The sequence below is a fragment of the Lolium perenne genome, chromosome 1 (genome assembly GCF_019359855.2).
Source record: "Lolium perenne isolate Kyuss_39 chromosome 1, Kyuss_2.0, whole genome shotgun sequence".
NCBI lineage: Eukaryota > Viridiplantae > Streptophyta > Magnoliopsida > Poales > Poaceae > Lolium > Lolium perenne.
Window position 1 is genome coordinate 120,180,762 of NC_067244.2, and position 71,666 is coordinate 120,252,427.

General features: G+C 44.2%; 3 protein-coding genes and 1 pseudogene across 6 annotated transcripts; 1 reads left to right on the forward strand and 3 right to left on the reverse strand.

Annotated features, from left to right (window-relative positions):
* The first annotated feature begins 8,094 nt into the window (after window positions 1-8,094).
* LOC127300352 (casein kinase 1) lies at window positions 8,095-12,303 on the forward strand. 3 transcript variants are annotated; one of them, XM_051330457.2, is made up of 14 exons: window positions 8,095-8,430; window positions 8,516-8,556; window positions 8,666-8,735; window positions 8,839-8,987; window positions 9,489-9,584; window positions 9,751-9,821; window positions 10,335-10,396; window positions 10,557-10,620; window positions 10,712-10,796; window positions 10,878-11,004; window positions 11,100-11,176; window positions 11,255-11,327; window positions 11,405-11,535; window positions 11,665-12,303. In XM_051330457.2, exons 1-14 carry the CDS (start codon window positions 8,355-8,357, stop codon window positions 11,986-11,988), a joined length of 1,446 nt encoding a protein of 481 aa, XP_051186417.1. In that variant the 5' UTR covers window positions 8,095-8,354; the 3' UTR covers window positions 11,989-12,303. The 3 variants fall into 3 exon arrangements, with proteins under 3 accessions (XP_051186417.1, XP_051186425.1, XP_051186432.1); XM_051330465.2 differs by having other exon boundaries at window positions 11,255-11,315; window positions 11,402-11,535; XM_051330472.2 differs by having other exon boundaries at window positions 11,255-11,315.
* A 236-nt stretch (window positions 12,304-12,539) lies between these two features.
* LOC127300371 (vacuolar protein sorting-associated protein 2 homolog 3) lies at window positions 12,540-15,830 on the reverse strand. 2 transcript variants are annotated; one of them, XM_051330482.2, is made up of 11 exons: window positions 15,672-15,830; window positions 15,392-15,436; window positions 14,803-14,837; window positions 14,540-14,590; window positions 14,363-14,467; window positions 14,210-14,281; window positions 13,935-14,006; window positions 13,689-13,769; window positions 13,572-13,607; window positions 13,429-13,484; window positions 12,540-12,890 (listed from the first exon to the last, which is right to left on the reverse strand). In XM_051330482.2, exons 1-11 carry the CDS (start codon window positions 15,703-15,705, stop codon window positions 12,839-12,841), a joined length of 639 nt encoding a protein of 212 aa, XP_051186442.1. In that variant the 5' UTR covers window positions 15,706-15,830; the 3' UTR covers window positions 12,540-12,838. The 2 variants fall into 2 exon arrangements, with proteins under 2 accessions (XP_051186442.1, XP_071685437.1); XM_071829336.1 differs by lacking the exon at window positions 14,803-14,837 and having other exon boundaries at window positions 15,672-15,829.
* A 24,063-nt stretch (window positions 15,831-39,893) lies between these two features.
* LOC139832975 (protein ALP1-like) lies at window positions 39,894-41,625 on the reverse strand (annotated as a pseudogene).
* A 788-nt stretch (window positions 41,626-42,413) lies between these two features.
* On the reverse strand, window positions 42,414-48,431 carry LOC127300378 (uncharacterized). Its single transcript, XM_051330487.1, has 11 exons — window positions 47,944-48,431; window positions 47,374-47,520; window positions 46,268-46,422; window positions 45,872-46,144; window positions 45,599-45,726; window positions 44,790-44,907; window positions 44,591-44,683; window positions 44,419-44,490; window positions 44,214-44,301; window positions 43,043-43,139; window positions 42,414-42,633 (listed from the first exon to the last, which is right to left on the reverse strand). The coding sequence occupies exons 1-10, from the start codon at window positions 48,308-48,310 to the stop codon at window positions 43,066-43,068; spliced, it is 1,515 nt and encodes a 504-aa protein (XP_051186447.1). The 5' UTR covers window positions 48,311-48,431; the 3' UTR covers window positions 42,414-42,633; window positions 43,043-43,065.
* Between the last annotated feature and the right edge of the window lie 23,235 nt (window positions 48,432-71,666).

The window sequence follows — 71,666 nt, forward strand, 5'->3', positions numbered from 1 at the left end:
TTAGGGGTCAAAAATAACTCCAAGAAAGGAAACTTTTATTGTTCGTAGAGGATGACATGCGGGACCCATGAGTCAGCAGCTTACTCAACGTTTCAAAGGCGGCATGAGATCGAAAGAAAAAGGCAAGTGACAAAATATCAGGAGACAAAGATAATCCAAGAAAAGAAACTTTATTGTATATAGAGAATGACATGCGGGTCCCATTTTGCAGCAGCGGTCCCAACGTTTCAAATCGGCTTGAGATCAAAAGAAAAAAGAAAGTAGCCAGAAATTAGGGGGTAAAAAAAACTCCAAGAAAGGAATTTTTTATCGTTCATACAGGCTGACATGTGGGACCTATGAGCCAGCAGAGTCCTCAACGTTTCAAAGGCGGCAGGGGATCAAAAGAAAAAGGAAATAGCCAAAAATCAGAGGGTGAAAAAAAAACCAAGAAAATGAACTTTTATAGTACATAGAGGATGACATGCGGGTCCCATGAGCCTGCAGGTTCCTCAAGGTTTCAAACGTGGCATGAGATCGAAAGAAAAAGGCAAGTGACCAAATATCAGGAGCCAAAAATAATTCAAGAAAGGAAACTTGATTGTACATAGAGGATGACATGCGGGTCCCATTTAGCAGCAGCGGTATCACCGTTTGAAAGGCGGCACGGGATCGAAAGAAAAAGGCAAGTGACCAAATATCAGGATCCAAAAATAATTCAAGAAAAGAAAGTTTTATAGTACATAGAGGATGACATGCGGGTCCCATTTAGCAGCAGCGGTCTCACCATTTGAGAGGCGGCAGGGGATCGAAAGAAAAAGGTAAGTGACCAAATATGAGGTGCCAAAAAAATCGAAGAAAAGAAATTTTTATAGTACATAGAGGATGACATGCGGGTCCCATTTAGCAGCAGCGGTATCACCGTTTGAGAGGCGGCAGGGGATCGAAAGAAAAAGGCAAGTGACCAAATTTGAGGTACCAAAAAAACTCCAAGAAAAGAAAGTTCATTGCTCATAGAGGATGACATGCGGGTCCCAATTAGCAGCAGCGGTCTCAACGTTTCCAAGGCGGCAAGGGATCAAAAGAAAAAGGAAGTAGCCAGAAATCAGGGGTTCAAAAAAATCCAAGAATAGAAAGAATTTTGGTTCATAGAGGATGACATGCGGGACCCATGATCCTGCATCGTAAACGGCTCGATCGGAGAGCGTTTAACGAGATGGCGCGATCGAGAAAAAAACAATGCCAGAGAGGCTGCCATCTGGGCCCTACATCCCTCGGCGGTGCGGATTTGCGTTGACTCGGCCGGCGAACCCGAGAATTCGAGATGCACCACATCCCGGGACACCATACGCGAAGGTTTGGCCGTTTTCGTCGGGCTAGGTGACCTCAAAAACGAGAAAAAAAACGTTTTGACATGCACAACGGAGAGACCAAAAATCGTCGGCCATGGTGCACCAGCAACCACGGCGCGACTTCAACTTCGTCGGCCATGGCAACTTTTTTTGTAGTGTACACAAACCACCTTGAGGGGGGAGAGGGGGTTGAATAAGTACATGGGGGATCATGCACTTTCAACAAACAGTAGCCAACTTCCCACCGAAAGCTGGCACCCCCTCGCAAGTCACCAACACCTCACACACTAATACAAACCACCACCACGAGGAAGTAGGGTTGTTACGGGTGGTCTATTCCTGGGACTATATATCTAGCGTATGCTTGAGGTTGTTACCCCATCTAATCTTGGTCACAAGTCCCCACCTACATACAAATCTACGGCCAGGAATCAAAACCTAACACTTGGCTTTTCCTTCAGAGGTGTTTTCTTAGCAGGTTTGTTGTATGCTAACCATCCCTGTCTAGATGGGAGTGCAGTTTTGGCACCCGGGTGCATTTGATCCTGATACCTGTACCGTTGGAAAGGGTGTGGAGATTGGTGAAGGATGGACAAAAGTCTGACAGGTTTGCAGCAGTAATAGGTGAATACCATCGTGGACCTGTATACGGCCGTATCCGTGGCCCACAACACATTAACTAGGGGGCGACGGAGAGTATGTCAGATCTGGACGGACGTCTCCCTCGAAGTCCTGGACCTGCGGAACAGTTCGTTGTAGTCTTTCTGGATCGTGGTACAGAAAACTGACGTTGCGGGTCTAGAAGGTGAAATCTTATGCTCGCATCGGTTTGGAGGGCAGAACGCCGGAACACGAACTGTAGAAGCTAAGAGCATCTCCAGTCGCGCCCCCAAAGCGTCCCCCAAAGGGATTTGGGGCGCGCCGGACAGAAAATGCGTTCCAGCCGCGTCCCCCAAAGCCCATTTTTGTCCGGCGCGCCCCCATACGGTGTCCGGCGCCCCGAGCCCGTCCCCGTCCCACAAGGGACGCACCGGGGACGCCGGACACAACGAAAAGCGAGACGGGGAGTGGCGGGGCCGACCCGTTAGCGGCACAGGGAAAATTCGTCTCACACTCCCGCCAAATCCCGCCGCTCCCGCCAAATCGCGCCTATACCACCGCGCATTTCAGGCCTCCCAAAACATATCCCGCCGCCGATTCATTTCTTCTATCCCGCCGATTTGTTTCTCCCTCCCGCCGTCCACCCGCCGGCGCTACCCTCTCCACATGGCGCCGCCGACAGCCCCCAAAAAGATGGCGAAGAAAGCGGCCAAGAAGCCGCCGGGCAATGGGACGAAAGGGGCGACAGCGCCGTTCGCGAGGCCGCGGAAGGCGCCGGCTTTGAAGAAGAAGCCCGAAGGATGGACCGACGATCAATGGCAGCAAGATTGCCTGCGCCGGAAGCTATCGACGGCGGAGCAGAAAGGACGGAGGGCGTCGGAGCTGGAGAAGAAGGCTCTGGCGGCGCGCCAGCACCAGCACATACTGGCCGGGTGTATCGCCGCCACCAACGCGAGCCCATATAGTACGAACGTGCCGGTGTACGTTCCGGGAGTCTTCTCTCCGTCGTCATCCGCCTTCTACAACGACGGCCCCTCCGGCACTCCCGGGTGCGTGACGCCTAACTTGTCGCCGCACTACCAGGATGCGCTGCCGCACGGCGGCTTCAACCCCAACAGCCTCTACTCCCCGGCGTACGGGCAGCGCGAGCCAGGACCCGGTCCGGACGGCGGCCCTTTCACCGGGGTCATCGTGCTCGACGGCCCTGCGTCGACTCAGGATACGACGCCGTCGCCCAACCCCTTTCCCTTCTTCTAATTTGCATGCACCACCGGTCTGTAATATGATCGCGCGCCCAGTACTTTGATCGATCGCCGCTACTCTGATCGCGACGAATCGGCGGGAACGATCTCTTTTGAATGCATCTATTTGAATTTCTGATTGGGGGCGGCGTTTGGGGGACGCGGCTGGCGAGCGACGTCCTCCAAAGACGGCATGAACAAAACACGTCCCCCAAACGCTCGATCCGGCGCGGTTTGAGGGACGCGACTGAAGATGCTCTAATCTCGGCGCATCACATTCTCGATTCCCGCGGTTCGCCTAGACTCCTCGCGGGAGAGCTGCAGGATACGTGACGAGGTTGCGCCACTCCACCAGCGACGGGAATGTACTTCCCACTTGAACCAGTTTGCAGGCAAGTGAAAGCTTTTTCTCCCCCGATTCGAAAGTGCTCAATCCTTGTGTGTGCCGTTGCAGTGTCCCTATCTGTTAGAGCTGTGAATGGTGAAGCGGTGGAGGAAGACGGTGCGTGCAGCCATGTCAGATCGATGGAGTGCGTGCTTGCATCCTCTAGTGATGGGCTTCATCGATGCAGTTGCAGTTAACCACTGATAGGGTACGGGATGTACTTTATGACTCTTGGCCACCCTTCCGTGGAGTAAAAGAAATGTTCAGTAAATTGGTTGGTAGGCAAACATGTAAGAGCAACTCTAACAGAGCCCCTATTTATCGGAACTGAAAAAATCGAGTTCAGTCTCCCGAAAAATATTTTGGTTGCGGATTTAGCGCAGAACAGAAACCGAAAAGGGGAACCGATCTCGAAGAAATCAAACGTCGCGGGAAACCAAAATTTGCGATCGCACACGATTTCATCGAATGAAGCTAAATTCGTTCATAATTTGTACAATACTAGGCAAAATACATGCATATTGCACGTACATTACGATCTAGGCACCTAAATTCAACTAGAATTAGTCCCCGGAGTGACTATACTGTCACCGGGGAGCTAATGTCGCCGGCGGAGGGTTTTTGCTCGCCGGTCTTCCTAGGCGAGGACGACCGACGCCACTTCGACGACCGCCGCCTCGGAGGTGCTCCCGCACGCTTGAGGCGTCCCGGCGGCGTCGTCGTCGTCGTGCGGGGGCAGCGCCGGCAGAGGCGGGCTGCACGCCGCGGCAACGGGGCGCCTCGGCTTTGCTTCCGCCGCCTCCTCCGCGCGCGCAGCGAGGTACGCCATCATCTCCGGCCACTTCCGGCCGGCCCTCCTCCATGCGCCGATGGAGCGCCGGCGCCTGCCGAGCTCCGGCGACGCCCGTGCACCCGGCGGACGCCGAGTGCACCTTCCGGCGCCGGATTGGCCACCTCCCCTACCCACGCGTCTAGCACGCGTCATTCCGGACGGAGGGGAGCTGGCCGAAGCGGGGGCGCGGCCTCGGAGCGGCCGGAATCGCTCGTCGGAGCGGGGACCGGGCGCGGCGGAGGGAGAGGAGACGGCGGAGGGGAGTAGGGTTTGCGAACCGAACTCCCCTCCGCGATCCCTTTTAATAGGGGCCGTGCGGGGAAATGTTCGGGCCCTGAACTCCGTATTCGGGCCGGCCCACTTTTTCGGGCGCTATTCTGCGCCAGTTTCGGCCCGAACCCATAAATCCGCCGGAAAAGTTCGGTTCCGACGGGATTTACGGCTATGTTAGAATTGCTCTAAGAACTTTGGATATGCGGTCGTATCTAGGAACTGAATCAGATGACTGCATAATGCATTGGGTTATACCGCCGGTGTTCAACCTACTAACTGTACGGTGGAGAATTTGGTTGTAGATGGAAAATCTCAAGTTTCCTAGTCTCCCTGTATTGTGTAATCTTCTACTAGCAGGGAATGACCGCTTGGTAGATTGGAAGGAGATTCAGGTTGACCGTAACCTTGTTGCAGGACATTGCGGAATAAATTAGTCGGTGAGCAACTGCATAGATTCAGTTATCTGCATGGAAGAATTGTATGTACGACATCAAGGTACACATGCAAGAAAGGGAAGCATAATTGCTGCATCCGTATGTAGGTAAACAGGGGAATTCTTTGGTTTTGCGGAAAGATTCGAGTGTCTCACATGTATTGCTCTGTTGATACAAGAAGTTCTAGGTAGATAGAAATAGGTTGCCGTGTTGCATGAACTGGTCGCAGAAATACCCTGTGATAGTGATAACTAGAACGAAACATGAGTAAAAAGAATGACCTTGAAGGCCAGTCTAGGACTGTAGTTACAGAAAGAAAAAACATCACGGTTGTAACGAATGCACCAGTGACTGAATTAACATTCGAAATCAAATGTCTGATAGATAACTAAATTTCGGAACCTGATGCATACCCTGGGGTGCAGGTTTCGAGTGGGGCAAGCACCGCCGGCAGAGTGGCAGACCCAAGCGCCCTGGAGAAGCTGGGCGATGGCGTTGGTCTAGAACGTTCGTCCACTATCTGTACCGCTAAGCCCGAAACGACAGGATCGTAATAAATGAGCTTGCCTGTGGGCCTGAGACTACTGTTCATTAACCAGGATACCAAAACCGGACGGGGCTTGCCTGCGCCCGTCTCCTGTGCCATCGGTGCGCCCGCACCATCCAACGGCCCTTCTCTTTTATGCCTCCAGCTACCTTTCCACTGGACAAAGAAAAACAACAAAACATGGTGGAACGACTTGGAAACGAAGCGGTTGCAGTTGCACAATCTGCAGGCGCGCGTACGGGCTCCAGTTCACTGCCCTTGCCCATACGGCCAGTCGACCTCGACCACCTGCGCCCAACCTGTAGCCTCGCCGAGTCGCGGCCATCAACGTGCAGCGCCGCTTCGCCCCGTCCGCCTAAAGCTCAACGGCCTTATCGCCTAGTTCACCGCTATGTATTAGGAGACAGGCAGAAATTGCCAAGCATTTTGTCGATCGCACGATCAGAGACACCAAAACCATGAATAGCTTAAGGTAGAAAACATTCAGACCAGCCATGGAGGATTCAGTTATCCCTAGCACGTACATGTGCGTCTACCTCGACCACGCACACCACATCTCGACGGGAAGCTCGCCATTCATCACATGCACGTCATGCAGTGGCGTCGCCGGCGAGGCGCAGCTCTCCAACCCTGCCAATTCCTTCAATCTACTATTCTTCCTGATGAGGAAAGTGCAGCGACTCGATTTGTTGGGTTTCAGTAGTGATTTAGTTTTTTCGTTCGGAGAAGAAGGGGCCAAGGAAGAAAAAAGGAGGGCCGTTGGATGGAGCGGGCGCACAGATGGGCACAGGAGACGGGCGCAGGCAAGCCCCGTCCCCCAAAACCAATACATGAGAATATACGTGCGTGGGCTTCCAACTGTCGCTGGCTGGTTCGTCCTGGACGCAAGAGCAGATAGACCCGGGAGCCAATTCGAATTTCCGCCTTGATAAGTAGTATTCAATTATGCAAAGTTGTAAATTTCACATCTTGAGCTAGGAAACTACAAAATTAGTGAATCAAAATTCGGAATTCTAATTTTGACTATCTTTACATGATGTTATTTTGACTATGATATATGCCCGTGAAAATGCATGTATTTGATGGGTCATATAAATTCCGATTCTTGTAACATTGCACTTGCTATCCTCTTGCAATATTATCATGTCATGTGCATCATAAAATTATCATCATGGCATATTATGCAGAAAGAAATTCTTATTGAATGGGTGATTTTTGTCTTCATGTGATGTATATATTTGTTAGACAACTTTTTTTAGTTGTCTTGCGACGCGTTTAGGCTTCAATAAATTTTTGGATCCACCTCTGGTTAGAATGATGCTGCTCGAGAGAGTAAGAATTCACATCTCAAGTATGAGACACAAGAGTAAGTGTGCTTCTTAGGGTTTTTTCGGGAGACTGGACACACTATGTGACAATATACATACGGTGACTTTGTCAAATTTAAATCCCGGCGACTTCAACTATCAGTAGTACTCGCTCTATCTCGGTTCACAAGGCTCAAATCGTTTTGCATTGTAACCAAAGCATATTTTCATTGGAGGTTAAAAGCTCTCCCTAGCACTGCCTCTCCCCAATCAGGTGCTACTTCCGATTTAATGGCAGCCAGCAGCACACGCATGCAACCAACATTTCTTCACAACGCGCGCATACAACCAATCCCCATGCAAACTTTTTTCTTTTTCCACTCCTCTCGCATGCTAAAAAGACTAACTACTAGCTACTTCTAATTAAATGCATGCATGTCTTAAAGAGGAGATAATAGTATGAGATGAATGTTTTTTTCATATTGAGGCATGTAAACCGAGAAGAAGGGAGTAGAGTGAGCGTATGCAGGATGACTTGTAATAAACCTACATTATACCCCGTGTTTCTCTCGAAGTTAAAGACATGCTCTATCTATTTTTTGGGGAAAAAAAGGCATGCTCTCTCATAATTTAAGAGAGAAAAAAACTCGACTGTGAAGAAATTCCTCCTTTAGGTCCCGCGTTTCCTGCCTCCAGTTACGCCTCTCTTCCCTTCTTCCTCCGACACGCTGCAAATCTAGTAACCGGATTTCCCGGGGACCTAAACGAGAAAAAAAAACTCCCACCACCCGCTCCTCTCTCTCTAACCAACCCGCGCTTCCACACCGCACCCTCTCCTCCCAATTGCAGAATCGGCATCGATGCGATTCGACTGGGGCCTCGCATCCGGTGCGCAGGTCTGCGATTGGGAGGTGCTTCCGCGGCCGGATTCGGTGCCGCTTCGCAATCCGTGGGAGTTTCCTGGCTCATGATCCGTCGAGTACCATCATAGGTGCTGCTTCTTGCTTGTTCTGATGATTCTTTCTTCCAGCCGTAGCCTCAAATGTTCGGCATTGTAGTCGATGCTGCTAAAAGCATTGTCATTGGTGATTTGGTGGTGCAGCAGGCAGCTAATCCCAGCAATCGTTGCGATTTATGCAGACTTCGGGGAATTTCCTGGCGTTATTGTTAGATCATGCTGAGCGATTCTTCATGGCAGATGGGAATTGCTTGCTTCCTTGGCGAGGCATTGAGGCAATAGGCAGCTAATTTGATAAATGCTATCACCAGAATTCAGTGCTATCAAGGTGCTGTAGCGTGGTTACATCTGACAAAGAGCTGCATCTTTCCTTTGATTCGGTGTTTTTTTCGCACGGCCACGGCAATCCATTCGCTGGAGGAATAGCAATCAAGAGTAGCGTGATCATGGAGCATGTGGTTGCAGGGAAGTTTAGGCTTGGGAGGAAGATTGGGAGTGGGTCATTTGGGGAGCTCTACCTTGGTATGCTTCATATGCCTTATGCGCAAAATGGCCGTCAATTTCGTTAACCAAGTATCTGTTTTTATGTGATTTTTTCTTGATTCAGGTATCAATATACAGAACGGAGAGGAGGTGGGAATAAAGTTGGTATGTGCTAATAAACTTGCTTGCGACCTTGAGTTTCAGGACTTGTAATGCTCATAATCAAAATGCTCAGCTCAAAGTCTCATGTTACGCTCGATCTGATTTGTGTTAGGAACCTGTGAAATCCAAGCACCCACAGCTGCACTATGAATCCAAAGTTTACATGCTGATGCAGGGTGGAAGTAAGTGGATTGTACATATATGTTTGATTTACATTTCACAGTGATGTACAATTGTGCATGGTAGCGCCGGTTAGACCCTTAATTGATTTGTTTTTAATTGTAGCTGGCATCCCACATCTGAAGTGGTATGGTGTCGAGGGAGAGTACAATGTTATGGTCATCGATCTTCTTGGCCCAAGCTTGGAGGATTTGTTCAACTCCTGCAACAGGAAATTTACGATGAAAACAGTCCTTATGCTTGCTGATCAACTAGTAAGTTTTTTCCTCTGCATCTGCTACCTGGCTATGGTTACCTGAAGTTATGAAACCATTTGGTTTCGTTTGTTCCCGGACATTTTTGTTCAATCCAATGTTTTTTTTTTTTTGCAAAAATGTTAGAATAAAGCATATCTTATTGAACATGTTACACTTAATAATTGTTGAACTGATGGTGGAGATCATGCCAAATCCACGAACTCCAGCATAGACTAACTTTACTGGATCTCAATCCCAGCCTCTTTCAGACCACACATCAACAATTTAACATGATTATTTAACTTATTCAATTATGTCTAATACAAATAACACATGTTTAGGCACGTGTTGGAAAAAATGCACTTATTTAATTTTATATTTCCTTGAGAGGGCAGGCGCTAGATGTTAGTGCTTATATAAGTTTGTCTGACTTGTGTTCGCTCAATGTAGGGAGGTTTCAAAAAAGTGATTTTGTATTTTTGCTCAGACTTACGTTGACAATTATTTTCCCCATTTTAGATAACCCGGGTGGAATATATGCACTCCAAGGGATTTCTTCACCGTGATATTAAGCCAGACAACTTCCTTATGGGCTTAGGCCGGAAAGCCAATCAGGTGAGTTTTGTCAGAAAAGGTTATTAGTTCATGTTATCTACTTGAGTTGTTTTCGGCATAAATTTAACAGGAGTGTTAGTTCTTTAATATGGAAACATCTAACAATTACCAAAGTTTTTTATACATACATGAGCAGAACATGACCTATGCTCTTTTTCATCTGCAGGTATATATAATTGATTATGGGCTTGCTAAGAAATACAAGGATCTCCAGACTCATAAACACATCCCCTACAGGTAATATACTGATTTATGAAGTTTGATTGGAAATTTCACAAAGTTATCTTAGAAGTTAAATTTGGCGTAGATTTTGTTGTATTAAGTATTTCTGCTATACCATGTTAGATTTTCCCATGTGAAGATGTTCCCATGTTTTTTATATATGTACCATCATATTGGCACATTTCCATTAGGGGATACTTCCAGTGGTATGCAATCGTAACAAGACAAGTTCAGAGAGTGCCCTTGCATCCTAGACAATAGACACTGCTATATAATATCAAATTCCTGTATACATAGGATCATAATTTCGTGTTATTCGAATGCAAACTTCATAGCTAAAATTATGAAATCAGTTCAGTCACTAATCCTCAACACATTTTTATTCTTATACTACATCCAAATATTGTAATGCCTTTTCTTGGATAGTTTACAGGTTAAGCTTGACCGATATAATGTCTAAGATATGTCTTGTTGTGCCGGTGTATTTAAATTGTATGTTTAATATAAATTAGTTGTTTTTCTCTACAGGGAGAACAAAAATCTGACAGGAACAGCACGCTATGCTAGTGTGAATACTCATCTTGGAATAGGTGAGCACAATATGAAAGTCCAAATTTGTTATCTTTTCTTCCAGATTATTGTAGAATCAAGCAAGGCTTAGGCTTATCTAGAAAATGAATATCATCTTTCTAATTAGCAGCTATGTGGTATATAAATTTTCAAAATAGAATAAATCATGTTATCTTACAGAACAAAGCAGAAGAGATGATCTGGAGTCGGTTGGCTATCTTCTACTGTACTTTTTGAGAGGAAGGTTAGCCCTGATGATCTGTACTTTACAATCTTATCAATTTCCTGTTCAATAGTGTGAGTGCTGACTTACCATGCTCTTCTGTTATGCACAGTCTACCATGGCAGGGTCTCAAAGCTGGCACTAAGAAACAGAAGTATGATAGAATTAGTGAAAAGAAAATGCTTACTCCAGCAGAGGTACTGATGGTGCAGTCATTAAGTTCACCATTCTATTAGGGTAACTCCCGGATGTATTTTAACTAAAACTCTTTTGACCAGGTTCTGTGCAAATCTTATCCATCGGAGTTCATCTCATATTTCCACTATTGTCGCTCTCTGCGATTCGAAGACAGACCAGATTACTCTTATTTGAAGAAACTCTTTCGGGATGTATTTGTTCGTGAAGGTACACAAGCTTCTTTCTTCTTTGGAGTTTGATTGACCACTTGAATACTTTATAATGAAAAGAATGTGTGATCTAATGATGGGACACCTATGTAGGATATCAATTTGATTATGTATTTGACTGGACCGCGATCAAGTATCCTCATATGAGTTCCAGTAACAAGCTTGTTCGAGTATGTATTATCTTACTTTGTCGACTGGCACTAGGTACTCGACCTTCTGGTTAAACTATTTATCTTGTTGATATCCAGCAACCGAGTGGAAGAATGGCTGGAGTTGGGGCATCCGCCGACAGAACAGATAGATCTTCAGGTTTGCCTTGTGGTCGGTCGCATCCGTCCATTACCATATGAAACACCGAGATCCATACCCAGATTAATCCATTTGTGTTCCGCCAGTAGGACAAGAGATCCGAGATAGATTCACTGGTGCTGTGGAGGCATTTGCCAGAAGAAACTCAGGCTCCGGTCGGCAGGGAGACCATTCCAGGCACAAAAGCCTCGCGGAGTCCTTCACTTCATCTAAAGAAGCTGTAAGTTTGCAATCCGCTATGAATCAGCTCTTCTGTTGGCACCAAAAGTTGATGGAAAGGACAAAGGCAACTGCTGTTTTTCTGAAGGGAGTAACTTACTTTCGCCCATATGATGGGCATATGTGCCAGGTTGCTGCTGAGTCGGAGAGAACGGGCATCTTGTCCCGGACCGGTAGCTCGTCCAAGATGGCCATCACGCCATCCAGCCGTCCGACCTCCTCAGGAGACTGCACGGGGCGGTTGTTCTCGGGCAGCGGCAGCGGCAGCGGCAGCAGCAGCCGCCCATCGCCGTCCAACGTCCAAAGGCTCCACCACTCTGGAGGTAGCGGCACAGAAAACGGCTCGTCGTCCCCTGTCGCCCGGAACTCGCAGGGAAGAACCGGCCGACGGGACAGCCACGCGGCGCTCCGGAGCTTCGAGCGCCTCACGATCAGCGGGGAGAGGAGGAAGTGATGGATCGACAAGTGCCAAAGGCTTCATCAGCCTTCCATCGCCCATCGGACGATGACATGAAGGACATAGTGGCCAGGAAGGGGCGGTGACCTGGTTACCATGCATATATGCCTTCTCCAAACTCCAAATGAGATGTTGCGATATAAGATGATGTACTCGAAGTATGTAACTAATTCTTTTTCAAGGCAAAACATCGGCTTCTCTTGTTTCAGTTTAGGACTTTGAATCATATATAGGAACGTTCTTCAATGGATTGATCTTCTGTTATCATACTTTCATATGATTCTCGGTATTCAAACAAACTTCATTTTTGCAGTGTTTCTCAGTGTTCCTGCAATTTACAGTCTCTGTTTTGCAATGCCATTACTGTCAAATTCATATGGTTTTAAAGCCTACGATCCAAAGCTGCCCTGGAGCATCTTTACTTTTACAGTTTTACCAACTTCATATCCCTAACTTACCAACTTCACTGATCTGTGCCTAACATGGATTAACTAGTTACCATCTCAAAAAATGAAATTAAAAAACATTAGCATGTGACAACAATCATATAGTGCTGAGGAGCAAACAGTTTGTACCATTAAACCTCTGGGTTATTTATACACAACCATATGCATCGTGACTAACCTAATGAATCAGCAAATCCAGGTCAATTTCAGCCTGCTGTGATAACTGCAGCGTGCAGTAACAGACAATCAATAAAGATTTTTACAGGACTCTTTTTTTCTTAAAACTCCCTCTGACGTCTTCATCTGCCTCTCATCTTATCGTACACTCTCTCCTCCATCCAATATTTACAAATGCAAAATGCCTTTGAATCTCCAAGGGGAGGGTTGCAAAGAGGCGCCATTTATGGATTCTTCAAAGCAGCAAGCCTCTTCTCGAGTTCATCAAACTCCGAACTGCGAACAAGGTAACCAGTGTCATGCTTTCAACAGAAAATTGGTAACCAGTGTCATAAACACGCCAAATTAAATTAGGTATAAATGCATATTCATGGAAGCAAGAGGAGCAACTGTAAGCCAAATACTGAGCTAAGAATAGACCAAAGACAGCAAAAATAATTCCCTCAAAAAAGAAGACTACAAAAAGATCTGGTAGCGATAAATTTATATGTGAAAGCAATATACAAGCAATAAGATCCTACAGAAGATTATGTTACTTTTGTAGGGAAGTGCAGAAAAAATATCACAGCTAAAATAAACGGACAGGTTCTACTTAGAAACTAAGTTATACATGTTCTATATCTGGTTACAAAATAAAATTACGAGAGTTTATTATTTTTAAAATAGGATTTTAACTATTTTGATGTGTTGCATAACAACATCTGGAAAAGCTAAATATTCATTGTCATTCCTTAGCCATAGCATTTTGAAGTGCAGAAAGTACAGTAACCTTACTTCCTTAACAATTGAGGAAGGGTTGAAGGATCCAGCATACCTGTCATCAGCCACAGCCTTCTTTCCGGCAATTCTTCCTTTAGGAGCAGAGGACAACTGCAAAAAGGATAGAGATTAGTGAAATTTAGAACTACAGTTAGAATGATAGCAACAAACAAAGGGTTTCTTCACAGCTTCAGCTACCTGTGAGGCAACATCAACGCCAATCTCATCGAGCACCTAAAATATATATGGACAAGAGATAGGGTAAGTAATCAAAGAGATCTACCAATTTGGGCTGGGGCTAGATATCTAAATAACCTGGTTAGCAAGCTCATCAGTCTCTTCCTCAGCCTGGTCATCGTCTAAGATGTTGTCAATTGAGTCAGACATCATCTCGTTCTGCACAAATAACAAGCCTAGTCAGTGCATACAGGCACATGTACTTTGTCACAATCTAACACACAGGCACCCATCACATGCATGTGAGATTCCAAGGAAAACAACACAAGTTCTTTTTTTATTGGGAGCAATCATTCTATTAAGTAATGGCCGGAAGTTGCGTACCGTCATATCCATTTGTGCTGACTGTTTTTGGAATTCTTGCATTACCTTCATCTGCTTGGCAGGATCCATTTGCTGCAATAAAAATGCAACAAAAACCTATAATTAAACCCTCAAACATATGTGTTTTGACTCTAATAAAATTATATTCTAGTCCAGTTCAAATTTCGAACAAGCAGAAGTTACTAATTGCAGAGATGCAAGTTGGAAGATACCACGTCAGTTGAAGATGCAAAACATCTGAAAAGACACATGCGCATAAGTTAGGTAGGAATTACCTTGTTCATAGCCCCCATCGCTTTACTCGCACTTTGCATGCCAGCAGCCACTGAAGTGTTGGCTTGCATTGCCTAAGGACAGAGTTAGGCACCAAAATCAGAACCTAACTCCCCACTGTATGTGGAAGAAAGAATAACCGGGAAAATATTCACCTGTGTATGTGTTGCGATGCCACGAATCTGAGCTCGGCTACCTTGTAAAGTGGAAATTTGCTGTCGCAACCTGATCAGTTGACGTGCCAGGATTTTAGTCGCTGCCTGCAACATAGAAGGGAATCAATAAAACAAGAACAAAACTAGTGTGTGAAACTGAGATGTAAGGAATTAAACCTCATTGCCAGTTTTTGCAGTCCTTTTGATTTCAGCAACCAGCCTCTTTTCCTGTAATTAAAAAAAAAAAAAACAAGCTGAAGCTGTGGCCGCTGCTTATTTCAACCTCATCTAACAGAGAAAATAACGGAACACAGAAAGAAAAGGTGTGCGCTGTCATATGGAGTGTCGCATATTGAAGAACCATCCATTTCCATATTGGCAGATATACTGAGCAAAATTTCTAGCTAACCACACAACATGTATGTGATTAACATACATACCTCTTGTTGTAGTGTCCCAATGTCCCTCTCAATACCTACAGATCACACACTTCAGGAATTAGATAACCTCAGAACCTTCATAGCTGAACTACTGTGGGAAAGCATTGCTGAAAAGGTTTTTGTTTTCTCGAGCAGCAATTCTAAGAGGGTTATAATTGAGATCAACCGAATAGCTTAACATGTATGTTGAATAGTATATTTCCCCGATGTTTCACAACTCAGACCCCAAGTTCAACGATTTTTATTAAGTGAACATGCAAAAGCGTTGCGCGTGTACTACGATAGAATGAATGGTATTGCAGATATCATGTCCAACAGGGCTATACAACAGCAAGATGCCAAGGGCTTCAAATAAAATTACTCAATGAACAAATTCACTCCTAACAACTTTCAGGTATTTGGCTAGCCACGGCCGTCAAGTTTAGTTGGCAAATTTACTAGCATTCAATTTACACTAAATAATAGGGATTGGATCAGAAACAATCGAATGCAACGAACATCCAGCTTGCATTAGGTTCAAACTACAGCTAGCACATGCAGCTTCCCCGAAAATACAGTACCACATGTAACTTGAAAGTTAACTACTCACCTCTTGTCGCATTCGTCAGCTCCCGCTTGCTGTTCCTGATCGCCTCTGCACAGCCAAAACAGAAACCAGGGATTCAGAGCTCAGAGTACAACGATAGAGCTACCACCTAGCAGCGTGCGAACCCTGGAATCCTCCCCGAAGCAATCCGATCGACCCAAAATCGAACTACGCAACGCCGGCCGGCATCGAGAAACGCAAATTGGGATTAGGATCGCAGGAGCCGACGCCTAATTCGGTCGAATTTCAATCAGCGAGGAAGGGGAGGGGGGTAAGCCCGTACCACGCGACGTTGGTTTCTTCGCGAAGGGATTCATCGTCTCCGCGGTCGGTGCGCTCGCTGCCGGGGGCGGTGGGGCGGTGGGAGAAGAAGGCCGGCTTGCCGCGTGAGGGGACGACTTGGGTTCTTCCGGGTAGTTGCGTTGCACCTTGCACGGAAGGGCTACCAAAACATTATAGTAGTACTATTTAAAACCATATACTCACTCCGTTCGTAGAAATAGACCTATAAAATGTGTGATCAAGTTTTCTAACTTTATTCGCAAAAAGAAACTAGCAAAAAAATCAATAAAATAAATAGTTTCACTAGCATACAACATGTTTGAAAAACTTTAATGGTATGAAAATTAGACACTGGATAATAAGGTTTTAATTCTGAAACATTATGCACTAGCTTAATAATCGTGTATTCTTATGGAATAATGAATAAGTTGTGTACAATGATATTGTCTAACTAATTTGTTTGTTCCTTCTTGGTCATCTTTGTCTCAGAATAATGTGCTTTTCTAAAATTTGATCATGTTATAACAACACCACTTGTTTTTTCTCTCAATTTCTCTCTGCATGGCAGGAAATCATACTATCTCCCGTCATTCATATATGGAAAACATATGCTAAAACAACTATCTCCCATCAGCAACGTGTAACTTGTTGGATGGTTTTAAAAATAAATAACGTCATTATGCACTATTTAATTAGTTTTTTAATTTCCCCCTCCACTCAATTGATATGTCCATAAGGTACCTATTGGTTGCAGTTGTGCACGTTTTCAACCAGAATGGTTTGGACAGGGCAATGGTGATCTCACCACACAACACCTAGCCATGTTCATGGTCGTATCGATTCTTTGGTCGTTGTTTACTTCTTATGTCTTGCATAAATATAGTGTCGTGCAAGTATGGTTGAAAGATCAAATTCATACTACATCCTAATAGGTGACAGTGTAGGGTTCCTTAGCAGAAAATATATAAAAAAATCGATAGAATAAAATAGCCAAGATCTATTCTATGGAGATGCAAAGTAACGGAGGGATTCGGTGTTCATACCCTTGAAGACCGAAAGCGCTACGTTCACGATGAACGTTGTCAATGAAGGTGTACAACGACATTGATCTCAGGATCGAGTAGAAGTACAAGCGTTGAAGAGCTGTCGCGCCTCCATAGATCTACACGCATACGGTGTATAGACGCCCCTCAGTCTCCGGTCCAGCAAAGCAACGGAAGAAGAAGATCCGGACCAATGTTCCAGCAGCACGACAGCGTGTGTATGGTATAGAAATCTCCCGTATGCACGTTCCTTACTCGGGAACACGCATGTGAGGGAGAGAGATGGCAAATTCCAAGGGATGAATGAGGAAGGGCCAAGGGGGCTCTTTATATAGGGGTAGAGGAGGTAGTGGGGACCACCATGGCCCCCCATGCGCTGTCGGCCCCCTAGGATTAGGGTTTGGGGCAGCCGGCCCACCCTTCCCCAAGGGTTTTGGCCAACACCCTTAATGGGCTGCCCTATGGTGGCCCATTAGAAGGTATGCCAATTTTTTATATATTTTTTAATATTTAGTTTAATTATTAAATAATAAAACATATTATTAAGTCTCCAAACAATTCATTGACCCCAGAACTTATTTTGATACCTCTCTGGAACAACTCTGGTGTTCTCTCTATTTTCTCCAACTATCCCAGATATATTTGAAAGCGTCGTATACCCTTAAGTGTGCCACCCTACGGGTTCGGGAATGCGCAGACATGATCGAGACGACTCTCTGATCAACGACCATCAGTGGTTCTGGAAAACCATAACGGCCCCTACTGAAAGGATCGTATGCCGCACCTAGAGGGGGTGAATAGGTGGTACCCAATTTTTAGTTCTTTTTCAATTTAGGCTTGACACAAAGGTAATTCTCTAGATATGCAACTAAGTGAATTTACCTATATGACAAGGTAAACAACTACACAAGATATAGCTACACAATATAAGAGATAGAATAGGATAGAGGTAACCGAGAGTGGAGCACGCGATGACACGGAGATGATTCACGTAGTTCCCTTCCTTTGCAAGAAGGTACGTCTACGTTTGGAGGAGTGTGGTTGCTACGAAAGCCAAACCAACAGCCACGAAGGCTTCACTCAGATCTCATGTGAGCAACGCCACGAAGGCCTAGCCCACTTCCACTAAGGGATTTCCTCGAGGCGGAAACCGGGCCTTTACAAGGTTCTTGGGGCACACATCCACAACCGAATTGGAGGCTCCTAAATCTGTTACAACACAACAATCAACAATAATACATCAACACAAATCAACTAGGGATCCAAAGAGGAACACTAGCAAGGGGGCCCTCAACAAAATGAGGGGGAAATGCAAATTGCTTCGGTGAAGATGTAGATCGGGGTCTTCTCCTTCGATTCTCCAAAGCACAAGGGATTTGGGTGGTTGAGGGAGGAGATCCGATGGATTTGGTGTTCTTGGTGGATCAACAATGGTGTTTTGCTTTTTGGGGAAGAAGTGAGCAGCTGAACCATTGGGTGGAGAAGAAGGGTATATATAGCCTGGAGAAAAACAGCCGTTGGAGGGTTGAGCGGTAGTACCGGCCAGGTTGGGCCGGTACTACCGGCCATAGTCGAGCAGCGCAGGCGAAGGGGAGAAGGCCACGTGGCCAAAGGGGAAGCCGGCCGAAGGGGGAGGCCGGAGCCTCCGGCCGGGGTACCGGCCAAGGTACCGCCGGGGCTCCAACTCCCGTGGCACATGTACTGAGCCACTCGACTGCTCCCCGGTACCACGGGCGGTACCTAGCCCGGAGGCTCCGGCCGCTGCGTGGCCGGTGGTACCGCCCGCACCACCGCCGGCGACCACCCCTCCTCTTCTTTCCTTTTCTTCTCTTTTTCTTCTTTCTTTCATTTCTTCCTCTTTTCTTCTTTGCTCTTCTATTCTTTCTTCTAAAAAGAATCTCTCAAGGATAGCATAGCATATCTTCAAAATCTCTTCAACTTTTGGGCATACCGATCAACGCTACATCATACAAATCTTATATAACAAAATGATCATATAAAATTATTGTCATCAACACCAAAACCACAAATAAAAGATATATGTCCTTTCAATCCCCCCCTTTTTGGTTTCTTGATGACAACATAAGATTTGCATAAGAATTGAGTATATGAGCAATAAAATTATAAGACGATGTAATAAGCTCCCCCTAGACATGTGCACCCAGTAGAATTGACATTTGAATAAGAAGCACATAATCTAGGAACAATATACTCAAGTAAGAAAGATTAACCAACAAGAGCAATGATAAAGAGTAAGCAAATCAATTCAACACTTGCACTTGAGAAGATACAAGCATATGTGAGTAAAGACAAGTGTTGAGTTTAGAGATCATACCACTTGGTAGTTCACTTAGTCTTTACCATAGATAAGTGGATAGATAATGTCTCATACATAAATAGATACCCCCTATGTCTCACACACATAGATAAGGTCCATAAAGCATAAAAAGTAGTTCTCAACAATAGATAACCATAAGTCACAAGCATAAAGAGTCAAAGAAAATGCAAGCTTGTGACTTCCCATGCAAATCCCGAACCTAATAGAACTCTTCTCCCCCTTTGACATCAAGATGCCAAAAAGGTTGAAGAGCGATGCTATCGTCCCTAGGCATCAAGGAAGTCCCCGGCAACATCGGAGTCGACATCATAGGAGGGTCCATCCTCGCCATCAGACCACTGGCTATGAGCAGAAATCCACTGAGGCTTCGGAAGGATATTCTCTTCAGATCTTGGAGGAGACACTTCCACACCAAGCTTTGTCATGATGCTCTTCTGATGGCGTCGAGCTTTCTTCTCTGCCACATAGTCTTGATGACCCACAAGTATAGGGGGTGTATCGTAGTATTTTCGATAAGTAAGAATGTCGATCCCAACGAGGAGCAGAAGGTGTTGACAAGCAGTTTCGATGAAGGATTCACTGTAAATGCTCACAGACAAGTATTCAGGGGGTTTTGATGTAGCAGATGAATAAAGTACGAGTAAGTAAAGTGCGAGAGTAACAATTGCAGCGAGTGGCCCAATCCTTTTTAGCACAAAGGACAAGCCGGTTTGTTTACTTATAATGACCAAACGTTCTTGAGGACACACGGGAATTTAGTCTAGTGCTTTCGCTTCATATAGCTGATTAAACTTCATTGTTTTGATAAGTGTTGTGTGGGTGAACCTATGCTAATGCACCGCCCTTCCTAGGACTAATACATACTTGTGATTATACCCCTTGCAAGCATCCGCAACTACAAGAAAGTAATTAAGATAAATCTAACCACAGCCTTAAACTCTGAGATCCTGCTATCCCTCCTGCATCGATATACCAACGGGGGTTTAGGTTTCTGTCACTCCGGCAACCCCGCAATTAGCAAACGAGTACAAGATGTATTCCCCTAGGCCCATAAAGGTGAAGTATCATGTAGTCGACGTTCACATGACAACACTAGAAGAATAACACCACAACTTAAATATCATAACATTGAATATTACTCAACCATAATTCACTACTAACATTTAGACTTCACCCATGTCCTCAAGAACTAAACGAACTACTCACGAGACATCATATGGAACGTGATCAGAGGTGATATGATGATGAATAACAATCTGAACATAAACCTTGGTTCTATGGTTTCACTCAATAGCATCAATAACAAGTAGAAATCAATACCGGGAGAGTTTCCCCTATCAAACAATCAAGATCCAACCCAAATTGTTACAGCGGTGACGAGGTGCAGCGGTGGAGACGGCGGTGATGATGATGGTGATGATGGTGATGGTGATGGAGATGATGTCCAGCTCGATGACGGTGACGATGGCGTCGATTTCCCCCTCCGGGAGGGAATTTCCCCGGCAGATTTCACCTTCCGGAGAGCTCTTTTCTCTCTGGTGTTTTTCGCCCCGCAGAGGCGGCTGTGACTCTTCGCGACTATCCTCTGGAGCTTAGGTTTTCGGGACGAAGATGTACGCGAAGGAGAGGAGGCCAGAGGGGGCTGTGGGCCCCCTCCCCACAAGGCGGCGCGGCCAGGCGTTGGCCCGCGCCGGCCTGTGAGGTGGGCCCACGGCGGCCCTCCTCGGCTCCTCCTTCTGGCTCCCTTCGTCTTCTGGAAAAATAGGATTTTTCATATAAATTCCGTCAATTGTTGATCTTCCGAAATATTGCATTCTGACGGCGCTTTTTCCAGCAGAATCCTGACTCCGGTGCGCGATCCTCCAATAATCATGAAACATGCAAAATAGATGAAATAACATAAGTATTACCACTAAATATGAAATATAGCAATGAATAACAGAAAATTATGATATAAAATAGTGATGCAAAATGGACGTATCAACTCCCCCCAAGCTTAGACTTCGCTTGTCCCCAAGCGAAACTGAACTCGGTAAACAGGACCACATGTTTATGGAGTGAAGAGTCGATAAATAAAATACGGACAAGAAGCATCATATTCATTCACACAAGACATTCTAGTGAACAACTTCCTCATATAATTCAACTTGAAACAAGTAGAAGGTAATCACAAATAAAGGTGCATAAGAAATCATAATTGGTAATGGCAAACTTCGTTCTTGGTCAGAGAACAATTAACAGATTTTACTTATCTATCGAGCAACGCTCTCATGTTAAAGTTTATATGGCACAACTTGCATACTCAATCATAATAATCTCCTCATAATCATTGATAACTTTCAAAGCTATATTCATTCGGATAAAACTTGTACTAAACAAGGAAGAGTAAAAGACATGATGACGTAAATCACAATATAGATGGTTTGCTCACAACAACTCAAATGCTTGCTTAAGATGGAGGGAAATAGGTTTACTGACTTAATCATAAAGTAAAAGACAGGCCCTTCACAGAGGGAAGCAGGGATTAAATCATGTGCTAGAGCTTTTTCAGTTTTGAAATCATATAAAGAGAATAAAAGTAAAATTTTGAGAGGTGTTTGTTGTTGTCAACGAATGGTAGCGGGTTCTCTAACCCCCTTGCCAGACAAACTCTCGAAGAGCGGCTCCCATAAAGTTTTATTTTTGGTTGACACTCCTTCCAACCTTTGCTTTCACAAACCATGGCTAACCGAATCCTCGGGTGCCTGCCAACAATCTCATACCATGAAGGAGTGTCTTTTTATTTTAGTTTTATTTAGATGACACTCCTCCCCTCCTTTCCTTTCTCAAGCCATGGCTAACCGAATCCTCGGGTGCCTTCCAACAATCACATACCATGGAGGAGTGTATATTTGTAAAATTATGAAAATTAATTAATCGGGGCTGGGAACCCCATTGCCAGCTCTTTTTGCAAAATTATTGGATAAGTGGATGAAGCCACTAGTCCATTGGTGAAAGTTGCCCAACAAGATTGAAAGATAAACACCACATACTTCCTCATGAGCTATAAAACATTGACACAAATAAGAGGTAATAAATTTTGAATTGTTTAAAGGTAGCACACGAAGTATTTACTTGGAATGGCAGAAAATACCATGTAGTAGGTAGTTATGGTGGACACAAATGGCATAGGTTTGGGTTAAGGTTTGGATGCACGAGAAGCATTCCCTCTCAGTACAGGTTTTTGGCTAGCAAGGTTAATTAGCAAGCATAAGAGTTGAGGGAAACAAACAAATATACATGTGATAGAAACAATCATGCATCTTTCTTGTAAGCACAAACAATTTTAACTTCAGAATAATAAGCTAAGGAGCTAACAAGAAAGAAAGACAATGAAACAACATATCTACATGTATTTCTCTTTTCTACTTAAACCTCAAAGTGTTGTTGCTATTGACCAATGCTAAGTTTGCCAAAACCAAATAGATTTACTCAATGCTCCCAAAGTGATACCAATACTAATAACAAGATCAATCATATAATAGAGATTGCAAACTAAAATAAGATGTGCAATATGTAAATGATAAGACTTCTCATTAATATTCTATAACGATAACTCACACCAAGGGATACATAGACAACCAACTAAGGAGAGATACTTCCACACTGCAACCCATCTTATATGATAACTTCCCTACTCATGATATGACACTAATTGATAGTAAAAAGTAAAAGATAGTGATGATGTGATACCGCGGCACTCCCCCAAGCTTGGAACAAACCAAGGGGATGCCAATACCGATGATGAATTACTCCTTCGGCGGTGGTGATGATGAATCCTTCCCGCGATTCTTAAAGATCTCCTTTAGCTTCAGCTTCTCAGTTTGGCAGTTCTGCACTAAGACTCGAAGAGATTCATTGTTATCTGAAAGTGGCGGTGGCAGCCTTGTGATGGGAATCGAGTAATATTCCAGCATTCTACGAAGTCGGTTGTTCTCCTCCTGAAGTATCTCCACTTCCCTTCTCAGAGCACGGTATTGGTCACAAAACTCATCGGTAACCCGTAGTGCTTCCCCCACGCAAGGGAAAGAGTAGAGGCTAAGAGCAGGCGGTAGAGGTCCCTGCAAGTTATGAGAAAAAGAACGTCCAGTGTTAACCGATCCCACCAAGCTTTGCTTACTCCCAACAGCTCGTTGATCTCTTTTTGATGGCATCTTCCTCACTTCCTCCTCGAAACTCTCCTCCATCTTTCTCCACTCGGGATCTTGGATATCTTCATCCGAAAGCCCCTTGCCCTTGTTGTTGGAGACCATGGTGCTCCTAGATTGAAAACAGATCCTGGCAGAAACAGCTCGAAACAAAACACATCGAGAAAACGATATACGGACCTCCAGAGGTCCGGGAGATTATATAGCAGGAATTTTTACGACACAAGGAAAGTACCAGGTCGAACCAGAGTCGGAGAGGGGCAACGAGGTGGCCACCTCATAGGGCGGCGCGGCCAGGCTGGGGCCCGCGCCGGCCTATGAGGGCACGCCCTCGTGCGTCTCCTCCACTCCGTTTCGATCTCGTAATTTTTCATATTTTCCAAAAACAGCAAAAACATTGTTCGAAAAGTAAAACGCGAACTTTTTATTACCAGTACTGTTACCTATTCAAAGTCGAATTCTGCCGGACTGTCAATTTGTCCTTTGATGAAAGCCTCCGGAGTTTCCACTCGAATAACATCAATATCTTCATTATAAGAATCACCTGAGATATAATGCTTGAGTCTTTGTCCATTCACCACTTGTGAGGCATCGCCTTGGAGAGAACTAATTTTAATCGCCCCTGAGCGATATACCTCCTCAACGACATATGGTCCTTCCCATTTTGAGAGTAATTTCCTGCAAAGAATCTGAGACGAGACCGATACAATAGGACTTTATCCCCAATATTAAATTCTCTTTTGATAATCCTTCTATCATGCCATTTCTTAACTTTCTCTTTAAAGAGTTTAGCATTTTCATAAGCTTCACTTCTCCATTCATCTAGAGAACTCAATTGTAGCAACCTCTTCTTACCGGCTAGTTTAGGATCTTTGTTTAGTTCTCTTACAGCCCAATAAGCTTTGTGCTCTAGTTCTAAAGGTAAATGACAAGCTTTTCCATAAACCATTTTATACGGTGACATACCCATGGGATTTTTATAAGCAGTTCTATAAGCCCATAGTGCTTCCTTCAATTTACTAGCCCAATTCTTTCTAGATTTATTAACAGTCTTTTGCAAGATAGATTTAATCTCTCTATTTGATAGTTCTACTTGCCCACTAGTTTGAGGATGATAAGCAGAAGCAATTCTATGATTAATACCATATTTTGCAAGAGTTTTTCTAAAACCACCATGAAAGAGAACCTCCATCAGTCATAATATATATAGGAACTCCAAATCGAGGAAAAATAATATCTAAAAGCATTCTTAGAGAGGTCTCACCATCAGCACTTTTTGTGGGTATGGCTTCCACCCATTTAGTAACATAATCAACAGCGACAAGTATATGAGTGTTACCTTCTGAAGAGGGAAAAGGTCCCATGAAGTCAAATCCCCAACAATCAAATGGTTCAATAACAAGAGTATAATTCATAGGCATTTCATTGCGTCTGGAGATATTACCAACCCTTTGACATTCATCACAAGATAAAATAAACTTCATTGCATTCTTGAAGAGAGTTGGCCAATAAAAACCTGACTGTAGAACCTTTTGCGCGGTTCTATCTCCGGCGTGATGTCCTCCATAGGCACTACCATGACATTTACTCAATATCTCTTGTTGTTCATATTCGGGAACACATCTTCGCAGAATACCATCCATTCCTTCTTTATATAAGTGTGGGTCATCCCAGAAATAATGCCTCAAGTCATAAAAGAATTTCCTCCTTTGCTGGGCTGAAAAGGTTGGAGGCAAGTACTTGGAAACAATAAAGTTAGCATAATCAGCATACCAAGGGCTATCTCGCGAGCTCACCTTTTTTACAGCCAATTGTTCATTTGGAAAACTATCATTAACAGGAACAGGATCATAAGCAATATTTTCCAATCTAGACAAATTATCAGCAACAGGATTATCAGCACCTTTCCTATCTACAATATGCAAATCAAATTCTTGCAACAGGAGCACCCATCTAATAAGCCTTGGCTTAACATATTTCTTTTGCATTAGGTATCTAATTGCAGCATGATCAGTATGAATTGTAACTTTTGAATCAACAATATAAGATCTAAACTTGTCACAAGCAAAGACTACAGCCAACAATTCTTTTTCAGTTGTAGCATAATTTCTTTGAGCAGCATCAAGAGTTTTACTAGCATAATGTATAATATTCAACTTTTTATCTACTCGCTGTCCAAGAACAGCGCATACAGCAAAATCACTAGCATCACACATAATTTCAAATGGTAAATTCCAATCAGCAGGTTCAACTATAGGAGCAGTTGTTAAGGCTTTCTTTAGAGTTTCAAAAGCTTCCTTACAATCATCATCAAAAACAAAAGGTACATCTTTTTGAAGAAGATTAGTAAGAGGTTTTGAAATCTTGGAGAAATCTTTAATGAATCTCCTATAAAACCCAGCATGACCAAGAACACTACGAATACCTTTAACATCCCTAGGATAGGGCATCTTCTCAATTGCTTCAACTTTAGCTCTATCAACTTCAATACCTCTCTCGGAAATTTTATGTCCCAATACAATTCCTTCATTAACCATAAAGTGGCATTTCTCCCAATTAAGAACAAGGTTAGTTTCTTCACACCTCTGCAAAACTTTATCAAGGTTCCGCAAGCAATTATCAAAAGAATTCCCATAGACAGAAAAATCATCCATGAATACCTCTACAATATTCTCGCAAAAGCCATGAAAAATAGCAGACATGCATCTTTGAAAGGTAGCAGGAGCATTACATAAACCAAAAGGCATGCGTCTATAAGCATAGGTTCCATAGGGACAAGTGAAAGTGGTTTTCTCTTGATCCTTAGTTTTAACAGCAATTTGTGAAAACCCAGAATAACCATCAAGAAAACAAAAATGAGTATTTTTAGATAACCTCTCTAACATTTGATCAATAAAAGGTAAAGGGTAATGATCTTTCTTAGTAACCTTATTAACTTTTCGATAATCAATGCACATTCTATACCCTACAACTACTCTTTGAGGTATGAGCTCATCATTATCATTAGGTACAACAGTCATTCCTCCTTTCTTAGGAACACAATGCACAGGACTAACCCATCTACTATCAGCAATAGGATATATAATACCAGCTTCAAGAAGTTTTAATACCTCATTTCTTACCACATCCTTCATTTTAGGAATTAGACGACGCTGATGTTCTACAACAGGCTTTGCATCATCCTCCATATTAATGGCATGTTGGCAAATAGAGGGAGAAATCCCCTTCAGGTCATCAAGAGTGTAGCCAATAGCTCCTCGGTGTTTCTTCATTATTTCCAATAACCTTTCTTCCTCAAACTCTGAAAGCTTAGAACTAATAATAACAGGATATATTTTCTTATCATCAATATGAGCATATTTAAGATTATTAGGCAATGGTTTTAAATCAAAAATAGGATCTTCTTTTGGTGGTAATGTTGTACCTAGATCTTCTACAGGCAAGTCATGTTTAAGAATAGGTTGACGAAGGAAAATTTCATCAAGCTCATTTCTTTCTTCCCTAAAAACTTCACTCTCACTATTCTCCAAATGTTGCTGCAAAGGATTATTAGGAGCAACAGCAATAGATGCACACTGTTCAACTCTAAAATCATTATTAGGTGAATCAGCTTTATAAGGAGTTTTGGCAAATTTAGAGAAATTAAACTCATAAGATTCACCAGCAAATTTAGTCAAAATTTTCTCTTTCTTGCAATCTATAACAGCTCCACAAGTATTTAGAAAAGGTCTACAAAAAATGATAGGACAATACTTACTAGCAGCAGAACCAAGTACCAAAAAGTCAGCAGGATATTTAATCTTACCGCATAGAACTTCCACATCTCGAACAATACCAATTGGAGAGATAGTTTCTCTATTAGCTAGCCGAATAACCACATCAATATCTTCAAGGTCACAAGAACCAATTTCGTGCATAATCTCCGTGTAGAGCTCATAAGGAATAGCACTAATACTTGCACCAATATCGCATAAACCATAATAACAATGATCACCAATTCTAACAGATAGCATAGGAACACTAGTTTTCCTAGACTTATTAGGATGTGAAACAATATTAGAAGCATCCTCACAGAAAATAATATGACCATCTTCAACATTTTCAGTCACAAGATCTTTAACTATTGCTACAGCAGGTTCAACTTTTATTTGTTCTTCAGGTTCTATAGGTTTCTTTTCACTTTTATTAACCGCACTATTTATAACAGAGTACTCCTTCATTTTAGCAGGGAAAGGAGTTTTTTCAATATAAGCTTCAGGAATAACATGATCAACAGTTTCAATTACAACACATTTATTTATAGATGAATCAATTTTATCTTTATACGGTTCATGATACTTATCAAAGTTCTTCTTAGGCAATTCATAATGAGAGGCAAAAGCTTTATAAAGATTTGCAACGACTTGAGAATCAAGACCATAAGTAGCACTAATATTACGAAATTTATCAGTATCCATAAAAGCTTCAATGCATTTATAATCATATTTTATACCTGACTCTCTATCTTTGTCGTTCTCCCATCCTTCAGTATTCTCCTGGATCCGATTAAGAAGGTCCCTTTTAAACTCTTCTTTGTTGCGTGTAAATGATCCAGAACAGGAAGTATTCAGCAAGGTCTTGTCTTGAAAAGAAAGTCTTGCATAGAAATTATCAATAATAATATTACCAGGAAGCTCATGAATGGGGCATTTGAGCATTAAAGACTTCAATCTCCCCCACGCTTGGGCAATACTCTCTCCATCATGAGGCAAAAAATTATATATGCGGTTCCGATCCTTGTGAATTTCACTTGGAGGATAGAACTTAGAATAAAATCGGGGCACAATATCATTCCATTCAAGAGAGTCCCCATTATCCAGTAATTTATACCAATGCGCCGCTTTACCAGACAGCGATATAGAGAATAGCTTCTTCCTCACTTCATCCATAGCAATACCTGCACACTTGAATAAACCGCATAATTCATGTAAGAACAGTAAATGATCTCCAGGATGGACAGTTCTATCCCCTGTATAGCGGTTATCCACAACACGTTCAATAATTTTCATAGGTATTTTGTATGGAACTTCTTCCTCACCTGGCGCCTCATCCACTACCTTTGCAGTAGTAGTAGATTTTCCAAATAAAAATTCAAGAGAAGATCTCTCCATAATGAATTATAGCAGCAGGCAGGAATAAAATCAGCACTAACAATAAAAGTTTCCCTTACCAATTCCACTTACCAATAGCGCTTCACTCCCCGGCAACGGCGCCAGAAAATAGTCTTGATGACCCACAAGTATAGGGGGTGTATCGTAGTATTTTCGATAAGTAAGAATGTCGATCCCAACGAGGAGCAGAAGGTGTTGACAAGCAGTTTCGATGAAGGATTCACTGTAAATGCTGACAGACAAGTATTCAGGGGGTTTTGATGTAGCAAATGAATAAAGTACGAGTAAGTAAAGTGCGAGAGTAACAATTGCAGCGAGTGGCCCAATCCTTTTTAGCACAAAGGACAAGCCGGTTTGTTTACTTATAATGACCAAACGTTCTTGAGGACACACAGGAATTTAGTCTAGTGCTTTCGCTTCATATAGCTGATTAATCTTCATTGTTTTGATAAGTGTTGTGTGGGTGAACCTATGCTAATGCACCGCCCTTCCTAGGACTAATACATACTTGTGATTATACCCCTTGCAAGCATCCGCAACTACAAGAAAGTAATTAAGATAAATCTAACCACAGCCTTAAACTCGAGATCCCCGTTTATCCCTCCCCGCATCGATATACCAACGGGGGTTTAGGTTTCTGTCACTCCGGCAACCCCGCAATTAGCAAACGAGTACAAGATGTATTCCCCTATGCCCATAAAGGTGAAGTATCATGTAGTCGACGTTCACATGACACCACTAGAAGAATAACACCACAACTTAAATATCATAACATTGAATATTACTCAACCATAATTCACTACTAACATTTAGACTTCACCCATGTCCTCAAGAACTAAACAAACTACTCATGAGACATCATATGGAATGTGATCAGAGGTGATATGATGATGAATAACAATCTGAACATAAACCTTGGTTCTATGGTTTCACTCAATAGCATCAGTAACAAGTAGAAATCAATACCGGGAGAGTTTTCCCTATCAAACAATCAAGATCCAACCCAAATTGTTACAGCGGTGACGAGGTGCAGCGGTGGAGACGGCGGTGATGATGATGGAGATGATGGTGATGGTGATGGAGATGATGTCCAGATCGATGACGGTGACGATGGCGTCGATTTCCCCCTCCGGGAGGGAATTTCCCCGGCAGGTTTCAGCCTGCCGGAGAGCTCTTTTCTCTCTGGTGTTTTTTGCCCCGCAGAGGTGGCTGTGACTCTTCGCGACTATCCTCTGGAGCTTAGGTTTTCGGTACGAAGATGTACGCGAAGGAGAGGAGGCCAGAGGGGGCTGTGGGCCCCCTCCCCACAAGGCGGCGCGGCCAGGCCTTGGCCCACGCCGGCCTATGAGGTGGGCCCACGCCGGCCCTCCTCGGCTCCTCCTTCTGGCTCCCTTCGTCTTCTGGAAAAATAGGATTTTTCATATAAATTCCGTCAATTGTTGATCTTCCGAAATATTGCATTCTGACGGCGCTTTTTCCAGCAGAATCCTGACTCCGGTGCGCGATCCTCCAATAATCATGAAACATGCAAAATAGATGAAATAACATAAGTATTACCTCTAAATATGAAATATATCAATGAATAACAGCAAATTATGATATAAAATAGTGATGCAAAATGGAGGTATCAAGGCGTCATACATACGCTCCTGAATATCCAGCTGGAGGCAGAAGGTCTTCTTTACCTTGATCTTGAGCTTGGTGTACCAAGAGGGCTCGAGCATGGGATCATATGCGGAGTGAGCCGGAGTCCCCCTAATGGCCATATGAGCAATAAAGCCATCAATCCGGGGAGCAGGAGCATTGGAAGGATCTACAGGACCTGCTGAAGGAGCTGCTGAGGCAGAAGGAGCTGCAGAGGCTGAGGTAGGAGCTGGGAGCCCATGATCTTTGATAAGAATGTTCTTGCGACGATGCTCAGTGAGGGGTGAGTATGGTTCCAGAATAGCTCCCTCAAATTTCTGACGCCACACCTCAGAAATAAGCTTCATGATGAATGGAGCAAAGGAAGGAGCCCTCTTCTCCACCATACGCCCGAAAATCTGGTTCCACAGGCAATCCATGACATCCTTCTTCACACCTTTGCCCTTCCGGAGATGAGTTTGAAGCATCAAGTCAATGACAAAAGAGTGGATCTCATCAACATTACCTACTCTGACGGCAACGGTCTCACGGTAGATGCGAAGCATAATATCATATACGGGTTGGAGACCGGAAGTGAATCCAAGCTTGCATCGACCGGGCATATAGAGCGGCTCAAGAACATTTTTGGTGCTTGCATTAGAATACTCGTGAAACCTCCAACCACTAGAACGGTCGTCTTCACAATTTTCCGGAATACGATAGCCAAGAATCTGTCCAAAGGTGCTCCAAGTGGTAGTGAGTACCTCATCACGAGTCATCCAAGTAATGGAGCGAGCTTTATCCTCATGAAAATAGACTGTGGCAAAGAACTGAGTCACAAGGTACGGATCATAGTTGCATTGGAAAGTCATAATGGGAAGCAAACCAAACTCCTCGCAAATCCCAAGAGCTTCATGAAAGCATGCATCCTTCTTCAAATGATCAATGTTGATATACCGTTGATCAACCACCTTCACTTTGGGAGGATAGACTTCATTGAATATGCGCTCTTGAACCTCGGTGTAGAAGTGACGGTTGCGGGTGCGAGAAGACCGAGACCCCAAATAGGGGTTAGCGTTGCGAATAGCCATGTATGCATGAAGGCGGACGCTGCCATAGGACTCAATAGCCTGTTTCCCTTTCTTTTTATTTGCCAAAGAAGCACCACGCGCAGTAGTGGCACAGGGTAACACTTCATCTTGTTCAACAATCTCATCCTCAAGGGTTGGATCCCCTCGCCTCTTCCGACTAGCACCTGTGAAATAGACGAACAGAGCCAAGGGATATATGGGATAAGGGCACAAGCTCATCTCTATTGAACAAAATTTTGACCCAAAATACACATGCATGATGAATGAAAAGAAAGGCCACACACAATAGGTAAAAAAAATGCTACATAGTAGAGGTTAACGGTGCTACATACTAGAGGACATAGATCAGCAATAGATACAACCTCTTAGTGTAAGATTTAGCCAAAAATCTAAGCATATAGGACCGACAACCAACAAATATGTGAGCCAAAATACAACCAAAATACGCGGAGGGAGAGGCTAATACCGGGAGCCATGGAGGAGGAGAGGTGGGGGAAGACTCCCTCGGAGCCGATCCGGCCGGAGGTGGCCGGAGAATGGACGGCGGAGCGGGGGAGGCGCGCGGGTAGGGCGGCGGCTGGGCGGCTGGGCGGTTTGGAGAGGATGCGGTTTGGGAAGAGAAAGAGGAGGGGAGCCTGGGGCTCGACCCCTCTTGTGGAGGTACCGGCCCGAGGCCGGCGGTAGTACCGGCCAGGCCCCAGGCGGTACTACCGGCCTGGTCAGGCCCGGGTCGGCCAGCCTCCCTCCTTTTTTTTAAAGACACCTTTTTTTAAGACACAATTTGGTCAAGGATAAACATGAGTTTTGGTATGCAAATTTTTTTTTGAAACGAGCTTGTGCAAGAGATAGAAAGTTTTTAGAGATGAGAGAATGGCTTAGGATGGACACAAGGAGGGGTATGGTACTATGAACTCAAGTTTGCAAGGATCAAATCAAGAGAAAGCCAAACATTGAGCCAATTCCCATAAAAACAAGGAGATGTCAATAAAATCCAATGAAGATCCAAATTACTCCAACTCTTCACAAAGAAGAGTGTGGTGGCCTAGGCCACCATATATGAGTGTTGTGGCATGGCACCGCGAAGATATATCTTGGGTCCAAACCACTACTCATCATTGAAGCTCACATATCAACCTATGATATAACGAGAATGATATCTTAATGTTGGCATTATGGGGGGAGGGATAGCTCAATAATTTAAACCGCACTCCCCCTATATCCATGCCCACATCTAAACCAAATAAAGTTTTGAGACAAACGTGTGTTTGCAAGATGGTCAAGCTATGCTCCTTGAATCAATGATATTTAGCTCATTCCTCAAATAAGTGAACCTTGCTTCATCAAGAGGCTTCGTGAAAATATCGGCAAGTTGATCTTTGGTAGGAACATAGATAAGCTCAATATCACCACGGGCAACATGATCCCTAATGAAATGATTCCGGATCTCAATATGCTTCATTCTTGAATGTTGCACCGGATTATAGGCAATCTTGATGGCACTTTCATTGTCACATAATAGAGGCACTTTGTCACAAATGACACTGTATTCCTTTAAAGTTTGCCTCGTCCATAACAATTGAGTGCATCCACTTGCGGCGGCAACATATTCGGCTTCGGCGGTGGAGAGAGATATACAATTTTGCTTCTTAGAAGACCAACACACCAAGGACCTACCAAGAAATTGGCAAGCCCCGGAAGTTGATTTCCTATCATCCTTGTCTCCCGCCCAATCCGCATCGGTGTATCCATTGAGAATAAAGCTTGAGCCTTTGGGGTACCAAATACCATATCTTGGGGTATCAACCAAATACCGAAAGATTATTTTGAGAGCCATCATGTGGCTCTCCTTAGGAGAAGCTTGATACCTTGCACACACACCAACACTCAACACTATGTCCGGTCTAGATGCACAAAGGTAAAGCAAGGATCCAATCATGGAGCGATATACCTTTTGATCCACCTCTTTACCATTGGGATCAAGTGCAAGATGACATTTAGTAACCATAGGAGTGGCTACACCCTTCAACTCGGTCATCTTGAACCTCTTGAGCATGTCTTGGAGATATTTTGCTTGGTTGATGAAGGTTCCTTCCATCAATTGCTTGCTCTCAAAACCAAGGAAGAACTTCATCTCTCCCATCATAGACATCTCAAACCTATCGGTCATAAGTTTTGAGAATTCATCATTGAAAGCTTTGTTAGTAGAGCCAAAGATAATATCATCAACATATAATTGGCAAACAAAAAGCTCCCCATTGACCCTCTTAGTAAAAAGAGTGGGATCGATTAGCCCAACATCAAACCCACGGTCTACCAATAATTCTTTAAGGTGCTCATACCAAGCTCTTGGAGCTTGTTTGAGACCATAAAGAGCTTTATCAAGCTTGTAGACATGGTTAGGGAAGTTGAGATCCTCAAACCCCGGGGGTTGCTTAACATAAACCTCTTCATGCAAAGGACCATTAAGAAATACACTTTTCACATCCATTTGTTGTAACTTAAAGTTATGATGCGAAGCATAAGCAAGAAGGATAAGGATGGACTCAAGGCGAGCCACGGGAGCATAGGTTTCTCCAAAGTCAATTCCCTCAACTTGAGAGAACCCTTGAGCCACCAATCTTGCCTTGTTCCTCACAACATTTCCAAACTCATCTTGCTTGTTCTTGAATATCCATTTAGTGCCTATAACATTGCGGCACCCCTTTGGCTTCTCTACTAAGGTCCACATTTTGTTGCGCTTGAAGTTGTTGAGTTCTTCGTGCATAGCTTCCAACCAATCCGAATCTTCAAGGGCTTCAAATACTTTCTTGGGTTCCACTAAGGAGATATAAGCATGATGATTGCTAAAGTTAGCCAATTGCCTTCTTGTGGAAACCTTTGCCCTTACATCACCAAGAACCTTGTCATGTGTGTGTCCACGAAGTTCAAGGTTCCTATCTCTTCTTGCTAGACGACGGGCCTCGATCTCCTCCTTGGTTCTTCTTGGCCTTGGAGGTATCACTTGATCTTTTGGGTCCCCGTCTTGACCTTCAACTTGAGCAACTTCAATTTCTTGAGAGTGCTCAACCTCATGTGCTTGATCTTGGACATCATTTGGTGCGGAGCAAATATCAAATGGATACTCGTCGGAGCCATCATGAATTCTTGGTTGATCTTGGCCTTGATCTTGTCCTTGATCTTGTCCTTGATCTTGCACACAAGAGGGAGGGGCTTGTTCTTGTTCTTGGGTTGGTGCATCATTTGCTTCACTTGATGGGGTTTGTTGATGTTGAGAAGATGAGGGCTCCACCGTGGTGGAGCATAGTCCTTCCCGAGACACCACACCGTGTCCCTCAATGGGGCGGAAAAATCCCACACCCATTCTTACTATGGCATCTTGAGGTATTTCATCACCTGCACAAACATCAACTTGCCCCACTTGGGAGCCATCATTTTCTTCGAACTTCACACTACTAGATTCGATGATGATCCCGGAGGATATATCAAAGATTCTATAAGTGTGAGATTCGGCACCGTAACCAACAAATATACCCTCCAAAGCTTTAGGAGCAAATTTAGATAAACGAACTCCTTTGATTTTGTAGAAACACTTACACCCGAACACCTTGAAGTATGAGATATTAGGCTTGTTCCCGGTGAGTATTTCATATGGAGTCTTGTTCAAGCCCTTGCGGAGATAGAGCCGGTTAGAGGAGTGACAAGCGGTGGAGATGGCTTCGGCCCAAAAGTTATAGCGGGATTTATACTCCGCCATCATAGATCTTGCCATATCCATAAGAGTCCGGTTCTTCCTCTCTGCAACACCATTTTGTTGAGGGGTGTAAGCAGCGGAATATTGATGTCGAATCCCCTCATCACTAAGAAAATCATTGAGTGTATAGTTCTTGAACTCGGAGCCTTTGTCACTTCTTATTGCCATAATAAGGAGGTTGTGTTGGCGTTGCACCTCGGTAGCAAAGTCAATGAATATTTGTTGAGTCTCATCTTTCGTCTTGAGAAAGTAGACCCAAGTGTATCTTGAGTAGTCATCAACAATCACCAAGCAATGTTTCTTCGCACCAAGACTTGCATGAGTAACGGGACCAAAGAGATCCACATGAAGGAGCTCCAAGATCCTCTTGGAAGAGATGATGGTCTTGCTTGGATGCGGAGAGTCATGCATTTTGCCTTCAACACAAGCCCTACAAACACGATCTTTGGCAAAAGACACATTTTCCATTAGTCCCACAATATGGTTCCCCTTGTGAAGACTTTGCAAAGTTCTCACGTTGACATGGGCTAGGCGGCGATGCCACAACCAACCCACATCCGCCTTTCCGAATAGGCACATCGCACTTGTCGTGGTGGTCCCCGAAAAGTCCACCACATACAAGTTGTGTTCGCGATACCCAACGAAAGCGACTTTTAGAGTCTTGCTCCACAAGAGGACCACAATATCATTATCAATAAAGACGGCGAAACCCATCTTGCCAAGGGCGGAAACGGAAAGCAAATTGTAACCAAGGGCTTTGACAAGCATGACATCCACAAGTGTAATGTTGTGTGCAACCACAACCTTGCCAAAACCCAATACCTCGGATGTAGAATTATCGCCAAAGGAGACGGTGATATCATTTATGTTAGGCCTCAACTCCTTGACGAGGTTCTTGCCGCCGGTCATATGACTTGTACATCCACTATCAAGTACCCATTTTAAACCTCTGGCGGCATATTCCTACATGAGATCAATTCTTGGATTTAGGTACCCATTTCTCAATGGGTCCTCTTTTGTTAGTAACAAGGGTCTTTGGGACCCAAACAGACCAAGCAACATAACCATCATATGGACCAACATATTTAGCATAAACATCACCATAATAATCTTTAAAAAGAACATAGTGAGGGTTATCAATTCCCGCACCATCATCATTAATGGTTTTGCCCTTTGGGGTTTCACCATTAGTGGTGACTTTGTCATGTGCGGGCTTGGCCTTTTTCTTGTTTGCCTTTTTAGTCTTGGCATTATAGCCAAGTCCCTCCTTCCCATTGTTTGACCTTTTCTTACTCAAAAGATCATCCAAGGAAAGTTTACTTTGGGGAGAGGAGGCCTTAGCAAGTTCATCCTTCAACCTAGCATTTTCCTCAATAATATTTGCATGATCACATGAAGGAGTAGAGGTACTAGTTATGTCATATGAAGCAAGCCTAATTTGAAGTTGCTCATAAGACTTGGAGAGGAGAGAGTATTCACTCTTCAAGGCTTTGTGAGCCTTGTCTAGTTCATCTAGATCCTTCACAAGTTTCTCATGATCAACACCAAATTTGGCCTTTTCCTTTATAAGCACTTTAGTCTTAGCTCTAGCAAGATCTCTAGCTTTAGTGAGCTTGTTAAGTTTATCTTGAGGTTCTTCAAGATTTTCTAGCCTCTCTTCAAGAGATGCTATAGTTTCTTGACATTCCTCAAGAGCATTTTTAAGAGCATGTATTTCTAGAGAGTCTTCTCTTTCTATTTGGCACTTTTTCTCAAGAGTACCATTTAGTTGAGCTATACGAACCATGAGATTTGAAACATGCTTCTTAGTGTTACCTTGTAGGTTAAGAATGAAATCATCAAACTCTAGCATTTCTTGTTTCACTTTTAGACTAGCAAGATCAACCCCTAGATCATTTGAAATGTTAGGCGTAGAGGGGTTAGGAGATGATACCTCGGAAGATTTAGCCATGAGGCAACTTTCTTCCTCCACATGAATGACCTCATTAGGAGATTCACTTGTTGATGAAGAGTTAGTAGAGAGGGAGGCAAGGGCAACCAATCCATTTGAGGTTGCATCTTCTTCATCATCAACATCATCATCTCCGGAGGTATACTCTTCTTGAGTTGATAGCACAATTGATGTGTCCAAGGTGGACCTTGCCATGAAGCAATGTGCATTCTTGAATTGAGGATTCTCATTGGGTGAATCAAATAGAGAGGAAGAGGGAATGTTGGTAGTGACAATGGTGGCCACTTCTCTTGAGCTTTCCTCTTCATCATCACTAGCACTTTCAATCTCATCGGAAGAGTATTCTTCTTTAGTCACTAGCACAATCCTTGAGTGCCTTTTGCCCTTCTTGTTCTTGTTATAGAATTTCTTGTTGGGGGGCTTTGAATACTTGCCCTTTGAGTCTTTGCTCTTGTCCTTGGGGATGAGCCTTCCACCATGAGTCTCCCTATTCTCATAGGGACATTCGGCAATGAAATGGCGCTTGTCATTGCAATTGTAGCAAGATCTTGTTCTTGGGCCCGAGCTTGAGGGACCCCTTGAGTTGTTTCTCTTGATGTTGTCTTCTTTGGCCTTGGATGGGTCAATCCAAAAGGTGTTTGCATGGAATGCCATGTGGTCATGGTAGTGGTGTTCCAAGTCTTCCGGATAGGACATGCTCCAAGATGCCCTATAAGATTCTTGAGGAATCACTTCTTCCACGGAGTTGACCACCAAGGCAAGGTTGGACCCTTTTGACATCCCAAGAGCACGATTGCGAGAATCATGAGAGTTTTGCTCAAGCACCTTGAGAGCTTGCATCTCGTGCACGGCTTGTTGAGAGGTGAGAGAGGGATAGCATTCTCTACCGACAAGAGTCTTGACATCAATAGGTTCAAACGGCATCATGCAATCAATGTACTTTTCCTTGATCCAAGAGTCATCGATGTGAGTGGCACCAACATTCCGGAAAGCACCGGCAACGGTGAGAAGTCTTCCATACATGTCTTCATGATCTTCATCTGGTAGCCTCGTGAATCCTTCGGCTTTATTCCGAAGAGCATTATACTTGTTCCTTCTTGTGCTCTCACTTCCAATGCAACTCGCGGCCAAACCATCCCAAGCTTCCTTGGCGGTGGTGAAATGCCGAACACGAGACAACTCCTTTGTCCCCACACTAGTTTGAATCATGTGTAAGGCGGTTGAGTTGACTATCAACCGCTTCTCTTCTAGTCAACTTGTCGGGGTTGTAAGGCTTGAAGCCTTCCACGATGATTCTCCAAAGTTCATTGGAGGCACTGCGAACATGAGAGCTAAACTCAAATTGCCAAGTATCGTAATCATTAACGGAAAACTTAGGTGGGTCGCCCCGAATGTTTATATGAGGGTGAGGAACCGGTATATCGGGAGATAGAAAAGGTGGAGCCACTCGATTGTAGCTCTCACCTCCACTAGTTCCCCTAGGAGATGCAATGGTAGATTTGATAGTGTTTAAGTTATCACCATCCACGGGTGTGGTAGCGGAGGGTAATACCGAAGCATCACCCTCTTCTAACGCATCCGTGACATTAACCTCTTTGGTGGGAGCCACGGGACGGGGCAGAGTCAAAAGCTCGGAAATCATCTTTCTCATGCTTTCCATTTGAGCTTCCATGGATGACCTCAACGAATTCATATCATCCATGGTGACCATCTTAGCCTCCCCTTCCATAGGTCCTTCGTCCGGCATACTCTTAGGCGGTTAAGCCCGAAATAAGAGCCGAGGCTCTGATACCAATTGAAAGGATCGTATGCCGCACCTAGAGGGGGGGTGAATAGGTGCTACCCAATTTTTAGTTCTTTTTCAATTTAGGCTTGACACAAAGGTAAATTCTCTAGATATGCAACTAAGTGAATTTACCTATATGACAAGGTAAACAACTACAAAAGATATAGCTACACAATATAAGAGATAGAATAGGATAGAGGTAACCGAGAGTGGAGCACGCGATGACACGGAGATGATTCCCGTAGTTCCCTTCCTTTGCAAGAAGGTACGTCTACGTTTGGAGGAGTGTGGTTGCTACGAAAGCCAAACCAACAGCCACGAAGGCTTCACTCAGATCTCCTGTGAGCAACGCCACGAAGGCCTAGCCCACTTCCACTAAGGGATTTCCTCGAGGCGGAAACCGGGCCTTTACAAGGTTCTTGGGGCACACATCCACAACCGAATTGGAGGCTCCCAAATCTGTTACAACACAACAATCAACAATAATATATCAACACAAATCAACTAGGGATCCAAAGAGGAACACTAGCAAGGGGGCCCTCAACAAAATGAGGGGAAAATGCAAATTGCTTCGGTGAAGATGTAGATCGGGGTCTTCTCCTTCGATTATCCAAAGCACAAGGGATTTGGGTGGTTGAGGGAGGAGATCCGATGGATTTGGTGTTCTTGGTGGCTCAACAATGGTGTTTTGCTTTTTGGGGAAGAAGTGAGCAGCTGAACCATTGGAGAAGAAGGGTATAAATAGCCTGGAGAAAAACAGCCGTTGGAGGGCTGAGCGGTAGTACCAGCCAGGTTGGGCCGGTACTACCGGTCGTAGTCGAGCAGCGCAGGCGAAGGGGAGAAGGCCACGTGGCCAAAGGGGAAGCCGGCCGAAGGGGGAGGCCGGAGCCTCCGGCCGGGGTACCGGCCAAGGTACCGCCGGGGCTCCAACTCCCCTGGCACATGTACTGAGCCACTCGGCTGCTCCCCGGTACCACGGGCGGTACCTAGCCCGGAGGCTCCGGCCGCTGCGTGGCCGGTGGTACCGCCCGCACCACCGCAGGCGACCACCCCTCCTCTTCTTTCCTTTTCTTCTCTTTTTCTTCTTTCTTTCATTTCTTCCTCTTTTCTTCTTTGCTCTTCTATTCTTTCTTCTAAAAAGAATCTCTCAAGGATAGCATAGCATATCTTCAAAATCTCTTCAACTTTTGGGCATACCGATCAACGCTACATCATACAAATCTTATATAACAAAATGATCATATAAAATTATTGTCATCAACACCAAAACCACAAATAAAAGATATATGTCCTTTCACCTACGCCTTCCACAAATTTATCTTTATCGCTTGGACCTCAACATCGAATCCTATTCCTTTGTTACACAATACCTAGTTTGTCTGAGACTTGATCTTCGGTATGTTGCATACCTAGTTTGATCACGTTACCGACAAATATGGTCCCGAAAAATACCGACGGGCGGCCTCTAAACGTCAATTATTGTCCAGAAAGAATCGTCGCGGGAGGTGGGCGACCTGAACTGCGGCCTCGGGGTGGGGGCGGGGCGTCACAAGATCTAGGCTTCGGGCCACTGGACACACATGACCCACCCTCTACACGCTTATTTTCACGTACTTTTCTGTTTGCCGCCTGCTTTTCCGACCTAGGCCGCACAAGAGTCCAATGCCTATAGCAGCGGGACCCATATAGGGGGAGACAACCACTGCCTCCACACATGTACCTGACCTGCAACACTCGGGCCCGTATGTCAGGTACCGACTGCGTCCACGCCATGGCCGATCTCTACTTCATCAAAAGTGACAACCTCTTCGAAAAACTCATCCTCGCCCCAACCTAGGATCCAATTGTGAAGAATGCAGCAAACAAGGACCATCTTTACTTGAGTGTCAAAAGTGTGGAACGGTTTCTGGTCAAGGATCTTGAATCTGTTCTTCGATGCAGCAAAGGCCCTCTCAATGGTGACTCTAAGGCTTGAGTGTCTTAGATTGAACAACTCTTTCGCATTCTGAGGTCGGTGCCTGGGAGAGAACTCGTTGAGGTGGTACCTTGTTTTCCTGAAGGGAGGTAGAATATCAGGCCGACATGCATATCCAGCATCTCCAAGGTAGAACTTACCCTCGGGGATTTGCAACCCATCAAGCCTTGACAAGCTGCCGGCTAGGATGCTCGCATCATGAGCTGAACCCTCCCACCCAGCAAGCACGTATGTGAACTTGATATCGAAATCCACAATTGCTAGCACGTTTTGGCTGGTCTAGTGCTTCCTCCCGCGGAATGCTGAAGAAATTGATCTCGGTACATTTGCAGTCACATGAGTACCATCAATAGCCTCAATGCAATACTATCAAACAATTAGCACAATCGTGTTTCTGACAGTACCACACATCTGATAAGTAGAACGAACATGATTTTGTACTCACACTGAAATACGGGAAGCACATGTGGTTGTTCTTGATCTTGGGTGGTGTGTTTGATGATGCTGGCTTGATCATGTCACCGCTGAGCTCCCCAATTGCGTACAACACATGTTGGAAGTACCGAGAGATAGTATCCGTGGATCGCCTGAATATGCTATGGATGACTCTGAACCTCTGGGTATGACCCACGACATGAAGAAACATTGCGACTTGTTCTTCGAGAGAGGTGTGGATGCTATCAACCAGCAGTCCCCTATACTTGAACGTTTTCACAAGTGCAAAGAAAGGGGCTCTTCTCATCCGAAGCATCTAGATAGCCTCTACATCGTTGGAATTGTAGATGTAGTTTAAGTTGGCAATCCTTTCATGATCTCGTTGTAACATAGGACCGTAACTGACACGAGGAAAAGCAGCATGCATAACTGCTCTCTTGTGCACCATCAGGATCCAGACTTGTTTGCAAATGATGAGTGTTGCAGCGTGATGCACGCTGGAGCTGGTCGACCTACTCAAAATAAGATCTATTCATTACGAACGGTCTTATCGAACCCAACTAGTTCTACTTACATGAATCTAACACTACAGTAGAGCATAGGAGTTTTCCCTTACCTCCCTCATGGCGGACGATGGACACGGCCGAAAGCCGCCGCAAATGTGCGGATGCTCTGCTGCGGCTGAAAACGAGGACCCTGGGTTTTTTTCTTTTTAACAGGGTCGGTCCCGAAGGACCCAGAAGCTCGATTAACTAAAAGCGGTGGAGTTACAACTTACATCATAGACCACAAGAAAATCAGAAATTACAACAAAGTCTTCACATTTTGCACTAGGGACCCTAGATCTAAAACTGAGTGTGCAATCAGGTCCAGCTCCATCTCCACCGCATCGCATCACAGCCAAGAACGCCATCGACGGGGACATTACCACTTGGGACGGAGCTCCGGGAGCCTACTGTGATGGAGCAAAGAAGGACCCATGTCCGATGCTAGAGACCAAAGGGAGATGCTGCCAGATCTAGGTCGCGGTAGCTGTCGTCGGTACAAAAATTGGGAAAATGAAAATTTTAGAAGGGGGCTGATGAAGAGGGTAACTGAAGAGGGGTAACTGAAGAGGGAGGTTACCCCTACCTTTGCCGCGCAACACCGCTCGAATTTCGCCTTCTCCCGCCATGGTGAGGCGGAGCGCCCACGCGAACAACATTGTCGATTTTCTTTCCCCCAGGGTTGTCCTCGGAGAAACTGTCAAATTAGGCATTCCTCCCAGTCCCAGGGGTGACCCGTGCAATGCGACAACCAAATGGCCTAAAAACTATGGACACATACCAGCCAAACGCGCGCCCGAAGTTGTACCTCATGATTGCGGCGCGGCCCGTGGAGAGACGGATAAAGTTGCAAAGTTGCACGCAGGGCTGGGTGTTCGTGTGCGCATTCAATTATTCAATTATTCTAGGACTAGAGTGACGAGACCGAGGACAAAACCCACTGCAATTTTAGTGAATACACAGTGCGCGTGCAAACGTAAGCTCGATCCCCTGATAGTTCATTTACTAGCTAAAACACGTCTGCATAGTTCAGAATGGATTTACAGATGGAAAAGCCTGTATGCATGCTTCTCGTGCCCTGCTCCAGCCTGCATCAAGTAGACAAAAATTTGTTGAGAATCGATCGGCGTCTTAATTTACAGATGTTCTAGCTCTCCCGAAGTGTACTTCTAACTCCTGTCTTGAGTCAAATAAATTATACTTGGACCAAATTTATTGAAAATAGTAGCAACATATATGTCATCAAATCGGTATAATACAAAATGATATTTCAAGACGGATTTAGTGATACTAATTTGTTTTGATAAATGTTGTTACTTTTTCCAACAAATTTGGTCAAACTTTAGAAAGTTCAAATTAAAACAAAAGGTAGAACCGTAGAAGTACAATTATATGTGGGTGGAGGGAGGATTAATATGATTCAGGTCACAGAAACTACTTTTTGCAAGAACCTAGCTGTGTTTGTTCTGTGGTTAGATTTACGAGAATATTACTTACCCTGAAGTCTTAGCATCCTCAGTTTATCCTGAGACAGTTTGGTCAGGTGCCACCGAAACACCGGTCCTCCTTGGCCCCATAGTGAAAGGAGCAGTAGCTGCACAAAGAAAAGAAGAAAAATAACGTCTGCGTAAGGTCTGAATGCATGTGTCCATGCAAATTGAGAAAAGTACACAACCATTTGACAGTCACGCGTAAACTTTGGCATCTCGGAGCTACTTCTCATAACCTAAACCCAAGGGAGAGATATCCGCTCAACCTCTATGAAAGTTGCTCAGGCAGCCAATTACTGTGGAGCCATTACGTTCAGTAAGAGTTATTGTATACACTAAAGACTAAAAAAGGAAACCAAGGCGGCAGAAAATCTGTTGTACAGGTTGAACAGTATCAGCAAAATGCAGTGACTGGGTTAGGGGATGATCAGTTGGTGAATGGTACTTTTTGTCAAAGAGGATTTGAACCTTATTCCAAGCCTCTCAAATACAAGCTGCATGTAGAACTTACAGGGGAACTGGGAAGCAATGCTGAAGCTAGTACTGATGCCAGAAGCAATGCTGAAGCTAGTACTGATGCCAGAAGCAATGCTGAAGCTAGTACTGATGCCAGAAGCAATGCTGAAGCTAGTACTGATGACCTGGGCCTAACAGATGCAAGTAAATATGTAGACAAATCCTTCCATATGTCCAGCAGAATGAATCCAGCTGATGCAAATGGACTCAGCTGAAACCATTTATAGGAGGGCTCTAACCTGCTCGTTGTATGAGTTCATGGGGTTGTACAACTAAGAGAAGGAGCTGTTTCCCGAACTGGAGGCAAATGGGAAGCACCGACATGCGATTTTCTGAAACCCAGTATTGATGGCACTTAAACTGAGGGCAACACTCATGGAACGTCTTTCCCTATATAGTGTCTGAACTGTTGTCCCCCGATAATTTGATTGTTTTCTCGAAAAAAAAATTATTTTTATTTTTGCGCACCAACTACTCACAAAAGACATGTGTGAATTACTGTTCCCCCAACAATTTGCTTGCTGCATACAGAGTCTATTGAACAGTACATGTAAGGTTACAAAGTTGAATTAAAAAAAATGTATCTATAAAAGAAGGAATGTAGGTAACTTGAGTCATCTTTAGATGGGGACACGGTACTAGGTTGGAAGGGATATACGTACCTCTTGCAACAATTTCTCCATGATCAGATACTTTTGCATTCAAATTAACATCTCTCCAGCGATTTTTCCGTGTATCAAATACACCAATCTATAAGTCAGGAGTTATAATACTTATTGTCAACATTTTGCTAATCGTACTTCCATATGAAGAAAGCAATGTAACAGATCAAGTAAACTGTACTTAAATCATGTATAATAAACTTACAAAGATATCTATGGCATTTGGTTGATTTGCTCTGTCAAAGTCCATGCACATGTTCAGCAATAGATTTTCCAACTGATAATTGCAGCAACAAAGTACATTACTCAAAAGTAGTGTCACACAAATATTATAGTACTATTGTAAATGAGACCTAACAAAATTATAGTACATCTACCTGAACTGTAGTAGAAATCTTCTTTCCATTGAAACATGAAATGATATCACCCCTTTGGATTCCGAGCCTCTCAGCATTAGATCCATTCGCCACCTAAGGTTCATTTGGTAACAAATACTCATTATGTTGCATGTGAAGAGAAGCACATTAAAGAAAACTAAGGAAGTCTACAATAAGAAAAAAAAAGAACATTAAATACCTCATTAACAATAAGACCATCATCAATTTTATGCTCGCGCACTATCTTATCAATATAAAGAGGGTCCAGAAGCTTGATGGCGAAAAACTTGAATCCAAGATGGGGCCGAGGAATGCGTCTATGCCAAGTAACCATTTAAGACACCAAAAAAACACATAGGACCTTTAAACCATATTATATATGAGACATTTCTCTGTAGTCTAACTTCTGCCTATTATGTTGAAATCACCAACAATAGACCAAATATTTTGATTTGAATAAAGTTGAATGGGTTGAAAGAATATCTGTCATTATCTCATTCCACTAAACAATATAATCTCAATAGGATCAACATTAGTTGACCATCACAAAAACATTTACTCACGAAAATCTTAGAAATCCAGAACCTAGCAGAGAGTTTAAGAGAAAATCGAGTTTTCTACCAATATTTTTGTTTTCAGCTTTGACATTAGTAATAAAAATGCATCAAGGTCCAATCCTAGTCTCACTGCAGGTTTCGGCTAAATTAGTTTCTAAGAGCAATTGTACAAATGTAATAATTATAGCACAAAACACGACAACCTAACATCATTAAACACAAAAACATAGTTTTATGGTCAATAAAGTACATGAGAGAGAGAATAAACAATGTAAAAAAGAATTCTAAAGATCCGCAAATAGTTTCCCCATGTTATGTGATAATTGGGACAATGAATAGCGATGCATGAAAATCATAACTCTACTTTTACGCCTTTTCATTAAGTATAATATATAATGTAACTCAAAACAACAAGCTAAAGACAGTGAAGGAAGTGAGGGGGAAAACCTACCCCAATTTCTTCCACAAATCCAAGCACTTGATCAAGATAGAAGATGGTATAAAAGACCCATATGCACTAATGTTGACCATTCCCACAACCTTCCCTTTCAAGTCAATGACCACACCTCCATTGTCATACTACAACATTTATTTATACAGACAATATTATAACTTATAATAAAAGTATAGTAACAAAGTGTTGCAAAATTGAAGAAGGCTACATTAGACTCAGAATAGAATAATAAAATATCACATATAATATCATAATAGAAGAATTATATACCTCATTAACATCGCTACGAGAAAAGAACATGAAGTGATAACGCTGAAATACGTCTGGATTTAAGTATTCCACCCTGCCATGGGTTACTCTGAGATCTAAATTTCCATCTCTCCCAAGGTGGAAAACCTCTTGGGCTTGTTGGACTTTAACATTAAGAAGTGGCAACTGAACATCAGCATCGACTCTAACTCTAAAGAGAGCAATGTCGTAATGCTTCTGATAGTAGATCAAGTGGCCTTCTGCAGGGGTCTCATCCAGCAAATGAACAATAACCTGAACAGCGGTTTGCAAAAAACTCATATGCATAAATACTAGATAGAGGGGGTTATCTGAGATATAACCAACAAAGGTTAGACTGATGTCACTTCTCCTGTCCTTAGCAACTCACTTACTCACCTTGGCATTTCGATCATACTCATCTTTGCCTAACCATACGTTGTACTCCACAGGATCCAAGCGAATCAGCTGAGCAGTTGTCAAAACAATGCCTGTTTTATTTTCCTTGTCCCAGTCAACCCAGAAACCAGAGCAGCGTAATAATGGCTTACCATCTGTTCATCAGTTGATTCATGCAAAAAGTATATATAGATGTGTTAGCAAGCTAGTGATGAAAAGCAGTGTTTGCTCTCAGAAGAGCAAAAACAAACACAATGGTTAAGGAAGTGTGGCCATCCATAACTGACTAGTGAACCAGACAGTAGCATAACTTTGTCAACTAGGTTATAGGCTTGTAGCAAACCAAACACGACCTATAGTGTGTGATTGCCCAAGAAAGGAAGTTCCCACAGTGACTTCATTTCACCGTATAGAATTAAAGGGTGACTATACGGAGGTGGTGTTTTGGCTCATAGGTGCATATGATTATTATGAAAAATGCATAAAAAACAAAAATTAAAAATGTCAAAAAATTCTGAATAAAATTTCGCATGTACATCCAGACATTCTATGTTCGCACACAAGATTTTGGCGAAAAAGAACATTTTGTGTGGCTTGTGTCAAAAAGACAAAAAAAATGTTGCGTGAATAATCATGTTGGAGCATCAAAATTTATCTTTTTTACATGGGACACAAGCTTGTGTACGAACATATAATGTCTAGATGTATATGCAGAATTTTATTTCAGAATATTTTGACATTTTGAAATGTGTTTTCACACAATAGGTTCATATGCACCCGTGAGCCGAATTAAATTTCCTTGACTATATATCCAATATATTATTATTTGATCGATCGGAAAAGTTGCGCCAAGATTTAGAAATTTTATATTAGTTGGAGAAGAAAAATGATTGGTGTGTCTACACTATTCCGGTACTTCTAGAAACATCAATTCAATGAACAAATCTGACTCCCAGATTGTGGAAATTTGTATTGCAACGGACTAATAGTACATGCCAGTAAGACCCCATGAGAAACTATTTCTGCCCATAGGATTGTCACACTATACATGTTTAGCAGTGAGGTGATCCTAGACAAAGAGGCACATGATGTTAGCAGTATATTACCGATGGAAGAGGAGAGGCCGACAAGTAACTTAGCAGCGGAAACAACTGCTTTGGTTCCACGTTCACGGACGGCAACAAGCTTTGGATCACTCGCCAGGCATGTGGCAGGCATGAAGTTTTGGAGCGTGGACCTTTGCATTTGGCGACCTGCACGATGCACGAAGAAGACATCATATTACACATTTACACAACACGGCCGAATGAATCGTAAACACCAAAAGGGGAGATTTCGATTACTGGTGCAGCAAAGCATGATCCTTGCAGGACAGTTCTGTATTATCGGAAACCAAAAGTCCACATACAAATTTAAACCAGGCGTTCGAAGTTAGGGTATTAGTTCTGGCACAAGGCTAAGGCAGCAGACGTCCTAGTATAGTATTCTAATGGGAGCACAGCCTCCAGGTGAAGGTGCTAGCAAGCTCGCTGGAAGGCACGCCAACATAAAGGTGAAACCTAGTAGAATAAAACAATCTCCGGTGGAAAATTTGTGTTGGTTTGGATTTGCCAGCGGTATATATATATCGACGATAGAAAAGAGTAAAATCTGAGGCTGACAGCGAAGGAACGAACCTATTTTCTCTTTAAAATATTTTTCGGCGTCGTCGAAGGCCTCGTACAGCTCCACGCTGTACTCCTCGTCGTCGGGGATGTAGGGCTCGCAGATCGGGGAGCTGGGTGCAGACGACACCACTTCTTCTTCCTCCTCCTCCTCCTCTTCCCCTAGATTTCTCCTCTTGGCATCCCTCTCATCCTGCTCGTCGCCGCGGCGGGGCTTTTTGGACCTCTTCCTCCTTGGCTTGGATCGGTCGGAGCTGGTCCCCGTCGTGGGCACGGCTGGTGGGAGCGCAGGGGGAGGGACTCCCGCTCTCCGCCGCCTCTTCGTTGCCGTCGACCCGGGCCCTGATCCGGAACCCGACGCGTCTTCCCCGTGCGGCATGGCTGAGACGATGGTCGGAGACACGCGCCGCCGCCGGAACGGTTGGGGAACGGAGAACCTGAAGTGCTGGAATTATTTTCCTTTTCTCTCTCCCTCAGGCCTCAGAGCAAAGGATTGGATTTGTTTGTTTATTTACTTTCGAATGCGTCGATTGGGGACTAGACTACGCGGGCCCGAGAACTCTTCAGTGCTGGGCCTTCTCCGGGGAATCGTCACCGACCGACTCGGTAGCGCGCGCGCGTCCTGTTGTTACCGTTTCGCTGGCCTTCCTTCCCTTGTGTGGTTTTCGGTAAGAGTAAAGTCTATTTCAAACCTTCAAGTTATAGAGGGTGTCTAAATCAAGATGACCCGTTGCGCTATCGCGCAATGACGGAGGCTAACCATAGGGTTTCGCTTATTTTAGTACCGAAGGTTGGAGCAGAACTCTTTCATCGAGTACAATAGTATCCGACGTGTGTGTTATCGCATTGCTCGACGACCCTTGTACTTTCATGTGGGTAATGCTCTCGATATCTCTTCCACTTTCCTTTGCGTAATCCACTTGCTATCACGGGATATTATGGTTAAGTGGCTGCGATTTCTTATTTCATCACTTGCACATTTGTCTTTCATCGCAATGCTTAAGTGTACCTATGGACGGCGTTTTAATAACTTTCAAATAATACCCGTTGCGCTATCGCGCAAATGGCGGAGGCTAACCATAGGGTTTGGCTTATTTTTTGTACCGAGGGTTGGAGCAGAGCTCTTGCATCGAGTACAATAGTATCCGACGGGGCGTGTTACCGCGTTGCTCATCGTAACCGTTGGTTTATTTCAATACTGGAGGCTCGGGAGCGTGTAGCTCTTTCGATGGCCGTCCCATGGTGAGCTATAGTAGTATTCAGCGTGTCTCGTTGGAGGAAACGCCCTCGACGGTCCTTGTACTCTCATTTGGGTAATGCTCTCGGTGTCTCTTCCACTTTTCTTTGGGCAATGCAGTTGCCATCACCGGAAAGTGGCTGCGATTTCTTATTTCGTTACTTGCACATTTGTCTCTCATCGCAATGTTTAAGTGTACTTATGCACGGCGTTTTAATAAGTTTAAAATAATTTCTAGGAAGACGCCGCTTTAACAAGTTGCCCAACTAATAAGTTGCCCACGTACTCTCGGAAAAAAAATTCGCTTACGCGCACGCAGTTTGGTGTCACTATTCACTCCCTCTAGACAGATAACGGTTCCGAGTTCCTTAACAAGACTGTTGATAATCTCCTCACCACCCACGGCACCGCCCTGCGACTATTATGCCCATGCACTTCCCAGCAGAACGGTAAAGCCGAGCGTGCCATTCGTACCATTAATGATACTATGCACACCATTATGTTCCAGGCTCACATTCCAGCTCCTCTCTGGACCGACGCTCTGGCTACTGCCACATACCTGCTTAATCGTTGTCCTAGTACAACCATAAAGTCCCAGGTTTCGTACACATGCCTCCACGGTCGTCCTCCCTCATACATTGATCTTCGTGTCTTCGGTTGTCTTTGTTATCCTAAAATCGCGTCCACCGCTCCACGTAAGCTTAGTGCTCGTTCCATGGCATGTGTCTTTCTTGGGTATCCCTCTAACCATCGGAGTTACCGCTGCTTTAACCACATCACTTTGGAAGAATACTCGTCTCGCGACATGTTGTCTTCGATGAGAAGGTTTTTCCTGTTCATCATGCAGCTTCGTCATCCGCGCTTGCGCCTCCTGCGCCGCGCGGACTCGACAACCTCTTCGGCACGCCGCCCGTGCCGCCAACGCGAGCTCTTGCACCGGCCCCGCGCACCCTAGCACCGGCCCAAGTGCGCCCGCCCCGGCCTCGAGCGCCCCCGCCTCGACACCGCCTCACCCAGCCGGGTCCTCTACCGCGGCAAAGAATTCGGCGTTTTCTCTGCCGCGGCAGGCTGCCACGGCAGGAATTCCGGCAGTTTGTCTGCCGCGGCAGGCAGCCACAACAAGAACTCCTGCCGCACCTCGCGCTCGGCCCGCCGCCGCATGCCCTGCCCCTGCCACAGCTGCGCTATCGCGCAAATGACAGAGGCTAACCATAAGGTTTGGCTTATTTTATTACCGAAGGTTGTAGGGGAGCTCTTCCACTGAATAAAGGGGTATTAAGGTTAAATGGGCATCCAGTTTGAGCTATAGTAGTATCCGACGGGGTGTGTTGGAGCTCTTCTGCAGTTCTTGTGTTTTCTCACCATAAGTCTTGGTTTATTTCAATACCGGAGGCTCGGGAGCGTGAAGTGTAGCTCTTTCGACTGCCGCCATCATCGCAATAGCAAAGGGGGAGTATTAGGGTGAAATGGCCATCCATGGTGAGCTATAGTAATATTCAGTGTGTTTCGTTGGAGGAAATGCCCTCAACGACCCTTCTACTCTCATTTGGCTACTCCGTTTGCTTCGGTTGAGTTATAGTATAATCGATGGGGTAGGCCGGAGAAAATGCCCTCAGTGTCTCCCTTCGACTCTCCTTTGGATACCCCACTTGATATCACTCGAGCGGTATGGTTTAATGGCTGCGATTTCTTCTTCTGTCACATGCACATTTGCCTCTTCCTCTTTCAACTTGTTAGAGACACTCGGGAAGCAGGGCATTGGAGCTACTCGTAGTTGAATTTGGCGTATTGCATAACAAACTTCATTTTTTGGTCACTTGATTGCATTACAACTGAAGACTTTTATGAACGGATGGCAACGAAATATTAGAATCTCGTCGATCTGTCTAAGTGTACCTATGCAAGGCATTTTAATAACTTTCAAATATTCTTTTGTTGGGAGTGGGCTTACCAGGACTAATACCGGAGGGGTCGGTGACGTGTACATCTACGTGGCGAGGGAGCGGAGGGGTCGGCGCATATAAAACCTTCGTCTCCCACAGCCTCATCCATTCCCCCCATTCCCCAACCACCATTGCCGAAATCACCAAAAACCTCTCTCCCTCTCCCTCACTCCACCGCTAGTGTAGGTTTCTTCTCGCACGGATCTAGTACAATAGGCGGCGATGGAAGCTAGGAGAAGAGCGGGCGGCGTGGAAAATGAGAGTCCACCATGAGCGCGGGTGCTTTGAGGTCCACCGTCGTGGATGCCTCCGTCATCAGCCCGGCCATCATCAACTCAACCAGCATCGGCTATGTCGTCGAGGAACCAACAGATCTAGCAGCGATTGACTCGGCTATAGTAGGAGGCGAAGGGGATGCGGGAGCATCCAACATCGCCAACATCTCCGTTGGCTTACATACCCATTTATTTGTTTTGGATTAGTCCGGCTTATTTTCTTCCCCTCCCCCACGATCTTACTCAAACCAAAACAAAAATGTCCCCGAAGATGTTCTCAAAACAGAAACAAAGATATGTTACTGAAGCCGTGCACATATTGTTGACAGTCACCATGGTGCATTCACTATATGATGCATAGCTTGTGCATTACACTCGACTTCAACTCTTCCATCTCGATATCCACTGCCTTCAAAGCATCACTCAAAGCTGCCATCTTTGCCTTAGGGACTTTCATCTCCTCCGCAGATGGTCCTTCTCGAGCTTGACCTCTTCGTACCCCTCACGTTCCACCGACGGTTTACCAGTAGTGATGCCATCAGATTCTACAATACCTAGATCTGGGGATCCCATGTCTTTGGTGGTAACCCATGTATCCTCCTTGGACCTGACATCATCTTCAGTGGTTGTGGACTCATTCTCCATCTTCAGTGTTTGTGGACCTGACATACACTAAGTTTTGGTGTTCCATCTTAGCCAAAACTGCAAAAAAGAAAAGGTAGAACTACACATTATTGGTTGTCAACATATTTGTATCGAGAAGGTAGCACCATTTTTTTTCATCAATGAAGGTTTAGTTTGCATAGCTACAGTTGTATCTACTTTTTTTAGTAAATGTAGTTTGCTAAGGTATGAAAATATGACATGCTTTGTGATCATGTGTTTAGTTGCCAAGGAATTAGTAGGTTAGACACACATTATCTTGTTTAATCAGTAAGATCGCATGATAAAATGCTGGAATCTCAACGCTGTAAACATATAGGAAAATGACTTAAAAGAGAAATTTGTGTGTGTTTTTGTTATTTATGGTTTCCAGCCTCGAATACTATGAGGATAAAAATGTTGTCCAATCGAAATATAAAATCGTCATAACACAATAGTACATAGTATAGTTCATAAAGATGGTGAAAACAGCTCGCAGTTGCATAAGCTGGTGCCACTAAGCCCAAAAGGAAATCAAAACACTTAGAAACATAGATCCAGCTGGTATCAAAGCTCGTAACATCCAAAGCTGCCTCAACGGTCCATGCTCTCAGTCTTGATTTCCCTTCAAGAAGTTTTTTTACTCCCCATGATAACTGACTTCATATCGCCTGCTTATATGATACGTTAGCAGCTGGGAAAAATTCAAGTAAACAACATACTTCTGCTGGAGAGGAGGCCACTGAGCCTGCTGTAAAAAGGGCTCTCCTCCCGTCTGTTTTGCACAGCGCATGGCGCTTATCATACATGGTCTTATACCATGGATAGTATAGAAACAGTGGCAGAAATTTTTTATTAAGAAGAACGAACTGCAGTTACTTTTAGGTAGAAACAAGAACTTAGTAGGCTGGTCACGTTCCCTCATTTTCAAAATGGAGCAAGTACATTTAAAACATTTGATGGATTGCATCAAATACACCAGTGCAAGCAACATATGGGAGAAGTGAAAACAAAAGGAGAAGATCACCCGAAAGGCCAATAGAGACCAAACGTAGGTAGTCCTGAGAGCCTACATATTACGCTTATCGCTGGGGCACCCCAGGGAGAGGAGAGGAAGTCAAATAGGCTAACTTTGCAAGTATATACTAAGTAAATCAACCAGATTATAAAAGAACAATTATGTACTTCGTCTATATTTCAAGCAACTGTTATAACCTATCTGCCTTAACAAATAATACATGTATAATGCAGCAACACCATGTAGTGCACCTAACATCAAGCATGACAGTCACAATGATCATTCCCAACTGCTAATCTTCAGCGCCCTGTTCCAAATAAACAATAGTTATTAAGATCAGTCGCGAGAGTCTGAGTATTGAGAAAAGAAAAGCATTCTCTTAGTAAAATTTTCACATTCTGAAAGAACAATTGACATAACATAGAGGATCAAATTAGCAAGCTCCTTAATGGCTTTCTTGACTGGTTCTTCATGAACACGTGCTGACAGAGCATCCTTCCCTGGGGAACATAACATCAAGAGGAGTTAAAGACTCCACCACAAGGAAAAATATGGATAGTACACAACTACATGACAAACCAAGAGCGGGGTACTGTAACTAAATAATTCGATCAATGAGAAGTTGAGAATCCAAGTTTATCCATGAATGTATGCACTAAATAATGGTACTGTATTGGGATTGAGAATGTCTGCAATTAAGTGATGGATTGTCTTACCATAGAAGCAAAAGCTTCAAGTGTGGGAGATCGAAGGTGATAATCTGAAAATAATCTTCCAGAATTTATATATATGCATGCCTCCACGTAAAAGTTCAAGCCAGTTTTCAGAAGAACGACTTTCTATGATCAAAAAATTCCTCCTGCAAATGGTCATATAAAATAACAATAATTATGCCTAGCTAGAATAGATATCTAACAAAGTCACCAGAGAAAGTTTATGCTACCATTTTTAAATGGAGAGATAAACTAAAATATAAAATATAGATGGCGACAAAATAGGCTAGCAGTTTCCAATGCTGACATAAACAAAATGCAAAAAATAGAATGACAAATTCACTCAAAGTAGAAAATGAATCTTAGTCTGAGAAGGCAATACATATTGCAGACCAAGATTAATTTATCAATAGACATAAAGAGAGGTGAGATGGGGATAAGTGAGTAAACCTGTACTACTACACCCAGAATTAGCAAAGGAAATGACATCCTAAGAAAAAAAAAGAACAAAACCACAAAGCACGAGTATGAATCTGTAGTTCTTGACGAACAAAAAATCATGATATTTCACATGAAGGATAAAAATGGAAAGAGGAGCATCTGTACTATATATACTGTATATTCAAAACCGCACATATTCACATTAATAAGTTATGTTCACGCTTGACGGCTTGAGTAAAACTATGAAAGACAAGAGTGAAGAACCTCTGTATTATATGCTTACTTTTTGAAGATGTCCAGAAACTGAAATTCAGGGAAGAGAAAATGACTGAAGGTGGACCCTGTAGCTTTCGATGTATAAAAACATCATATGCACACATTTAACTTCCACTAAGGGTTACCTGACGAATCATGCAAACTATGTAGTTATTAAACAATCTTCTGTTTAATTGGATGGAGTCCCATTAAAACAAGTTTAGGTTAATATATAGTTAGAATCAACCACATTTTGATGGAGGAACAATTAGTTTTTTCATGGAGAGAACAAATCAAAGCTGGCAAAGAATTAAAAGAACGATAAAGTACCAGCCTATGCAAAAGTATGCATTTGCGTTTTGTATAAACATTAAGCAGGTATCATCCATTCTCTAAAATTGAAAAAAAAACTTCCATGGTATAAAATGTATCATGCCACTATAAATTATAACAAAATGTATCTTATCTGGTCTGGAACATGCTCGAAAAATACAAAAATAACTTAAATTCCAGCGAAACCTAAGAGTCACATTGTCAAGAAAACATACTTCAGACTACATTTTTCAGTGAATGGGAACTTTAGTACACCATCTGTCTATGATAATAAGTTTGAAGGATGCCATTAAAATGGTTTGTTTTTAAAATACCAATATCCCTTGTACGGAGAAAACATACTCAATGTGCAAGAATAGTATTAAGATAACAGTGCATCTTGACTCATAGAATCTTCGCGATGAAAAATACATTAATAATTTATATATGGAATATCCAATGTGACCAAAGGGAACATTCATAAAAGAACCTTGTAGTAACCAGAAAACAATGTGCAAGTAACCGATGTTGCACACAACATGTGTGACCTGACATATTTTCACTCTCAAACTTTGTAAATTCACTCCTTCGTTATTCAAATTCTCTACGGAAAGCAAGGTATTAACGTTTAGGTATACTACTGGACACCATAAAATAGAAAATAAACTGATTGTACAGGCGGTAAGTTTGTAGGCATGAAGCTCCGCCACAAGAAATGATAAAGAAATAGATCACTAGAGAACACTCATTGGAGATTCATTTGGCAGATAACGGAAATCAGTATAATAACAAATCGCAAACAAGAAAATGAACAACCTCTGACAGATTATGTGAGGAAATCAATGAAGTGGGCCAAAAAAGAATTAATTTCACCAGATGACGCAGGTTCTTAGAAAGGCATACTTGTTATAAATAAAAAATAGTGGCTAGACTTAATTTGGATGAACAACATGACTCACTGTTACCCATCTTCCCCCGGATAGGGGGCAACAAAGAAAGTACAGAAGCAAACATGTCAACGGCTCTCCACGCGGTAATATTCGGTCATACCTATAATGCATAACAAATGCTTTGTTTACAAAAACTATCACCATAAACGCAACTCAATGTTCAAAGGCTAAGATAAGTCACGAAAGCATACATATACATGATTCGTTGTCATTTACCATCTCATTATGATAGTAACGGTTAGATGTAGAGAAAATCCTCACAGGAAACCCTTGTGGGAAGCATTATTATTTCAGAAAAGTGCATTGAAAACATGGAGGATGGTGTTTATCAAACCAACTGCATGTTATTTTTGGAGGGGAAAAATACATGACCGTAAATAGATGAACAAGATGAAAGTGCTTTTCCCTGGATCATTTGCCAAAACTGGAATGCAGCTACAAGCTGTTTCCAACACAGAAATGATATAATCCAAGGATCCAAAATTTCTATAACAAGAAAACAAAGCTACTTCTTCAAACCACAGAGGGGTCACCATCCGTATTAGAAACACTATACACCCCTCTACTCATCCATTCAGCAAACACAAATGTATCCACATTTATATTGTCAAAACACTAAAAAAATCATTTTGTAAGAATGTATTTAAGAGAACTGTACATTCTTGGACATAATATCAACAAAACCCTCATCTATAGAAGAATTGCAATTCTGTTTCTAAACAGGGAGTGGAACATAATGTTTGAACCAGTTTAGAGATGCAATCAGTCAGTATAGAGTTGCAAAAGCCCTGAATAAAATGTGTGGTGAAAGATAAGCACCAAACAAGACTTTTGGACAATCACACGAAACACATGTCATATATTAGTAAATATAAAACACATAAAAAGTTCCAGGACAGAAGTAAACTCCATCTTAACTCTCACCGCTGTGGGGTATCAATCCGCAAATGGTACTAACAAGAACTATCCATAAATTAAACGATTGTTAATTTTTTGTGCTACGGGTTCGCTGAATTACCTGGAAGAACACTGACGTTGTGGAGGTCCAAGGGTTGCATATGCTCTTGTCATTTTCTCAAGGGATTGGCAACCACTGCCACCAGCGATTGTATCGGTGCATGCTCCTCTGCCCATCGTACATGATACATAGATGCAGATTTCCAACTTAAAAGATTTATACACCAGTGCACCATTCGCTTCTTCAGGTATTCAATTATATTCAGAAAAAAAGCAAAGCATTTGTTCAAATAGTTATTGCAAAAAGGTTCTCACCTCATGGCAACGGAACATGTAGAGATCCTTATGTGATGGTGTTGCAAAAGCACCAATCTGCTTTTTCAGAACTATAGCTAACCTGTAATGGACCAAAAACGAACAAACTGTCAGTAAACTTGCCACACTAACATGCGGTGTACTCGAAACAACAAGAAGAGAGTACTGGCCATGGCATGGTAATATATTTTTGACTCCATAGTAATATATTTTGGACTCCATGCATTAAATAAAACATATACGAGGAGTGATAAAATGAATTGCAATACAAAACCTAATGGATCTTGACAAGAAGCAAGGAATCAAAGGACTGGAAAATCTTTAGAATGATTACATAACAGGAGTGAACCATAATTTACGGCACACCAGGGAACATGTGTAATTATGAAGAACCAACAATTAGTGTACCATTTTTCAGGCTTAGAACTAAAGTAAATACAAAATTATTATATGGATAATTCGCCCTCCTCCAACACAACAGTTTTGCCAAGTACTGGTAACCTCCTTCTTCCAAATCACCTTACTGAGACTCTTTTTCTCAAATCGATGACGAAGCTGCAAAAGCAAGGCAAATCATCTTAAACATCAACAGTTATAATGAGCTGAGTAATATTTACATCAACATTATTACGGCAGCGTTGGTAATCATTATTTAGTGGAACTTACGCCATTGCAGGCATCCTTTTCATGATGCCAGGACAAACTGGAGGCTCCAAATAAGCTTGCCTCAAGAACCAACGCCTTGCAAACCGACAAGCAACAAGCCCTGGAAGCTCTTCACCATTAGACCAACATACTCAACACAGAAGCAAAAGTTAAACCTCAAAATCATTAGTTGGTGGTTGCAAGATTTACATCTGGTAAGTTTTGGTATCATGGTATGCCTTATTAGCATGTAACCAAATCAAATAATTACAAAGAAATTCACATAAATAAAGGCCAAATGCCTGTATGATGGTGATCTTTGCAGCAGGAAAAAAGGTGAACCTGGCCTTTCTCTTATAGGAACCTGTAAAAATATAGGCAAAGAGGGACATGAATGGCAAAAGTAAAACCCAAAAAATAATATGCAACATATAGTAAAACAATATCAACCTAGCAGTTATCGGTTTCTATGAAAAAGAATAAGAGATGAACCACTAACCTAGTAAGCAACCAAGCAAGAACTAAAGCGAATCTGATGGTACCGGTCTCTTGTCGTAAAGGCCAGTGTGCTCGACCTAGCGCTGCGTGCTACTGCATTCACGCTGCAAGGCTCGAGTAAGTCCTGACCACAACAAGTCTAGTGCATTCACAGCATTTCTTTATCCAGTTTGCAAAAATATATAATAAATTAATTACATAAAAATGCAGGAACAAAGAGATCACCTTGTTCTCACAACATTCCCCTTGTGACAGAGAGATCACCTTGTTCTTCTTCCACTTAAGGTATGATCTCTCGCTTTCTCCTCATACTCATCATTCGCATCTACAACATTATCATCCTGAATCCTGACAAAGCACACACATCAATAAATAAATTAAAATGTGACATTGGGGGAAAACATCCAAATAGTTACAACAAATTAAAACTCTATCCTCTGAAATTCCCTGGACCTAGAAGGATGCAAAAACTCCCACCTTGCTGTGTCTGTAAAATGGGTTTCCTACATATGGATAGGAAGAAAATCATAACATACTTGGCATGGCGATGAAACACAATATTGATTGACCATGGTATAACTCTTCCTAATACTTACAATAAAGGGGAGAGCATATTAACCTAACCAAGATAATATACCTTCCTAATCCTGGAGATCTTCCATCTGAACTAAAACCAAGAACTCGCAAAGTAATAAACAACACAAAAGGTAGTTTATCAGCAAATCCAACAATAAAGAACATAAGAGGCTATTGAAATATATATAATCGCCACTTCGGTAAACATAGGACAACTTCGATTGTTGTTCAATCCTTTTGAAACTTTTATCGTTAAATACTAATACTAATAAATCACAAATATACAGATCTGCAGAACAAAATAATTTCAGTTGATTCGTGCTTGCCACAAATACTAATAAACCAGCAACGCACAATGACACTAAAAACATGTCTAACCAGCAGCTCACACATCTAGCAGCACAGTACCAGCAATAAAATCCAGGGTCGGAGGATGCAGGAGTTCCACCTCGTCATTGCCATTCTTCAAGCAGATCCCTGGCCATGCCCATCACTGTCAGATCGAGAAATACATGAGCTAGTGTTAGGATTTTACCCGGTACATGTTGGGATGTGGCGCTTCTTGTCGAGGGAGCAGTGGCCGTGGTGGTGGGGGAAGGTTTGGATCCGCTCCCTCCTCCATGCGCGCTCCTGCAGCGCCTCCTCCGGCCGCCCCGTTGGAGGTGGAGTTCTCCTGCGCCCGCCCCTTGCCGGAGCCAGACCTCGCCGCGCCTGCCCCTTGCCGGAGCAGGAGCTCGCCGCGCCCACCCAGGCCAGCCCCCTGCCCAAGCTCACGTCGGCCTGCCCTTGCCGGAGCTGGCCGCGTCGTGGACATTGCTGGGGCCGGGCGGCCTTCGTCCGTGCATCGCTCGATCCGCCAGATCTCGAACCCCTGCCGGCAGTGGACGACCTTCTCGAGCTTGAGGCGCCGCGCCGCCACCACTCTCCGTGTTGAGGCCACCCTCCTCCTCCAGGCCACCACCGCTGCCGTCCCCATCCGGCGCCGCGCCCCCATGGTCATCCCCGCCGGTCCGCCGGCTCGCCGCCACCCTCCTCTGAGATGCCGTCCTCCAGCACCTGCTCGTGTTCTCCACAACAGCGACGCACGAAGAGGAGAAGCGGAGATTGGAGGGAAGAGGAGAGACGGGATTGGGGGAAAGAGAGGAGACGCGGGGATTGGGCGCCCCCGCGATCTAGGTTTTCACTGTCACACGCGTGTAGAAAAGGAAGGCGACCTAGGTGAGCTGCTGTGACTGCCTGTGACCGCCGGATCCCGCACTCAGCCGGTCCCATGCGTCATGGACTCTTTCGGAAGCTGAACGAGTGAGAAAATTTTCACTAAATCCAACGGCTGAGGTAGAAAGTGGGATCCGAAATTTACTGTACAAGGTAAAACGTGGGGTGGAGATCGATTTGCCCCCTTCAGATGCCTCCAATGGACGGGTACTCTTGCAATATTTATAGGAGTAATGCGGTTTTAGGTAGGGCAGATTGGTTGCTCGCTTGCTTGCACGTGTAAGAGCATCTCTAACGGGCGCGTTATAATTTGGCGCGGTAAAAGACGCTGCCGACGCACTGTAAAGCTTTGCCGCGCGGCGGAGCGATTTTTCCCCCGCTGGGTGCGCCATTTTGCAGCGCGCGTTGGCGCGGAAAAATAGCGCCTCCGCCGGATGCTGTATTTTGCAGCGCGTGGGCGCGGCGCAAACAACAAATACACACAACTATGCATCCAACAAGATCAAACAATCATATAAAAATTCACAAATAAAATGAACCATTCAAATACAATACATTGTTCACACCAAATACAACAAGTCGAATATACAACAATACAACATATTTTTGAGACAATACAACACATAGTTTTCAAACAAATACAACAAGTATGCAACTATTGTTGTCCATTCCAATTCCACCATTCTTCCATGAGATCTTTTTGAAGCTCATCATGTGTGTCGTTGCACCGAATGGCATGGTATGAGGCAATGAACCGAGCAATCCTATGTGCGGACCTCCTCACTTGCACGGGAACCCCCATCAAGTCGTAGTGGGTATGATCGACATCTTTCCCGCGATCATCCTCTATAATCATGTTGTGCATGATTACACACGCGGTCATGATATACCAAAGCCATTCTTGGTCCCAAAATCTAGCAGGTCCTCTAACAATGGCAAATTGGGCTTGCAAATTCCCAAATGTTCTCTCTACATCTTTCCTAGCCGCCGCTTGTGCATTATGGAATTGGGTTTGCTTCTTACCTCTTGGTTGAATAATCGGCTTCACAAATGTTTGCCACCTTGGACATATGTCGTCGGCGAGGAAGTAGCCATAGTTGTATTTGTGACCATTTGCTTCAAACTCCACCAATGGACCTTCCCGCATTGCAAGTCTTGTCATTAGTGGTGACCGTTGAAGAACATTGATGTCATTGCAAGATCCGGGCATTCCAAAAAAAAGCATGCCATATCCAAGTCTCTTGGTCGGCCACCGCTTCAAGTACTATGGTGGCATCCTTCTTGTAGCCTTTGAATTGTCCATGCCATGCGGCTGGACAATTCTTCCAACTCCAATGCATACAATCAATGGAACCAAGCATACCGGAAAACCCCCGGTTGGCATTGATCTCCAAAATCCTTGCCGTGTCTTGAGCATTGGGAGCTCTCAAGTATGTGGAGCCAAAGACATTGACAATTGCAACTACAAAGCGCTTCACACACAAGATAGAAGTGCTCTCTCCCATGGCCAAATGATCATCAACTAGATCCGCCGGTATACCATACGCCAACATAAGCAAAGCGGCGATCACCTTTTGATATGTGATATGACCAAGTTCTCCGGCGGCATTTCTCCTTTGCTCAAAGAAGCGATCATACTTGGTCACCTCCGTTGCAATATGCTTGAACAAGTTGAGACTCATCCAGAAACGTCGCCGAAAATAGCTTTCGGGGAATATCGGATTCTCATTGAAGTACGACCGCATCAACTTTTCATGTCCTTCAATCCTTTCTCTCCACAACTTCTGTCTACCGAACACCGATCCACCAAGTTTTGGCTTCTTAACGGCCCGGTATGCTAATAGTAGCGATATGTTCTCCTCTTCCTCTTGGTCAAACTCGTCGTCCGATGAATCGTATGATGAACTCTACAAACATATATATGTGAAATTACTTAACTATAACTAACCATTGCCGCTAATTGGCGAGTAAAAATCACATGGTTAACAGAGGCCGGCCGGCGGAGGTGCATACCTTGCGAGCAAATGGGCGAGCACCATGGGCGCGCCATGTTGTTAGCAAGCTCGAGGACGACGACGATGACATGTCGACGGCGGCGTGGAGGAGAACGCGACGGCGCCGGGAAGGAGGACGCGGAGGAGGAGCGCCGACCAATGCCCGTCGTTGGCGGCGGCGCGAGCGTCACAGCGCAGCGGAGCGGCCACCGCTTCCAGGAGGGGGCGCGGGCGAGGTGGATCTACGCCGCTGCGACGCGCATCAGCGCGGCCGGCGACGGAAATGGACCGGCGGCGGCTGGATTTCGCGGCGGCAGTAGGTGAGGAAATGAGGGCGCGGGCGCGGGGGAGGGGAAATTTCCCGCCGTTGGCTTTTCGCGCGTGCGCAGAGCGTTGCCGCGCGCTGTAGCCGACGCGCCACATATGGCGCTCCGGATTGTGCAAAACGCCGCGCGCCCTAAAAAAAATTCAGCACCGCGCCGTTTGCCGCGCCTGCTGGAGCGCCCTTTTTCCTCCCGCGCGCGGTATACCGGCGGTTTTTTTTGCAGCGCGGCCTATATAGCGCGCCTGTTGGAGATGCTCTAAGTACATCATGTTGCATATATCTATTTTAGGCTAGCTATAAATGCCTCAATTCGTTTTATTTATCTATGGAATAGTGATATCATACTTGAATCCACATTTTCAGTATTTGAGCTGCCTTGGATATGAGAAATTCCTATATAAAAAAATGGAACAAGAACGTGAGGCATAGTAATGGCGAATGTGTGATATTCTATTGATCTTGTTTACACTTCCTTTCCCCGCACCGACAAACTCTTCTCGATCCAACCTTGAACACGTTTCCACCGACTTAGCTAGGTTAAGAAAAGAGAACGTTCGAGATCATCTTCCACTTGTCCTTTTACCACCGCGGTTACTCTTAGCACATAAACCCAGACAAAGCCATAGACCATTTAGTAGCACGGGGTTTGCTCGCATCTATAGAAATGGCTTCGTGGGTGTTGTCCGGGTAAATGCAACCTCTAATTCATGTTGTGCAAGTTGTTTGGTTGCAGATAATTTCTAGTCCGCATCAGTTGTGAAGCAAAGTCCATGGTGTTTGGTTGCCCATAAATCGCGTTTCAACAAATGCAACGGCTGTTTGGTTACATCCAGGCGCCGAATACGATCACCTCCTACCCTGTTTGGTGAGCTTACCCAGTTTTCACCGTATATGCCCACAAGGTGTTCGACAAAATAGGAAATAACATGAAAACAACCATATACCACATAGATCACATAATCAGTAAGGCTAGCATACGGATAATAGTTCTAGCAATGGAGTTCCACCACGAGGTCATGATCAGCAGCTCATGATGCAACATAAGTTCATCAACCGAGGGGTTACACAAATACCACCTCACAAAATATACATATGTGTCATCGGTGCATATCAACCCTAGCTACTCCAAAATATACATCATGGAAGGTAGAGATACGGAAAGAGAACCAAGTGTTGATTGTCAACAAGACAACCAGTTTCAAGAAGCAGGGCAACTTCAAGAAAGGCGGCAAGAAAGTTGTTGCGCCTCCTGAGAAGCCTAAGGATGGCCCTAAACCTGATACTGTGTGCTATTACTGCAAGGAGAAGGGGCACTGGAAGCGTAATTGCCCCAAATACATGGCTGATTTGAAGAGCAGCCTTGTCAAGAAGAAAGGTATATTTGATATACATGTTATTGATGTCTATCTTACTGGTTCTCGTAGTAGTGTCTGGGTATTTGATACTGGTTCGGTTGCTCACATTTGTAACTCGAAACAGGAACTACGGAATAAACGAAGCCTAGCGAGGGACGAGGTGACGATGCACGTTGGAAATGTATCCAAGGTGGATGTGATCGCCGTCGGCAAGCTCCCTCTACATCTACCTTCGGGATTAGTTTTAAACCTTAATAATTGTTATTTGGTGTCTGCGTTGAGCATGAACATTATATCTGGATCTTGTTTAATGCAAGACGGTTATTCATTTAAGTTAGAGAATAATGGTTGTTCTATTTATATGAATAATATCTTTTATGGTCATGTGCCTGAGATGAATGGTTCATTCTTGTTAAATCTCGATAGTAGTGATGCACATGTTCATAACATTGATGCTAAGCGAATCAAATAGAATGATAATTCTACTTATATGTGGCATTGTCGTCTTGGTCATATTGGAGTGAAGCGCATGAAGAAATTCCATTCTGATGGACTTCTTGAGTCACTTGACTTTGAGTCACTTGATAGATGCGAAGCACGTCTAATGAGAAAAATGACTAGGACTCCATTCTCTGGTACAATGGAGCGAGCTATGGAATTGTTGGAAATCATACATACCGATGTGTGCGGATCAATGAGTGTAGCATCGCGCGGTGGTTATTGTTATGTTCTAACCTCCACGGATGATATGAGTAGATATGGGTATATTTACTTTATGAAACATAAGTCCGAAACTTTCGAGAAGTTTAAGGAATTCCAAAGTGAAGTAGAAAATCAACGTAACAAGAAGATTAAGTTTCTGCGTTCTGATCGCGGAGGCAAATATCTGAGTTATGAGTTTGGCATGCATTTAAAGAAATGAAGAATACTTTCACACTTGACACCGCCGGGAACACCACAGCTCAATGGTGTGTCCGAACATCGTAGTCGAACTCTCTTGGATATGGTTCGATCTATGATGTCTCTTACCGATTTGCCGTTATCGTTTTGGGGTTATGCATTAGAGACAATCGCATTCACTTTAAATAGGGCACCATCTAAATCCGTTGAAACGACACCATATGAATTATCGTTTGGAAAGAAACCTAAGTTGTCGTTCCTTAAAGTTTGGGGTTGCGAAGCTTATGTAAAGAAGTTACAACCTGACAAGCTAGAACCCAAAGCGGAGAAATGTGTCTTCATAGGATACCCTAAAGAAACAATTGGGTACACTTTCTATCACAGATCCGAAGGCAAAATCTTTGTTGCCAAGAACGTATCCTTTCTTGAAAAGGAGTTTCTCACTAAAGAAGTGACTGGAAGGAAAGTAGAACTCGACGAGGTTACTGAACCTTCTCTCATAGATCAGAGTAGCACAGTGCCGGAAAATATTCATGTACAGCCTACACCGATATGAGAGGAAGAAAATGATGATGATCATGAAACTTCGAACGAGGAAGCTAGTGAACCTCGCAGATCGACAAGGGAGCGTACCACTCCTGATTGGTATGATCCCTGCCTAAATGTCATGATTGTGGATAACAATGATGAAGACCCTGCAACGTATGAGGAAGCAATGATGAGCCCAGATTCCAACAAATGGCAAGAAGCCATGAAATCCGAAATGGGATCCATGTATGGTAACCAAGTATGACTTTGGTAGACTTACCTGATAGCCACAAGGCTGTCGAGAATAAATGGATCTTCAAGAGAAAAACAGATGTTGATGGTAATATTACTGTCTATAAAGCTCGACTTGTCGCGAAGGGGTTCCGAAAATTCAAGAAGTTGACTACGATGAGACATTCTCACCTGTAGCGACGCTAAAGTCTGTGAGGATTTTGTTAGCAATAGCTGCATTTTTCGATTATGAGATTTGGCAGATGGATGTCAAAACGGCGTTCCATAATGGTGACATTGAGGAAGAGTTGTATATGGTACAACCCAAAGGTTTTATCGATCCTAAAAATGCTGACAAGGTATGCAAACTTCAGCGTTCCATTAATGGACTGAAGCAAGCATCCCGGAGTTGGAACCGATGCTTTCATAAGGTGATCAAAGACTTCGGGTTTATACAGACTCATGGTGAGGCCTGTATTTACAAGAAAGTGAGTGGGAGCTCTGTAGTGTTCCTCATATTATATGTAGATGACATATTATTGATTGGGAATGATATAGAACTACTAAGCAGTGTTAAAGGTTATTTGAATAAATGTTTTTCAATGAAATACCTTGGTGAAGCAGCGTACATTTTAGGCATCAAGATTTATAGAGATAGATCAAGAAGCCTAATAGGGCTTTCACAGAGTACATACATGGACAAGATTCTAAAGAAGTTTAGAATGGATGAAAGCAAGAAAGGGTTCTTGCCTATGTTGCCAGGTAAGGTCTTGAGTAAAACTCAAGGTCCGGCTACGACAGAAGAAAGAGAGAGGATGAACAAGATCCCATATGCCTCGGCAGTAGGCTCTATCATGTATGCCATGCTGTGTACTAGACCGGATATCGCACATGTTGTTAGTTTGACCACCAGATATCAAAGTCATCCATGAATGGAACACTGGACAGCGGTCTAGAATATCCTGAAGTACTTGAAAAGGACTAAGGATATGTTTCTTTGTTATGGCGGTGACCAAGAGCTCATTGTAACCAGTTACACCAATGCAAGTTGGAACACTGATCCTGATGACTCTAAGTCTCAGTCTAGGTACGTGTTTATATTGAATGGTGCTGCAGTAGGCTGGATGAGTTCCAAGCAGTGCACGGTGGCGAAGTGTTCAACTGAATCATAATACATAGCGGCTTCGGAGGCTTCATCGGAAGCGGTATGGATGAAGAGGTTCATTGTTGAGCTTGGTGTGGTTCCTAGTGCATTGGACCCATTAGTCATCTATTGTGACAACATGGGTGCCATCGCCAATGCACAAGAACCAAGGTCACACAAGAAGCTAAAGCATATCAAGCTGCGTTTTCATTCGATTCGCGAGTACATCAAATATGGTGAAGTAAAGATTTGCAAAGTACACACAGATCTGAATGTGGCAGATCCGTTGACTAAAGCTCTCCCTAGGGCAAAGCATGACCAACACTAGAATGCCATGGGTGTTAGGTACCTTACAATGTAATCTAGATTATTGACTCTAGTGCAAGTGGGAGACTGTTGGAGATATGCCCAAGAGGCAATAATAGAGTGGTTATTATAATATATCTTTTTGTTTATGATAAATGTTTGCATACCATGCTATAATTGTATTAACCGAAACATTGATACATGTGTGTTATGTAAACAACAAGGAGTCCCTAGTAAGACTCTTCTATAACTAGCTTGTTGATTAATAGATGATCATGGTTTCGTGATCATGAACATTGGATGTTATTAATAACAAGGTTATGTCATTGGATGAATGATATAATGGACACACATCCAAATGAGCGTAGCATTAGATCAAGTCATTAAGTTCTATTTGCTATAAGCTTTCGATACATAGTTACTTAGTCCTTCGACCATGAGATCATGTAAATCACTTACACCGGAAGGATGCTTTGATTACATCAAACTCCATTGCGTAAATGGGTGGTTATAAAGATGGGATTAAGTATTCGGAAAGTGTGAGTTGAGGCATATGGATCAAGAGTGGGATTTGTCCATCCCGATGACGGATATATATACTCTGGGCCCTCTCGGTGAAATGTCATCTGATTAGCTTGCAAGCATGTGACTAGGTTACAAGAGATGACATACCACGGTACGAGTAAAGAGTACTTGTCGGTAACGAGGTTGGACAAGGTATGGAGATACCGATGATCGAACCTCGGACAAGTAAAGTATCGCATGACAAAGGGAATCAGTATCATATGTAAATGGTTCAATCGATCACTAAGTTATCGTTGAATGTGTGGGAGCCATTATGGATCTCCAGATCCCGCTATTGGTTATTGGTCGGAGAGGAGTCTCGACCATGTCTGCATAGTTCACGAACCGTAGGGTGACACACTTAAGGTTTGATGTCGTTTTAAGTAGATATGGAATATGGAATGGAGTTCGAATGTTGTTCGGAGTCTCGGATGGGATCCAGGACATCACGAGGGGTTCTGGAATGGTCCGTAGAATAAGATTCATATATAGGAAGTCACTTTCCAAGTTTGGAAATGATCCGGTGCATTTATGGAATGCGCTAGAATGTTCTAGAACCTTCCGGAGGAAATCACCATGGACTCCACCAACCCTAGCCGACCACCCTAAGGAGAAGGTGGAGTCCATGGTGGACTCCACCACCCTGGCCGGCCATGAGGGAAGGAAAGGGAGGAGTCCCTATCCCCCTAGGTTTCGCTCATATGGAAAGTTTTGAATTAAGGTCTTATTCGAATCTTTGGGAAAACCCTAGGGGTTCCACCTATATAATGAGGAGGGGAGGGAGGGGGCCGGCCACCACACCAGCCGCACCACCCAAGGGCAGCAAGGCTGGCGCCCCCTCTCCCAAACCCTAGCCGCCCCCTCCTCCCACTTCTCCCGTAGAGCTTAGGCGAAGCCCTGCCGGAGATCCCCACCACCACCGACACCACGCCGTCGTGTTTTCGGGATTCCGAGGAGGATGTACTACATCCGCTGCCCACTGGAACGGAGAGAAGGACGTCGTCATCAACACCGAACGTGTGACCGAGTACGGAGGTTCTGCCCGACCGTGGCGCCATCAAGATCTTATACGCGCTTTTGAAAGCGGCAAGCGATCGACTACATCAACAACAAGATCTAATCTCGTAGGCTTTGGAAATCTTTGAGGGTTAGTCTCATCTTCATCTCGTTGCTACCATCTACTAGATTAGATCTTGGCTTGTTATTCGTTCTTGCGGTAGGAACATTTTTGTTTTCTATTGACGTGGGCATTACCCTTCGGGTAACCGATGTTGCCCTATCCTGTATTGACTAGTTGGAGGCCCATGAAGACACTTGAAGGCAAGATGGGCCACCTGGACGGCGCACCAGAAGAATCCTTGACGAGCAAGACAAGGAAGCAGCCGAACAAGGAAAGATTGGATTCAAAACTACTATAAACCTAGTCGTACTCGGTTAGACCTCTTGAGACCTTGCCTCCTATATAAAGGCCAGGAGAGGGGGTGTCGAGGGACACAATCAATCTTAGCAGCCTTAGCTACCAAAAGTCTAGAGCTAGGTCGCCGCAGCACTTAGCCTCTCGACGAGATCTCAGCCGAAGTATTCGGCACCCCATTGTAACCCATTATCTTCATAATCAAGAACAGACAGGCAGGACGTAAGGGTTTTACCTCATCGAGGGCTCCGAACCTGGGTAAATCGCTCTCCCCGCTTGTCTGTGAACCGATGTCTCGTGTCAGCTTACAGGATTCCATCAACCCTAAGCCCCAATCGGAGGGCATTGCCGAGGAGTACCCTCGACAATTGGCGCCGTCTGTGGGAACCCTGTCGGCGCAAGATCGGACATCGGCAGAACCCGTCATGTCATCAGTGACTTCATCAACACCATCATCGCCAAAGTTGGGAAGCCCGATTCGCTTCGGCTCCTACGAATTCACCCCGCACAGCGACTCGTCTCGCTCAACCTTCTCTGACCTGCAAGGCAACATGGAGATGACCTTCGGGAGCGTCCACTACAACGTCAACTCGGAAGGGATCCTTCGGCTGCTGGAATTGCTCATCTCCAGATCAACAAGCCCAAGCGCTTCATCATCACTCGACCTTTCGGCTGGTCCGACAGGCTCAACGAGTTCGCCCGCGCCCTCGACTCCTCGTTCGGCGTCTTCCATGTCGGTTGGATCCGACAATCCCGCATCTTCGGAGCTAACCTCGTACTACTGCTTGAACTGCGACACCAGGCACGGGCTGGGATCAAGCGACACACCGTTCATCTGCAACGCCCAGTACCCATCGGGAGAAGACAGCGTCGACAACATCGTCCAAGGTGTCACCCGAGGAGCGGCGCGCCACCAAGTTTACGTCGCCAACAGGGGAGACGGAGATCGCACCCCCCGTTCTAGCAGGCGAGCTAGTTTTGAGAACAGCGCCAGCAACAACAACAGCGACCACACCATCGCAGAGGAGGAGTGGGCAGCAGCCAAGGCAGCCGTGCTTAACAACACGTCGCTCCCAGCAGGAACCACGGTTGGCACCCTCAACGCTTACCGCTCCATATTGGAGAAGAATGGGGAACGACTATCCAAAGAACAAGCCACCCTCGAGAGACGCCTATCTGCTGCAGACCGATCCAGCGAACGACGAAGAGGCTCGCAAGGGAGCGCCTCTCGAAGTACTCACGGGGCAGGCAAACACCGCTCAAGAATGTCCAGGCTCTCGGAAGACGATGCTAGAGAAATAACGTCAAATCTGACCAAGTCCTTTATGACCACGGACACCGCGGGCATGCCACGGCCAAAAACCGTCACGGGAGCAACCGCCAACCTCGCTGCATACCTCATCAATCAGCGCCCTGAAGGTTCCATGGCTCATGCCCACCGAGGTACCCTAGAAAGTCTCGCGATATTGGGAGACAATCTGGTCCCGAGAAAGGAAAAGACCACGTTGCAAGCTAGTGGCTCAAAGCATCATGCGAGAGATGCTCGGGATGAGATCACCCAGAGCAGGATCGACAAAGAAAGGCGACGACACGCCGCTAGGGAGGAATACGACAGAGACTCTTCGGATGAGAGTCAGGAGAACGATGGCGAGCTTAGGGGAGCCGATTGTTTGAGCTACAAAATCCGTGAGGCGATGCCTCCCAGAAAGTTCAAACCCACCCCTACTGACGCTGCCAAATACGATGGGCAGCATGAGCCAAGGTCCTGGATAGACGACTATCTGCAGACCGTGATTCTGCATAAGGGGAACCAGATAGCAGCAATGCAGTGCCTGCAGCTTTACTTAAAGGATTCAGCGCGAGCCTGGTTAAGGGGTCTACCGAAGGGTTCCATCAAATCATGGGACGACCTAGTCGATGCTTTCGTTGCCAATTTCCAAGCAACGTACAAAAGGCCCGTCGGGATTGAAGAGTTACGGCATTGCCAGCAAAAGCAGAAGGAATCGATGCGTTCATACATCGGGAGATTCACCAAGCTCCTAAACGCTGCCGAGGATGTATCTATCGACAGAGCAATCGACGCCTTCAGCGATGGCATCCGACGTGAAAGCTACATAGAAGAACTCGGGCGCAAAAATCCGAAAACCATAACCAAGTTAATGGAAATCGCCAACAGCTGGGCTGATGGCGAGGACAATGTGCGAAAGCCGCAACAGCGCAGTGACGATGAAGACGACGACCAGCCGAAGCATGACTTGGGTGGTCGAAGAGATCGCCACAAGAGAAGGAAGAACCGCAGCTATGACGACCACAACCTGGTAGCCGCAGGGTACTCTGATCGGCAGGACGATCGGTATGACGACAGACGAGATGATCGACAGGACGGTAATCGGAACAACTCTGGGAACCGTGGCAACTATAAACCACGGCAACAGAGGACTCCTGAACTACCCTACGCTGAGCAGATCAACGCTCCCTGTTACTTGCACTCGTATACCGATTCTAAGGACGGCAAAACGAAGTCAAGCCACTTGCTCAGGGACTGTCGGTAGTTCATTGACATGCACAAACTCATCCAGCAGGCAGGCCAGCAGCAGCCGCCACCACCACCACCGCCACCTCCACCGCAGCACCAAGTCCAGCAGGCACAACCTCATCAACCCAACGAGGCATTTCCACCACCACGTGGGCAGATGAGCATGATCCACATGACAGGTGTTTCAAGAAGAGAAATGAAGAAGCTCACTCGAGAAATCAACCTGGCAGAGAGCATCATGGCGAACATCCCTGAGTATGTCGAGTGGTCGTCTCAGAACATCACGTTCAGCCGAGCAGATCTCCCGATGACCATACCAAAACCAGGACACGCCGCCCTAGTAGTCGAGTAAAGAGAACTGGAAACAACTAAAAAATCGAGCTATTAAGTATTGCAAGATACAATGGAAGCATCACCCCGAGAGGGAAGTGATACGTCTCAAACGT

What these genes read in the sequence shown, in the direction of transcription:
- LOC127300352 (XM_051330457.2), top strand. Translation starts at nt 8,355, where the DNA reads ATGGAGCATGTGGTTGCAGGGAAGTTTAGGCTTGGGAGGAAGATTGGG. An exon ending in AGGAGGTGGGAATAAAGTTG is followed by an intron (nt 8,557 to 8,665) that starts GTATGTGCTAAT and finishes GATTTGTGTTAG; the next exon opens with GAACCTGTGAAATCCAAGCA. An exon ending in ATCTTCAGGTTTGCCTTGTG is followed by an intron (nt 11,328 to 11,404) that starts GTCGGTCGCATC and finishes TTCCGCCAGTAG; the next exon opens with GACAAGAGATCCGAGATAGA.
- LOC127300378 (XM_051330487.1), bottom strand. Translation starts at nt 48,310, where the DNA reads ATGCCGCACGGGGAAGACGCGTCGGGTTCCGGATCAGGGCCCGGGTCG. An exon ending in ATGGTCTTATTGTTAATGAG is followed by an intron (nt 44,684 to 44,789) that starts GTATTTAATGTT and finishes AATGAACCTTAG; the next exon opens with GTGGCGAATGGATCTAATGC. An exon ending in CAAATGCCATAGATATCTTT is followed by an intron (nt 44,302 to 44,418) that starts GTAAGTTTATTA and finishes CCTGACTTATAG; the next exon opens with ATTGGTGTATTTGATACACG.
- LOC127300371 (XM_051330482.2), bottom strand. Translation starts at nt 15,705, where the DNA reads ATGAATCCCTTCGCGAAGAAACCAACGTCGCGTG. An exon ending in GCTGACGAATGCGACAAGAG is followed by an intron (nt 14,838 to 15,391) that starts GTGAGTAGTTAA and finishes TGTGATCTGTAG; the next exon opens with GTATTGAGAGGGACATTGGG. An exon ending in TTGGGACACTACAACAAGAG is followed by an intron (nt 14,591 to 14,802) that starts GTATGTATGTTA and finishes TTTTAATTACAG; the next exon opens with GAAAAGAGGCTGGTTGCTGA.